Source organism: Urtica dioica, chromosome 8 (genome assembly GCF_054948205.1).
Source record: "Urtica dioica subsp. dioica isolate 48M chromosome 8, U.dioica_male_clone48M_v1_H2, whole genome shotgun sequence".
In the NCBI taxonomy this organism is placed as follows: Eukaryota; Viridiplantae; Streptophyta; class Magnoliopsida; order Rosales; family Urticaceae; genus Urtica; species Urtica dioica.
In genome coordinates, this window is record NC_142763.1 from 18,364,196 (window position 1) to 18,436,284 (window position 72,089).

A 72,089-nucleotide genomic window follows, 5' to 3' on the forward strand; every position below is an offset into this window, starting at 1 on the left:
CACTTATGTCTTATTATTAAACTATATGGTATGACACATGGGCCAAAGTGGGAGAATGTTAACCCACGTAATATCCTAGGCCCGTACGTGGGATGTATGTGGGTATTGGCCCACGTGCAATATCTGTTTAATATTTTAGATAAATTATATTGGTTAATTAATTAAAAGGTAAATTCCTATTATACCCTGATGGTGGGTCTATATAAAGAGAAACCCTAGGGATTGGTCCTCTCTCAACCTATTACGTAGTTTTCTCTGCCATCAAAAGAAAGCTCTAAAGTCTAAAGAGGTCAAGAGAGAGAAACCAATTCCGGTGATCATCCGCTGCCGTCACCGTCACTCTCGTCATGGATCGAGGTAGGTTTTCTCAATCCCTAATGTTCTGTGAAAATCATCTAGTTCTAAGATCTTGGCTAATTAGGATCGTTTAAATTATGCTTACAATTCAATGTCTGATATTCAGGCTCTCTTACATGTCTATCGGGCATTAATCATTCTCTGAATAAATGAGTAGCTCCTTTCCTAACTCACAATCCTACACGAATTTCGATAAAGTATAGTCTGAGTTAGCAGTTGTTAGAGACCAAAGTACTAAAACACCCTCTTGAGCTATATATGCTTGAACTTTTATTTATTTATTTTATGAAAATTTCGATACACAATCCCTGTTGAATTCCTACCAATGAACTTGACGAAGTTGTCGTTTGAATGCGTTCAGAAAATGACAGAACAGTCTAAAAGCTCAATTGGAGCAGTATTGATATCCATTCATGTATATCCAAGTTGTTTCACGTCAAGAATTCATTATTGTTTTCCTTTTCCCTTATTCAACGGAAAATCACATGGGGGCCATAAGTTTCACGCAGCACTGTGCAATAAATATACACCTGCCCCTATAAATAAAGTCAAATATAATACGGTACTTACACATGCATGTTCTTTTATTAGTCTTAAAATTGTAGAATATAGAGAGATAAACTGGAAGTCGGAGCTCTTTGAATTCAAAGCAACAAAAAAGAACAATAGTTAGGTAGCACATAATTACCCACTTGGAAGGTATTGTTCTTTGCTCATTAATATGTTTCATCTGTAATTTTATTTTACTTTAAAGCTATGACTTGCATTTACCTCTGTTACTTGTCAGAGTATTGGTATGTAGTAGTTGTATAGCTCGGAGTTCCCTTATAAACAATTTATATTCCCTTATTTTTTTAGTTTATTCTAATTTGATATAAATAATTAATCTCGATATGTGATCAAAAGTAATTATATTAAAAAAGTCATTAAAAATATAAATCTTAATTACAAACAAACTAGAAAATATATAACGTGACATACACATATAGATAATAAAAAAAAAATAGTTTTTTTGTATGATGTTACTTTTAAATTTGAACCAAATAACTAAATGTTATATATTGTGCGTTTATTTATTTATTTATTTTAAATATAACATTATTGGATAGAAGTTATACAAGTTAGATGAATATGAGTTATAGTATAATAAATAGAAAAATATTTAAATTATTAAAATAATAGAGTTATGATAAATATGTTTTTGTTGTTAAAAATGGAGTAATGAGTTAGAGATGAAAGATTGTTTGTTTGATGTGATAGAAATTATAATTTAGAGTGTCAGTGTTAAAGATGATCTTAATGTAAGTCAATTTTTCTACTTGATTGAACAAAAAGGGAGCATATAAATAAATGGAATAGTAAAAAACAATAATACGTATTAGTGTGGATACATGAAGGGCACCCAAATTGTTTTTATAAATTTAAGTACAATTAAGGTAAAAATAAAAATGAATGAAATGCCCAAGTTAAATAAATGAAATGATACAAAATAATATGTATTTATGGATGTATCAACTATCAAGTATCAACCGAATAATTGGAGGGAGAAATATGAAGAGGAATAAAAAGAGGGCTTGACTAGTTTGGAGCTACGAAATTTCAAGAAGATTAGTGGGAATCCCTATCCTGAACAAACAATCAAAGCTAAGGCAAAAATAATACGAACTATGTGTCAGAAATTTACTTATGTTGTGAATTATTTAGATTTAGCTAGGAGCTAAAACATTAATAGGCTAATAATCTCTGTAGCGTTTGAAAGAGGACTCACGTGAAATTCGTGGCCCTCACCAACTTTGGTGTATTGTGGCGGACGTGACACCAATGTCAATATGCTCTAGTTGAACTCTACAAGATTATTATTATTATTATTTTTTTTTTTTGAGGAACTCTACCAGATTATATCGTTACCAACAAAAGATATCTTTATTATCTTAATCTTATTTTTTTTTGTTTGGTTTGTTACGCTACAGAAGCTGGTTCTTTAGCTTCTCGTGATCTTAAAAAATAAAGAGAAAAACTTATATTTAGGACATGGACAGTTTATGATGTTTTGATATGTTTCATAATATGAGAAAGAAAAGTGTCCGTGATTCATTGAATACTGAAAACGGTCCTATTCTACATCTATACAGAGAGAAGAGCTTGAGGACCATCTAGGAAGAGAAAAACGCTGAGCCCCTAAGTTTAGGGCTAATAAACCACTGGTCAAAACCTAGAAAATTGGAGAAGTTAGTCAAACGATTGTCAAAACATGACCACAAAGTTATATTAATGTAACCGTCTCAAACACGAGGACAATGATGAATATTATACCAAGAACTTCGACGGTTATAGATGCATATCCGTCGAGATCATAAGTGTAATCTACCTATAAAAAATGATGGTATACACACAGAAACAATCCTTTGCTATTTACTCTCCACCTATCATGAGCTCCCTTGAATTCACATTTTTAAAAAATTTATTCTCTTATAATCAGGTTAAGTCTATTATGAAGACAGTCTAGTCTTAACCAATATATAGTCGGTGGGTTCTCGCTATGACAAGTTTTTGTCATCTAACAAAAACTAAAATAAAACCAATTTAAGATTTTTCATTTAATTTTTATTGGCCTCAAGGAGTGTTACAATTATTGACGTTGAGAATCACAAGATATTATTTCATTTGGTTACGTGTAAGTAAGCATTTCACTAGGACCGGCTAGCGGTGATGTCAAGCTTATCCAGAATAATGGTGTTTGGCATTATTTGTTGGGTTATTAAGTTATATAGCCACACGCATATAGTGGATTGAGATATAGCCCACCTTTGATTAATTTCTTGTAAATAGCCAAGTAAACTTATTAACAGATTAATAAAAGCCTTATTTAACACAACCAAACATATATTTTAGGTAGTTAATAGGCTGCCACGTATGCAAGTTGGCTATTTACAAATTATTTACCAAAGGTTGGCTAATTTACAATTCCTATAATTTAGGTGGCTTACGTAACCAATTTTTTGTTATTTGTTTCCAAACATGACAATGAGAAAACAAAAAATTGCATATGTCCATGAGGCTAGTACAGAGGAACAAACAGAGAAATAAAACAAGACAAGTGACGTGAGACCTCATGCATTAATTACGTTAAAATAGCATAGTGCTTCATGGATCCGTAATTGATTATAGCAAATATTGCCTCGTAATTTCAAACATGTTCTATACTTTACGAAGAAGCAGAATAAATCCAAATTGGATTTTTAAAAGGCATAAAGTTGCACGAGTGGGGCTACTTTGAAAGTCCATACAAAGGCCTTGTCTTTGATGTTTTTATGATTCTTTAATATTGTTTATAACTTCTATGCATACTTACCCCAACTATATGATAATTATTCAATATACTTTTTTTTCCCTTTTTTTCAGGAGAGCTTGATATTATTGCCAATTAATATTACGGACCTTAAGGTTACGCTTAAAAATAAAGAAATGTTAATTAGGTCAGAGAGAGAGAGAGAGAGAGAAACATGCAACGTATTCCAGAAAGAAAATGTAAATTTTAATTAGGTTATGGGAAACATGAGTCGGTAGCGAGTCCGGGAAAAAAAAAAAATTGAACAACCAAATTTGTATTCATTTGGTTGTCGACCGACAGACATTATAATTCACAAAATCAAAGATTTTGCCGGTCACGCCTTACAAAACAAAACAATGGAGTGATTGGAATATTTGTTGAAATTTGTAAGCCAACAAAAACACAATAATATGCTGAGATATCTATATAACTATCTTGATTTCCGAGTACATTATTACAATAATTGATCTGATATTAAGTTATATAATAGTGCATTATTTATTTAAATTGTGCACAGTGAAAATGGTGAAGCCGTCGAAACATTATATAGCAAAGAAACAGGACAATATGACCTATCGGTTTGGCTATATATATAGCCTATTTCAAGTTTCGACATTTGAATTAAGTATTAGATTGAAAATTACAATCTTTATATGGTGACAAAAACGGACAAATTACAAATTCCACGCGTCAATCACGTGCCCTACTTTATTGGACTGAAGGTGAGAAAAAAGTAAAAAAAAAAAAAAAAAAAAAAGTGCATTTGGGTCCATTTGGGAAAATGCTTAGATCAAGTCGGGTTTAACTTAAAAGACAAAAATCAAACTTTTGAAAAAAATGATTTGCTTTTTGTATGGGAAATTGCATGGAAGACAAGGTTCTAAATAGAAAAATTAGTCGAACTAGCCATGTCCAAACGTTTAGATTGCAAAATAGCCAACATTTGAGAAACTTTTGCAGAATAGCCAATATGGGTGAGCTGGCAAATCAGACGTGTTTTTTTCTACCTAAATTGCCCTTATTTTTTTTTAACGTTGGTTTTATATAAACTGAAAGAATCAAAATGAAAAAGTCAACCAATGATCCACTTTTAATGCTTGTTTAACAGAATTTCCACGTTTAATTGCCCAATATTAATATTACTACAAAAAGAAAAGAGCCCCGTGTATGCAGTCCTGAGCCTCACCCCGACGAACCTCTCGCGGGCCTCGAGCGGCGGCGACAACCAGATCGTGCTGACGGCGTATAGCCTGTTGTCGGAGATCGCAGTGAAGGCCCTGTTGTCGGAGATCGCAGTGAAGGCGGCGAACTCCGAGGGCTGGAAGTTCGCGGCGGGGAAGAAGTTGGATCCGGGGTCAGAGGTGGTGTACGGGTTGGCGCAGTGCACACCGGACCTGTCGAAGAATGACTGCCGACAGTGCCTCGTGAATGCGACAAAGGGGATCGAAGGGCGGCAGAGGAAAATCCTCCTTCCCAGCTGATGTCTAATGTACGATGTGGACTTGTTCTTCCCAGCTGATTCATGTATGGAACGATTTTCAATCCTGTTAATTAACGTTAATATCTGTTAATTGCTGTTATGTAGGTTTTTGAACGATTTCAATCCTGTTAATTAACGTTAATATTTGTTAATTGCTGTTAATTGACTTTGTTTTTGAATTTTTTCCTTGTTCTTCCCAGCTGATTCATGTATGGAACGATTTCAATCCTGTTAATTAACGTTAATATCTGTTAATTGCTGTTATGTAGGTTTTTGAACGATTTCAATTATGATATTAATTAACGTTAATATCTGTTAATTGCTGTTAATTGACTTTGTTTTTGAATTTTTCTCGTGCGGTGTAGGTTTGGTTGCGTGTTTGAAAGATAAGCATTTATCACGGCGGATTTGTTAGATATGCATTTATCACAGTGGATCTATTTTAGTTGGCATTTATTCACGCGATTCCAATTTCATTTATTTCTTTTTTGGACGCGGGAATCTTCCAAATATTTTGATTTGATATTATTTAAATGAAGGGCAAATTTGTATTTTTTTTTACTGTTAATGTGGTATATTGGCTACACATTAAAAATAAACCAAAAGTTGGCTATTTTGACAATTACAACGTTTGACTTTGCTATTTTGCTCGGGCTCCCTTCTAAATATCGGCGATATATAGGGATATATCGCCGATATATAGGTTTTTTTGAAGTCTCGGTATAAAAACTAATATAACGGCCAAAATATCGTTTTCTTCCCAATATACCGTTTTTGTAAAAAAAATTCGTACAACAGCCAAAACAGAAAAGTTATTCCTGAAATACCTATTTTCATAGCTCTAAACAGGACCAAAATTTAAACTTGAGTTCTTGGGAAGATGAAGACTCATTATTGCTTATTAAAATTCATAGAACTACATAGGTTTATATGGAGTGATTTTTTTAAATTTATTAATTTCATAATAAGGTGAACTTTATTGTTAGCTAAATAAATGTTATATATTCATTCATTACGTATATGTATAGATATAAATATACGTATATATCTATATAGATATATATATATATGTTATATATATATATTTAAATATAATTGGTATATGTATCATTAAATTATATATATATATATATATATATATATTTTATATATTTTTATAGGATTTTTGTCGATATATCCGTCGATAATCGATATATCATCGATATATCACCGATATAATTGGTAGTCGGTATTAAAATTGTTATAGAATATCCGTCGATATTCGATATATCCGTAAAATCAGAACCTCGGTATGGGTATCGGTATCGATATTTTGAACATTGGGTAGACTGGCTTGTGGTACACGATGTTCCTCTCATCTCGTCAACTTGTTTAGTCCAATAATTTTGACGAAAAAAAATGTGGGACACTAATTTAGTTTAAATCGGGACAAGTCAAGAACCAGCCAAGATAGTGGTAAAGAATCTTAGACTTCCATATTATTTTAGTTTTTGTACGTTGATCTGGTCAAGGTAGCTTCGTCATCGCGTGTATATTGTTGAAAAAATATGGTGTTTAACCGTATGGTAATATCGAAATGAATGGTTAATATAAATTAGATTTTTATTGCCAGTTCTGAGAAATAAAAATTAATTATTAATTTTTCAAACATAAAATAATAAATAATAAAATTTCACACTTATAAAGTATAAGTTTGCAAAAAAAAAAAAACGCTCTCTCTCCTCTAACTCTCTCTGGTTTTTTTTTAGATCTAGATCTAGATCTAGTTTTTTCTTCTCTCCCCTGGGGTCGATTCCGGTAGGGACTCCGGTCATTGTTGGGTGTCTTTCAGCTCCGGGGGAGAAGGGGCGACGGAAAGCAACCAGAGGCGTGTTCTCGGCGACAGAGGCTGTGCAACGTGACTCCTCTCCGGCGACGACGTTGCGCGCTTCTCCGGCGACAGCGCTGCGTGGCTCTCCGGCGACGGCGTGACGTGGCTTTTCGGCGACGGGGTCGGCGTTGGGTGGCTCTTCGACAATGGCGACGGCGCTGCGTGTCTCCTCAGTGACGTCGAGGGCGCGGCGTGGTTTTATGGAAAATCCGTGTTATTAAAAAAAAAAAGTATAAGTTTGCTAAACATGTAATTTTTAATAAAAATTGTAGAACTATAAAAGATAAAAACAACCCCGGAGAATTTATATGGAAATTTCCACTTTTAATTAAATGATAACTACGTGGAGTCATATTATTCTCTCTCGCGCAAAATCTACTACTCTCCTAAATTTTAAAAAATTCATATTTGTCACCGTGAACTTTTCCATTCGAATACTACAAGAAATACCACATTTAGCGACGAAACTATTAGCGACGACTTAATCGTCGCTAATCACCCTTTTAGCGACGATATTATCGTCGCTAATTTTTTGGGGCGAAAAATATTAAAGTCTGGCGGCAAAGATAATTAGCGACGAATTTATCGTCGCTAATTCTTTTTTGTCGTCGCTAAGTTCGCGGGAATATAATTAGTGACGATAAAATCGTCGCTAATTATTTGTGAATTCATTTAGAGACGATATTATCGTCGCTAATAATGTAGAATTAATTTCGACTTCTAAAGAGGGAAAAGTCCCTCCAATTTAATTAAAACGAAAACATTTAGCAACGATATTATCGTCGCTAAATAGTTTTTTTATCGTCGCTATACAATTAGCGACGAAATAATCGTCGCTAAATGTTTTCGAATTTCGACGAATTTTAAAGAGGGAAAAATCCCTCCCATTAAATTAAAACGAAATGATTTAGCGACGATAACATCGTCGCTAAATATGTGAAATTTACTAATAGCGACGAACAAATCGTCGCTAAATGTATGGCGATTTAAGTTCTTTTAGCGACGAAATGAAATCATTTAGCGACGAAAAAATCGTCGGTAAATGTCTTTAAATACCAGATCGCGACCCAGCTTCCCCATTTCTCTTTCTTTAACCTAAATCGATTCTCTCTCTTTTTCTCTCTCCCGCCGTCGCCGTGCCCTCCTCCGCCGTGTGCCGCCGACGCCGACCTCGTCATACCCGGTAACTCTCTCTCTCTCTCCTCACCTCTCTCTCTTTCCTCACATCTCTCTCCTTACCGGCCTCTCTCTCTCCCATTGCAGCTCCTCCGCCGCGCTCCGCCACTACTCCGCCGCTCCGCCGCCGACGCCGTAGCCACTTCCCCGCCGACGCCTTCCTTGGCCGCTTCCCCTTCTCTGGCCGCGCGCTCTCCCTCCCCGTACGTGATCGGTAAGTTTTTTTTTTTTTTTAAACTTTATATATATATATATGTATATATATAAATATTAGTTAGTTATAGGATTAATTAATATATTAGTTATATATATTAGTTATTTATAGAGATTTGTAACGAATTAGCCATTTCATTAGAGGGAAGTTAAAATTTTGGCCAAACTATCAATTATATTAAGGAAGTAGCCAACACTTACTTGAGTTACCAAATATACCCTTTTATCCCCAAATTATCGTTCTTCCTCATTACACCTTCTTCGTCAAATTGGACCAAGCCATGGAGAATTCGGTTCGCGAGGGCTTGGGAGACGCTCCGAGTCAGCCAAGCCCGGAAGGGCCCGAGGGAGACAACCCTTGTCGCACGGATCCGAGGAGTAAAAGCTCTCGTTACCCGCACCGGAAACAATGGCCGCCTGAGATCGACCTTGCACGCGCGAACCACCGGAGAAGAGAAGCCCAGCGAGCGCCGACGAAGGATGAAGACCCGCCGGTCGTAGATTGGCCTCCGTCGCGCGGATCTGAAGAAGCCCAGGTCGCGCGAACCTTCGTCGGAGACTGGTCTCCGTCGCGCGGGTCCAGAGAGGGATGACCTTCGCTGCTCGCACCAGGAATAGAGGCCGTCCTTGCACGCGCGAACCGGGGAAGAAGGAGGCTACTGGCCTCGTCGAGCGTAGGTCGGACTGGAGCGTGGGTCGGACTCTCTCCCCGCCGCCGAGCCTCCGGCGATCAAAGATCCGACGGCGAGTCGACGGGATCGCCCACGCGCCGCCGCTTCGGAGAAGGGGAAATGGCTTCTCCAGGCGTTTGCCGTCGTTCCCGGTGCCGGAGTCGAGCTCCGCGACGGCGATTGCGTCAAGATCGGCGAGGCAACCTCGATCTTGGCCAAATCTGAGACAGGTATGTTGTTTTTCAAATGGTAAATATTATTTACTATCGAACGGCGATTTGTAAATATTATTTACTATCAAGGTTATGATTTGGACAAATTGGAACGAGCCGACGAGTATGTGTAACATTACTGCAGTTATTTTTCATTTTGCACGTTTTACTATGAAAGATGAAGAGAAGAGATCACACTATAAACGACATTGACTTTCTCGCTTCAAGATGTTGGTTTTTTCAAATGGTAAATATTATTTACTATCGAACGGCGATTTGTAAATATTATTTACTATCGAACGGCGATTTGTAAATAATATTTACTATCGAACGGCGATTTGTAAATAATATTTACTTATCATTTTTATGAATAATCTAACCCAAAATCGTTCGGAGATGACGTCTAGGGTTCAGTTAATAATATTTACTTACAATTTAATGGTTAATCTAACACAAAATTGAGCAGGGATGAGGTCTAGGGTTTCAGTTTGGGTGTTTTATGAGATCGCAAAGAATTGTTAATAATATTAACTAACCAATTTACTTCGTCGGCGCCGGAAGTGGAGAGATTGAAGGATTTGAAATTACCAGAGATTGAAGGTTGAGATACTCACCATTTTTTCTTCGTCGGCTTCGGAAGTGGAGAGATCGTCGGTTTCGTGTTCACGAATGAGGGTAAAAGAAATTCGTTTGGCGGAGAGGTTTGTTTCGAATGAAGGAATTGTGTTTTGCGCTCTATTATTTGAACTAAGGGTAATATAGGAATATTAAATTGTTTGGTAGTGGATTGGGCTACTTACTTAAATTTTGTGATAGTTGGGCTATAATTTTAATAGAGGGGGTCAATTTGGGCTAGATACCTAGCCGCCCCTTATTTATATATAGAACTTTAGTTATATATTAGTTATAAATTTATTTTAAGTAGTTATATTTACATAATTTATATTTTTAGAATTATATATTTGTTATAAATTTTATAAATATTTAAATTAGTTTTGTTTACACAAATATTTAAATTAGTTATAAATTTTAATATTAGTTATAAATATTTATATTTGGTTAAATTATGTAAAAACATGTAAAAACAATTAGTTAGTTTATGTAAATTAAATGGAATTGTATTTAATTGTTGTTAGAAATGATTAAAAATGTGATGGATTATGAATTTTAATAATCGAACCACTGAGGTTGGATTTATTGTTAGTTTTAGGATGTTTCTATGCAGGCTTTAAAGTTAAAGGCTTGATGCCGGGTTGTTAAGTTTATAGGGGAGGTTCTGCCGAAATTTCGGTAGGATCGTTAAATTATAAAATAAAATCCGAAAACTACTAAATTTTGAAATGTTCAATCTATAGGTAAAATGAGTTATCCAAATAGGAATTGATAGTATATAACGTTTTTCATTTACTTACTAAATTAACTGATTTAAATCATTACGAATGCATAACGAAATAAATTTTGTTTTGAATTTCAGATGGCTGCGGCTACAGGAGCTGGAGGCAGCGGAGGCGGGGATGACTTCTTAGCACGTCTCCCGAATTATTGCCAGTCGGCGCCTGTACGTGATGGCGTCGAAGAAGAAGACAAGGATATCGAACCGGCCGTGCGTGGGCCGACGGTCGGGCTTCGATCTGAGCGTGCACGGCGCCCCGGGGTGAAGGAAGTCGTTATTTATAACGAGGAGTTTCAGTCGTTCTTGCAGCCAGAGCACGAGATGGATCCAGATCTCGCGACGTTCGCGAACACGCTCGGGTTGGTCGTCCGAGACAAGATCTCGCCTACGGTCCCAAGGTGGACGAATGCGAACGTGGGGCCGGAGAAGGAGGCCGAGATCCGAGCAGGGATTCGAGACAAGTACGACATTCGAGTCGATGGTGATGCAACCGGGAAGAAGAAGACGATTTGTTATTTACGTGTACGTTTACTTATATTACAGGCCATTCAAGCGAAGAACAAGGCGAATCGCGCGAAGAAGAAGACGAAGACTCAACAGGGGACGATTGGGTTCTCGACCCACCGCATGAAGAACGTAAGTTTTATTTTTATATGATACATCAAATCGTTAAAATTATCTAACACTTGAAGTTTTGTTTACATGCAGAAGAGCGCCGAGACAGGCGCTTTCGAGACCTTGTTTGCGAACTACAAGCGCCAACATTAGTCCGACAAGTCCGAATGGCTGACTCCTGAAGCCTCCGCACGTTATGTAAGTTTACATTTATTTTTCTTATTTTTCGATTAATATATACTAACTAGTTGATTATGTTAGGATCGACTGGTCGATAGGTTCAACACGTTGCGAGCGGAGGCTGAGCAACAAGGAGCGGACGTTGATATTTCCGTCCTAGAGCAGCAGGCGATCCGGGATATTATGGGTTCGCGGACTGATCACTTGACCGGCGTCGGACGTTTGGTGCCACAGGGAGCACGGATGGCGGCTGAAGTCGCCGAAGTCTACGGTTTGGAGGCTGGGACGTCGCAACCAGGATATATCTCGTAGGAGGTGTTGACATCGACCCTCGCCGCGTTCGCCGAGGCAATACATAGTCAGGTGCCCGGCCTCAACCTGAGCTCGTTTATGCCTCAATTTCCGCAGAGTTCGCAGCACGCTCCGTCATTCCACAGCCAGCAGACTCCGACGGCCGGCGTCCACACTCCGACGCCCGGTGTCCACACTCCGACGGGCGGCCAGCAGAGGACTCCCGATGCTAGCCACCAGAGGACTCCCGACGCTAGCCAGCAGACGACGCCCGGCGGACCAAGTCAGTCTACTCCGACGTCGCAGCCTGCAGAACTTCAGCGCCAGCAGAAGAGCGTTTCACGTCGAGGAGGGGGAAAACGAGCGGCGGGACGACAAAGCAAACGTCGCGACTAGTGTTTTATTAGATAGATTATTATTTACATATTTCTCGATAACCGAAAACGTACGTAACCGGATTTTATATATTTCTTTATTTGGATAATATAATTTAGTTTTTATTTGATTTTTCATTTTAGAATTTCATAAACAAAAAACCATAAAAAATAAATAATTAACGACGAAAAAAATAAAAAATAATAATAATAATAATTAGCGACGACAAAGTCGTCGCTAATTATTATTACACACAAGGTATTAGCGACGACTTTGTCGTCGCTAATTCACGCGGGAAATTTACCCGCGCTAATTAGCGACGAAAAAGTCGTCGCTAATTATCTGTTTCAAAATGAAAAAAAAACTTCTCATCACAACATTTAGGGACGACATTATCGTCGCTAATATCGTCGGTAAATATTTAGCGACGATTAAATCGTCGCTAAATATATTTAGGCACGGACATTTAGCGACGATAAGAATCGTCGCTAAAATACATTTAGCGACGAATATCAGGTTATTACCGACGAAAAAAATCGTCGGTAATTGTTGTAATTGTTGTAGTGGAATCAAATCAAGTGGTATCACTAAACTTTAACAATTATTAATTTGGCTAAATTATTGTCACCTCTGACTAATATTTGTCATCATTTTGCACAAATGAGAAGTACTATATATAAATTTAACTCATGTTTAGTTTTAGTTTTCGTTCAAAAAGAAATTACAAAACCCCCCATGAAGGCATAGTTTGGATGGCACTACTTCTTCTTACGAGGGTGAGTTCAATCTTAAAAAATAGTGCAATATCTTTATTATTGGAGTTTTTAGGCATTTTTGTTTTGTAATTCGTGCTTAGCTATTCAATGAAATCTATTATATGTGAATATATGAATGAAAAATAATTAAAAAAATAACCCATTGAATAAATTATATTTATAGTATTTTCTTATTAAATTTTAATTTTTTTAATCATCAACTTAATACATTTGACCAGCGACCACAATCAAAATCGATGGATATATACGAATACAACTATTCCAATACGATGGGACTCTTGCGTTGTTATATATATTAATCTCAAGCAATGAGCTGGACACGCGTGCCTTCAGATTTGAAGGCATGTTTTAATTAGTAATTTCAATTTGATGAGAGAGCTACCATCAGCTTATTTAATATTGCTCAAGTATAAAATATATATGATTCTCGATTAGCTTGTACTGTCACACTCAATACAAACTTTATCCATGGTTCATGCATGATATGTTATTGCATATAATAATAATAATAATAGCAATGAACGTCAACCAATTTAGAATTGATGAGATCTTAATTTATGTATATATGGTTGTTATCGCTTATAGGATCAAATGAATACTACATGTAATTTGGGCATGGGTATGGGTTGACGAGGTCCAATGGGGCTATCGCAAATAGCTGGATGAGACTCGATACAACAAAACTACTGAAAAAAGAACACTTTGATGACGATGGGCATAATTAGGAGTGAGTTTAAATTCATATTGCCAGTTGTCAAGTGCCACTAGCTACGACTAGTCCATGCATGTAGTACGTATACGAAATATAAATATAAATAAAGTATAGTCTAAGCAAAATAAAAATAAAAAATAAAAAAGAAGGAAAAAAAAAAGTATAGTCTAGAAGTCTAGAATCCGGATATCCACTTTTGCTTTTGGCCAAGGAAAGTACGTAATTTACACCTTTAACTTGAATTCCTAATCTAACTTGAAAAAAAATAAAAATATATTAACCAAGTAATTTGAAATGTTAGAATTTTATTTTGGCCAATACTTTTTATTTTTTAGCCAATCAGTCATTTGGTTGACGAGGAAAGAGATTAGACAAGATAAATAAGATTATATCATTTCTATTTTTGTGTTTACAGTTAATAAATAAATTTAAATGAGATATTCTAAATTAGTTAATAATTTTTAAAAAATTTGTTACCATACTAATAAGAATTTGTCAATGTACAAATACTTGGTTTTTTTTTTTTTTTTTTTTTTGAAGGCAGCTTTGCTGCAATGGGGATTGAACCCACGATCTCCACACAGGAGGTGGTGTGGAATTACCACTAGGCTATCCTAGGTACCACGTTCAAATACTTGGTAACGCTGCAACTTTTTGAAATCGTTATTGGGCGTTTATTATTTTTTGTATACGATATATTTATTTTCTTGTTCACTATTTGAAATCGTTATTGGGGGCGCTTATTATTTTTTGTAAACGATATATTTATTTTCTTGCTCACTACTACAATCTTTTCTGCTTGGAGTCTGAAAGTGGTAGGTTCGTATATATTTTTTTACTATTTGTTTCTTCATTGATCGCCATAAATATAAGTGAGATTGACATTAATAATACTAAATGAATGTCACTTACCAAATATAGCCTAAAACCCAAAATTTGACACATATAGTACCTAGTCCAATGAGTAAAGACTATTATACCCTCAAAATTCATTTAAACCAAATATCCAAACCAATTCCCACTTCATCTTCTTCACTATGTCAGATTAAAACCCCACCCAAACACACTTCTTCTTCTTCTTCTTCTTCTTCTTCTTCACTATCTCTGTTTGGGGGTTTTCCGATCTCTCGATGGGTCTCTGCACTTCGAAACCCTCGCAACGCGACTCTTCTCTCTCCTCTCCCTCCGATTCCAAGCCATCTAACACAATCCTGGACGATAATGGACTGCGATCCGGAAAGAAATCGCCATTCCTTCCTTTCTACAACCTAGCCCAGCTCACTACCTTTTCCGGCGAAAATCCTCCTCTCCGACGAGAACTCCAGCGACGGAAACCTCGGCCACTTCGACGAGGAGGCTCTTCAAGCGGCCATTTTCTCCGCTATCTCCGGTGAAGCATCTGAAGGCGGTGTTGGCTCGGCGGCACGGCGCGGTGAAGCCGAGCGCGGGCGCGACGGCGGAGGGGAGCGACGGCGGTGCTCCGGCGGTGTCGGCGGTCAAACTCATCCCCAAGGCTAAGGTAATCAACTCTCTCACTTCACTTTCTTACACTAATTGGAATTTTTTATGCGACGATTTGTATTTCTCGTTACTGAATTCATCTTGATTAAAATGGATAAGTTTAAAACTGTTGTTGGCAGATTTATGTAAAAATGAATTATTTATTTTTTCAAAGTTGGATAGTCAATTGCGAAGCTCTTGTTCATTGCGAGAAATTTGGTGATAAGGTCTCCCATGGAAATAGATGAGTTATGAGTTGGAATCGCTACTAGATCCGACTATAGAAAAGTTGTATTTCTGTTATTGAATTGTTCTTGATTGTTTTGTGGAAAGATTTATCCGTATACGATGGAAAAGTTTGAAACTTTTTTTTGGGTAATTTTCGTGTAACTTATTATTTAATCGATTGTGAAACTATTGTTCGTTAGTTCGTTCATTCATTGTGAGAAAATTTTGGCGGCAGACGACGTCTTCCATTGCGATCGATGACGTAAGAAGAGAAGTGAAGATATTGAGAGCTTTGAGTGCGCAAAATAGGAATCTCGTTATATTTTACGACGCCTTTGAAGACAGTGAGAATGTTTACATAGTCATGGAGTAAGCTCTTAAACAGTGGTTTTGAACTTTTGGGTTTTATTTTTTATTATTTCCTTTTTCTAGTTTATTGAAGTCCTAGATCTGCATGGGTTGTAGATATACAGAGGATGATGCCAAAAAAATGATGATACAAATATTAAATGTAGTCGCCTTTTGCCATCTCCAGGGTGTTGCGAATTTTCTCGCACACGCAAGTGCACGTGGTCGCAATAGTAATAAATCGTAAGAACGAGTCGATCCCACGAGGACTAGCTAAATTGAAGATTCAAGATTGACAAGATAATATAGAACTAAATATAGTTGATGGAATCGTTGTCATAAAAAATTCACTAACATGTCACAAAATTAAATAACTAGATGCACAAAAAATTCTAATGGCTAAAGGGAAGGACTATGGTTCACGGGTTCACAAAACAACTTAGATTCGCTAAATTAGGAAAAGAAACAAGATATTGAGATTCATACTTTTCACTACTCATACTCACTTTAATAAAATTGATAGATCTCTCTCAAGCATCTAACAACCTAAACCGATACCGGAATATCATCTCTCGATCTCAACTCCTAACAAGCACGGCTAGCATAAAAACAAGAGTATTCTCACGAGTCTAGAACAACCTAGCTATATCTAGCCTAGGAATGAATTCTAGTAATCCACACAAAAACACAACAACCTAATCTTTCTCAAGCATTAGAGTTGAACATAAAACAAGCATGAGTTAATGACATTCATACAAGCATTAAGCATAGTTGTGGATTAAGTAAAAGTGATGAGAAAAACAACAACCTAACAATTCTAATACCATGAATCCTACATCGTAATGAACCCGCTACACCATAGCCCTACATGAGACTAATTCATATTAATAACCATGACAATAAAAATACTTAAAGATGAACACAAGAACAACACATCAAGAAACATCATAAACATATGGAGAACTTGAATTAAAAAAATAAGAGTTTAGAGAATAGAACACTTTTATTAGGATTGTAGCAATGGTAGAACTTTGCAGCTCTCTCCTTCTCTTCAAATTGGAGCCACAAAGTATGAACAAGTCTGGAAAATTTAGGAAAAATAAAGAAAAAACTAAGAAAATGAAAAGATGTTCTTGATAGATTCTACAAAATTCCTTCCATGCATGACTTCTTCTGAAAGCATTGGTCTTTTTAAGGTTGAATGGACTTGTTTTCGGAGCAATCTAGGCCTTCCAATCACATCCAATGGCCAAAATCTGCTCAGAAGCTCAACATTGGAAAAAGCTGATTTTTGGACCGCGCGGCGCGCAGACCATTTTTTCAGCTTCGCGCGGTTCGCGCGTACGAATCTGGAGGCGAAAACAGCGAAATTTTCGTCCGCGCGGCGCGCGCTTTTTTCCGCGCGCTTCCTGCTCGCTGCACACCATTTTTTAAACGGTCGTAACTCCTAGCTCCGACGTCCGATTTCTGCAAATAAACATGCGTTGGAAAGCTAAGAGAGAGATATATCCAATTCTGGAAGTGGATCATCCAAAATCATCATTTAAAAATCCCAAAATCGTGCGGAAGAGGACGTCGTTCCTTGTTTCGCTCCAAGTTGTCCAAATGTGTATGAATCTCCTTGAAATTGTTCGGAATCGTCACATGATGCGCTAATAACCTCCTCAAGACCCAATTGACCTCTTAAACCTGAAAATCACTCATAAACACACAAAAGCTATCAAAAACACTTTAGGACTCGTTAGTTTTTAGTCCGGGAAATAGGAGTTTTACGCGTAATAAACGCACCTATCACAGGGCGGCGAACATCGGGATCATGTTTTGAAAATGATTGTATTTTTGGTAATTTGATGATCGTGGTATGAAATTGTATGGTTAGTGTTGTAAAGCTTGTTTTGGAAATACAAATCTGTCACGAAGTGAATTCATTTCGTGACAGATGTATCACAGAGTGAATTCACTCCGTGACACATCTGTCACGAAGTGAACTGAGTCCGTGACACATCTGTCATGAAGTGGACTTATTTTGTCAAAAATTTCTCAAATTTATATGACTCCATGAGTTCCACCGGTAGACACCAAACGCTTGTGGACACGGAAGTCGGAAACTTGACCACCATTTTACCATATGTTCTGCAAGTCGCCGGCGTTATACTCTCCAATGAATAAATATTCAAGGTCGTACACTACGATCAAATGCCACAACAAGACAATGGGAAATGTCAACGTTGAGGCTACTTAAAATTATGTGATTATGACTGTATACACATGTTTATGATTGTACGTATGTGTTTATAACTGTATATATGTGTGTCTAATTGTACGTATGTGTTTAGAACTGTATATATGTGTGTCTGATTGTACGTATGTGTTTAGAACTTTATGTATTGTCTTGAAATCAATTAATTAGTTTAGAATTTTATGTATTGTTTCACAATCAATTTATGTGTCACAAAGTGACCACATTTCGTGACAGATGTGTCACGGACTTAGATCACTTCGTGACACATGAGGTTATTTTATAAACCATTCTTAACAATAAACCCAATACCAATAAAGTTCAAAACATTCAAAATGTAATACATACTAAGGAAGTTCTAGACATTCAAGGATAAAACATGTCGAATTACAAACCAAACCAATGACCAGTTCGGTTCGTTCTTCCTCAAGTACAAATAACATTGCAAACTTTCGTTGTCATCTATGGTTGACGGTATGACCCCGTCAGTTTCATCTTTGACGTTGATTGAATACGTTACATGGGTCACGTTCAACCGAGAATACAATGTTTGCTGTTTGCATCAAACTTGAGTAATTCAAATTGGTAGGAAGTCAAAGCGTAACAGTACCACCCTCTTGATATATGCCCGGTTTTATCCACTTCCCGCTATGCTTAGCATATAAACATATTTATGCCATAGCTGTATACGTTCGGTCATATTAGATATGAGTATTAAAAAACGATTATTAACATCGAAAAACATCCAGTTCATGACACTAGTGTCACGAAGTGAATCCAGTTCGTGACACTAGTGTCACGAAGTGAATCCAGTTCGTGACACTAGTGTCACGAAGTGAATCCACTTCGTGACACCCTGGAAAAATCGGGAAACAACAAAAAACGCCATTTTTGACAAACAAATCACACCCAAACACAATGGAACCTATTTCAACATGAATCAAAACAATTAAACATGTTATTATATGTTAAAAATATGAAGAACTTACAAAAAAATATGTTTGAAGAAGTTTTGGATCTAGGATTTGTAGGAAACATATTCAAACTTTATACTCGGGGCATCCATAGAATCGTCTTCCAGGGTTATCAGCAGTCTAGGAAGTTCGTTCAACTCCATTTAGACCACACGAACATGAAGGAGGAGGTCGTCGACGCTCGGTACCACCTCCTATATTTCCTGAAACGCGCGGCTTCCGACGTGTTGACGAACTGCAATCACTCGACTCCATCGTGATTGTATCAACTGTTATTTAATTCTGAAAGAATAGAATAAAAAACATCAACAACTTGGTAAAATTTTTATTTCAGTTCGTGACACTAGTGTCACGAAGTGAATCCAGTTCGTGACACCCTGGAAAAATTGGGAAGTCTCACGAACTGGATTCACTTCGTGACACCCTGGAAAAATCGGGAAGTGTCACGAACTGGATCCACTTCGTGATACTAGTGTCACGAACTGATTCACTTCGTGACACCCTGGAAAAATCGGGAATTCAACAAAAACACCATTTTGACAAACAAATCACACTCAAACACGATGGAACCTATTTCAACATGAATCAAAACAATTAAGCATGTTCTTGTATGTTAAAGATAGGAAGAACTTACCAAAATTTTTGTTTGAATAATTTTGGATCTTTGATTTGAACGAAGATGAGCTTGGATCTTTAATATCGAACAACCACTATGGGTTTCAGAGGAAGAAGAAGAGATTATGGTGACAACGTGTGTAGATTCCGGAGAGGAAGAAGAAGAAAAACGTTGAGTTTCAAATGGGCATGAGGAAGAAGAAGGAAAAAAAATGGGTCTCAGTTTTTTTAGCGTGAGAAGTTGGGGAATAGAGTTGGGGGTAGGAAACTTACCGTCGACGAGCAAGATTCCGGCGACCCAAGTGATGAAGAACTCAAGAATGCTTCGTCAACTTCTCCAGCTCAGACCCAAAAAATAATCGGCCAAACTTGGTTTTAAGAAGAAAAAAACGTAAATGAGGAGATGGTAGGGTTGAGGGTAATTGGGGAAAAATTAATTTCTCTCACCTACCATAAGTACTACTTTTGTCAAAATTTTCATTTTGGGCTATATTTGGTAAGGGACATTGCAATGGTATTATTTGTGTCAATTCCCCTAAGTTATAACTTTATTCCTCAATAATTGTTTCTTCAGTCTACTATGGTAAAGGAGATAAATAGACTTTCTTTTTAGGTTCTATAAATTCTGGATTTTCTTTTCCTTCAATAATTGGTAGTAACTATTAAATAGATATAAGGGTTTTTATGGTTTTTTTTTTCTTGTGAATTGCGTTTAGTTAATAATCCGTAATACTAGTTACTCATTTTTTTTTTTTTTTTTATAGTTTTTTGCATAAACATTTGATTTTCTTGTTTTTTCTTATAAATCACTTACTGAAGTTAATAAATATTGTTAATATGTTGACACTTCAGCCTTTTTACGGGATTTTTTGGGTTTATTCTCGTTTTCGATTCAAATGGCGAAGAATAAGAAAAATTCTATTCAAAATGGAAATTATTTTTACGATTATGTTATTTAGGGGAGTTGTTTCTTGTTTTATGGGATATTAATTATCACCATTATTTTCTTTCCCTTTTCACCACAACAAACTAGGTAACGGCCACGACTATTTTAGCTGTGATAAATGAAAGAATAATCGTGATAATTGTCGCGTCTAATCACTTTTGTAACAGTTCTTTTTTTTTTTTTTTTTTTTTTAGGAAACGTGGGCGATACCACGGGCAATTCATTAAAAACCCTCACATATGGCGGAGGAATACACCCTCATTTTGTAACACTTTATATTTGTGACGACCCGACTTTTCGGACCGTCATACTAAGCTTAATTCTCTTACTTAGAAAAAAAATGGATAAATTTTTTTTTTAAAGAATTAAGCTTAGTATGACGGTCCGAAAAGTCGGGTCGTCACAGTTGGTATCAGAGCAACGAACCTACGACCCCCTTCGCTATCGATCGCACGGCTTCCCCCTACTCAAGTAAGTTAATTTTGTTTTATTATGTTGTATGTTTAGCTTTTCTCTTTCTTCTTTGTTAGATGGACGTTGAAGTAACAAAACACGTGAACGCGGAAAGCCAGAGTCGCATTGCTGATGGTGACCTCATGATCAAATTCTTAAGAGACAAATCCTCCGGTTCTTAGCAGCGTGACGACAGATATCGTCGGCACACGAGAGTGGTGCAATAACATAGACATCCGTTTTAAGGTGTTGCAAGTTCCAGAGAGATTGCAAGTATCCTTTGCAGAACTAAAGGTCCGCTGGAAGGTATTGGAGTATTGGCAAGGAAAGCTAAGGGATCACCCCGGAGCTAGATGGGAGTACATGAAGGATGGGGTTATACGAAATTTCACCAATATAAGGGCTGGCGTGCGAAAATGGAAAGAAGGCGTTATCGTCATGTTTTGAGGTCATGGAAGATGAGAGATGGGGAGACTGCAAAGGAGTACCATAATCGAACCTCTGACATGCTATCCCACGTTCCTTTTCTTTTGGATGATGAAGACGCGATTAGTGTGTACTGGAATGGGCTTTCTGTTGGAAACGATCTAGGGTTTAAGAAAAAGTTTAACGCTTCGTTAAGCGGCGGAATTTTAAAAAATTTATTTTTCAAGTAAAACAGTTTTTACTAACCTAGACAAAGTGCAAGTACATGTAAATAAAACTAATATGAGCATAATAAATTTACTAAGCTCTTTAGAAGCTTGAACGTTGATGAGCAATCGTCACTCTGTTATCTTCATCTAAAGATCTTCCTTGAAATATTCTCCTCCTAGCCATCGTCGCCTGCAACATTACAATATCTTACACGTGTCAAAGTCCACAGCTATTAATAATTGTTGTTACGTTGTTTTGTTGGCTTTATTTTTTAGTGCAAGTGGTATGGAAAGATGTCGGATGTTATGTTTCTTCTTCTGGATTGACATCTTTCCTCGTATGTGCAGACAGTATTTCAGGCAAGTTTCCAGTTTCGACAGATTGCTTCGCTGGTGATTTATTGCTGTGTTATTGCCTTGCTGCTGTCTTCATTTCAAGATATCTGCCTCGCTGGAGCCTTCATTGCAAGATATCCTCCGCTGCTATCTTCTTTGCACGAATATTCTCTTTGATGGAGTCTTTACGTTGAGATATTCGCATGAGGCCGGGTAAGGAAACCCGAGATATCTTCCAGGATTGTCCAGCTGCTATAAAAGCCGTGTGCTCTCCCTTAGCAGCCTTGACACTTTTGATCAAACACTCAGAGCTCTTAGACGTGCAAGACCGGCGGACTGGGAGGCTGTGTGTTTTGGTTTTAAGTGGTGTACTCTCTCAAACACTATTCTACAGATTGAGTGTATGTGAGATTTGGGTTCTTGTGCTTTTCGTGATTGAAGGTTCACGTGCTTCTGAAGACTGAAGGTCAACCGAGCCAGGAGGTTGCTCGAAGGGTGGAATTGAGACGGAGCTCAAATTCAGGGGGAGTCCCTGTCTAGGTGATCACTGGTAGTAATAGTCTCTAGGTTTTATTGATTTGTTGATTGTAATCAGATATAACCTTGTGTGTAATATTGACTACAAGATAGTGAAAATCCTTTCCACTGGCAGCGTGCCCCCAGACGTAGGTGTGTTTCACCGAACTGGGTAACCATATCCTGTGTACTTTATTTCTGCACTTTTGTTGTTTATCCATATCTGTGTTCAAGCAAGTTGTCGGACACATTGTCAACACATTGTGTGCGACATCTTGCCTTTGCAACTAATCAGAATTTCAATTGGTATCAGAGCAGGCACCTTGTTCTCTTAGGTGGTTTCCTGTATTTTCTTTCTGATTGCCTATTATGGATAGTTCCCGAGAAGGAGGTTCTGTCAATCGCCCTCCAGTACTCGACGGAACCAACTATAGATATTGGAAGGCACGCATGACCGCCTTCTTGAGGTCCCTGGATAGTCGAACATGGAAAGCTGTGATACATGGGTGGGAAGCTCCTGTGACTACTGATGACATAGGAGCCCGTACTGGAACCAAGCCGGAAAAAGACTGGACCCCCACTGAGGATGAGGCGGCCCTTGGTAACTCCCGTGCTCTCAATGCTATATTTAATGGTGTTGATAAAGATGTTTTCAGGTTGATAAATACTTGCACTACTGCCAAAGAGGCCTGGGAAATTCTCGCTGTTGCCTATGAGGGAACTACAAAGGTCCGGGAACAAAAACTTCAGTACCTCACAACCAATTTCGAAGCTCTCATGATGCTCGAAGACGAAACTGTCGCTGAGTTCAACGTTCGCATTCGTGATCTCGCCAATGAATCTTATTCTCTCGGAAAACCCATGACAGATGAAGATCTTGTTCGAAAAACCCTGAGAGCTTTGAGCCCCAGATTCAAGATGAAAATCACGGCCATTGAGGAAGTTCATGACCTAAAGACGTTGAAATTCGACGAATTAATGGGATCTCTCATGACATTTGAACTCTCTCTTCCTAAGGTGGAAAAGAAACAAAGAGGGATGGCCCTCAAAAGTTCTGTTCATGAACCGAGGGATCAGGTATATTCAGACTCTGACAATGATATTGATGATACTATTGCTATGCTTGCAAAAAACTATGGCAGGGTCATGAAAAGACTTAATCAGATGAATGGGAAAAATGTCTCACAAGATGTCAAGGACAATTTCCAACAACGTTTCCAGAAAAATACTTATCCTCACAGGAATAGTAAAAGTGGTGAACGATCTGGGAAAGGCAAAGGCATTCAGTGTCACGAGTGTGAAGGATTTGGACATATTCAGAAGGAATGTCCCAACTTCCTCAAGAGACAGAAAAAGGGATACAACGCTACTCTTTCAGATGAAGAAGATGAAGAGAGCGACTCAGATCAGATAAGTAATTTTGTAGCCTTTACTGCTTCTGTTCATACTCATGAGTCTACTAATGAATTTGGTGAGTACTCTCAGAAATATGTTCTTGATGATGAACTATCTGACGATGCTATGAATGAAGCCTACAATACCCTTCATACCAAATGGGTTGAGGAATCTCAGATTCTAGACAAACAGGGTGCTCTCATCCTTACCCTGACTGAAGATAAAGCTAGACTTCTGGAGACTATTGTGGATCTAAAGAAGGAAGTCAGTCGTTTGAACGGCGAACTCGAGCACATGACTAAAACTGTTAGAATGCTGAACTCTGGGACTGACAGTCTTGACAAAATCCTCACCATCGGCAAACCCGCGAAGAACATGAAGGGACTTGGATATACCCATGGCGCTTCATCATCCCAGACTACGTTCGTTCCCCAAAAGCAGACTAGCCAGATGTCACGAAACTTGCCTCAATCATCTGGTAACAACAAATTTCATGACATTTCTCGATATCATCAATCTGGACCAAACAGGTCTCCTGTCAACAGACCTCGCTGGGTATGCCATTATTGTGGAAGAAAGGGACATATCCGTCCTTTCTGCTATCGTCTGTATGGGAGAAATATCCGTCAACACAGGTCCATCCACAGAAATGTCTCCTCTCATCAACAACCTGCTACTCGGATGGAATGGAGAGTGAAGAATACCTCCTATCATGCCAATATTGCCTACACCTCTCTGAGCGCTTCCACCGGGAATGACTGGTACTTCGACAGCGGCTGTTCTCGTCATATGACTGGGGATCACACCTTTCTGACCAACATAAAACCTTACTCGAACTGCCATGTTACCTTTGGAGATGGAGTCAAAGCCAAAATTGTGGGTAAAGGTCAATTAAACTATCCTGGTATGTCTTGTTTGACTGAGGCTTTGTTGGTAGAAGGACTCACTGCTAATCTCATTAGTATTAGTCAACTTTGTGATCTGAATTTGCATGTCAACTTTACTCGTGATAAGTGTGTGGTGATTAATGAAGATCAGGATGAACTTATGCGAGGAAACAGATCACGTGACAACTGCTATATGTGGAACCCCGCACCTACCAGCAAGTGTCTCTTGACCAAAGCAGATGAAACCAAGCTGTGGCATGAAAAGCTCGGTCATCTAAATCTCAGAAGTATGCAGAAAATTGTCTCTGAGAATGCTATCATCGGTGTCCCAAATCTGAAGATTGTCGAAGGTAAAATTTGCGGTGAGTGCCAGATTGGGAAACAGGTCAAGAAGCCCCACAAGATGGTGCAACATCTTACCACATCTCGGGTTCTGGAACTTCTCCACATGGACCTGATGGGACCGATGCAGGTCAAGAGCCTTGGAGGGAAGAGATATGTGTTCGTCTGTGTGGATGACTACTCCAGGTACACGTGGGTTGATTTTATTCGTGAAAAGTCTGACACTTTTGCTGTTTTTGAAGCTCTTTGTAAGAAGGTTCAGAGAGAAAAAGGGGAGAGCATAGGCAAAGTGATCAGAATTCGGAGTGATCATGGGAGGGAATTTGAGAACATAAGCTTTGCTAAGTTTTGTATTGAAGAAGGGATAGCACATGAGTTCTCAGCTCCTATCACACCTCAACAAAATGGAATTGTTGAACGAAAAAATCGAACCCTTCAGGAGATGGCTAGAGTAATGATGTTGGCCAAGAATATTCCACCACATTTCTGGGCTGAAGCTTTAAATACTGCCTGCCATATTCACAATCGAGTTACTATTCGTCCAGGTACTTCCAGCACTCATTATGAAATATGGAGGGGGAGAAAGCCAAATGTGAAATACTTCCATGTTTTTGGTTCGGTGTGTTATATTCTTGCTGACAGGGATCCACGGCGTAAATTTGACCCGAAAAGTGATGAAGGTATATTCCTTGGATACTCTAGAAATAGTCGTGCATACCGTGTTTTTAACAAACGCACTAAGACTATAATGGAATCAATAAACGTGGTGATAAATGATGATGATCATGATGCTACTAACAGTCCTAATGATGAGGATGAAGTTTTTTCCAGTAACCCAGATGTCAGGACAGATGCTGCTAACTCCTTGGACGACATCTCCACTGGAAATCCGAATGTCAGGACTGATGCTGATGACAAAGTTAGCGACATTGTTCCAGATGAAGGCTCCCCTCCTGAGACTGAACAGAGAGTCCCCTCTCGAAGAATTCAGAAAAATCATCCTGCTCATGAGGTGATTGGCGAAATCAGTGAAGGAATAAAGACTCGTCCAAAACCTCCTGTTAACTACCGGGAAATGATTGGTAATCTCTGCTTCGTCTCTAAGATTGAACCAAAAAATGTTAACGAGGCTATTGATGATGAATATTGGGTTAATGCTATGCAAGAAGAACTGGTTCAGTTTGAAAGAAACCAAGTCTGGGAGCTGGTCCCCAAGCCTAACAATGTAAATGTCATTGGGACTAAATGGATTTTTAAGAATAAATCTGATGAACATGGTAATATAACTCGCAACAAAGCTAGACTTGTGGCGCAGGGCTATTCACAGGTGGAAGGTGTTGATTTTGATGAAACCTTTGCCCCTGTTGCGAGACTAGAAGCTATCAGACTTTTGCTTGGCATCTCTTGTCACCTGCAATTCAAGCTTTATCAGATGGACGTTAAGAGTGCTTTCCTCAATGGGTACTTGAATGAGGAAGTTTATGTAGCTCAACCGAAAGGGTTTACAGATCCTAGCTCTCCTCAACATGTCTACAAACTCAGAAAAGCTCTCTACGGCCTTAAGCAGGCCCCTCGTGCTTGGTATGAAAGACTTACCCAATTTCTTGTGCAGAATGGGTATACTCGAGGTGGCGTTGACAAGACTTTGTTCGTGAAAAAGGAGAATGGCAATCTCATGATAGCTCAGATTTATGTTGACGACATCGTCTTTGGAGGAATGTCAAGCAAAATGGTGGATCTTTTTGTTCGACAAATGTAGTCAGAATTTGAGATGAGTATGGTCGGCGAATTAAACTACTTTCTGGGTTTTCAGATCAAACAGATGAATGATGGTATCTTCCTTTCCCAAAGTAAGTATGCCAAAAACTTGGTGAAAAAGTTTGGTCTGGAGAAATCCTCTCACAAGCGGACCCCGGCCGCTACTCACATCAAACTCACTAAGGATGAGCATGGAGAATCTGTTGATCAAAGTCTCTACAGGAGCATCATTGGCAGTCTTCTTTATCTCACTGCCAGCCGACCAGATATAGCCTACTCTGTAGGTGTTTGTGCGCGCTATCAAGCCAATCCCAAAGCCAGCCATCTGGCTCAAGCTAAGCGAATCATAAGGTACATCTCAGGCACTGCTGATTTCGGTTTACTATATACCTATGATACTTCTTCTACGCTTGTGGGATACTGTGATGCTGACTGGGCAGGTAGCACGATTGATAGAAAGAGTACTTCTGGTGGATGTTTCTATCTTGGAAACAATCTCATCTCCTGGTTCAGCAAGAAGCAAAACTGTGTTTCCTTGTCTACAGCTGAGGCTGAATACATCGCTGCTGGGAGCAGTTGCACTCAGCTTCTCTGGATGAAGCAGATGCTCGCCGAGTATGATGTTGGACAAGATGTCATGACATTATTCTGCGACAACATTAGCGCCATCAACATCTCAAAGAATCCTGTTCAACACAGTAAGACCAAGCATATTGAGATCAGACATCATTTTATTCGAGATCTCGTGGAAGAAAAGAAGATCAAACTCGAATACATTCACACCGAGAAACAGCTTGCAGATATTTTCACCAAGGCTTTGGATGCTAACCGGTTTGAAAATCTCAGATCCTCTCTTGGGTTATGTGTTATTGATCAATAGCAATTATTGTTTATCGAAGGATTTTTTGGTCTTAACTTTTGCGCTAATCCTTCGCTGACCCTTGTTCGTGTTACTGGTGTGTTATTTTTCTCATGGGCCCATGTTTCTGGTTGGCCCATTCGACTGTTTTGCCGGGCTATATTGCCAAGTGTTGTCTCTCAGGGCCCAGGAACTTTCAAGGCCCACTTGAAGTTGCGACGTCGTTTTTCTTGCCATGTTCTCACTCATGCAGACGGTTACTCTTCCGAGAAAGAAGGGGAAGTTATTTTCTGTTTGAATTTCGAAATTTCTTATTCTTCTTCAGTGCTCCTAAGATTTGTTTCCCGAATTTGCTGTCTTACCCATTTTGACAGTTACCTTTGTGACAGTTTCCTCATTTCTTTTTCCAAAATGGTGGGTACAAGAAGCGGGATCAGTACCTCTACTCCCTCTGGAAAAGTCGAAGCCACAATGAGGAAGAAAAATGTCGGGACAAGAAAGCCCAGTGCTGAGAGCAACATGCATGGAGTTAGGGTTCGTGGTCTGAAACCCAGCATACGCGCCGATGGTCAGGCCGGAGGTGCGATCGCTGGGTCATCAGTACCACCTGAGAATCCATCTCTATCTGCCGCCAGACGCACTATTCTGAAGAAAGCTGCTCTCTCCATCACAGACATCACAGGAGGAGTTAGTTCCAGCAGCTCGTCTGAGGAAGAAAGAAGAAGTGCTGATGATCCTGAAGAAGAAACCCCATCTGGTGTTTCCCCCGTCGAAAGCCCTCACAAGGTTGTAATAGGTAATCCTACTGTCTCTGCCTCCTCTATTGATAAGGTTTCGCTGCCTCAAGAGCCTACTCCGGAAGATGCCATTGAGGGCATGTTAGGCTTAAGTAAAGATGTTTCGCAAGATGTGCCTGCATCTTCTCAGAGGCAAGAAAGAACATCCGACCCTATCCAGGATGTTGGAGAAGATATCCTTGCTTCTCTGAAAAGGAAAATTCAGAAAGATGATGATGTGTGTCTAGCCACTCTTCTCTCATAGAAGAAAAAGAAGAAAAGAAAGCTGGTGGAAGAAGCTGCTCCCACTACCATCCCGGCTAAAAAGAAGATGAAGAAACCAGTAAAGATGGGTTTGAACAAGAAAAGGCTGAAGGGAAAGTCTGTTGAAAAGACAATTCCAGATGTTCTGAAAGACTTGGAAGAGGAAGAAGATGTTGCCCGTCCTGAAGGGATGTCTCTCATCTCCAGGAAAACTGTCGGAGGCCAAAAGCTTCCCAAGGATGTCCCCGCCGCTCCTCTAGACAATGTCTCCTTCCATGAGGAAGATCGTGTCAGAAAATGGAGGTATGTCTATCACAGATCCATTTTTCCGGAAAAAGAATTGTCTAAAGAGGCTCTGAAGATTGATGTGATCATGGAACTCTTGTCCGACGCTCAACTTGGGAAGACTGTCACTGGGATCGGTCCTTATTATCCCAGACTGGTAAAAGAGTGCATCGTGAATTTGTCCTCTGAGATTGACCAGCCCCATCACCCTGAGTTTGGGAAAGTCTATGTTCGTGGCCATTGCTTTGATATATCATCCACTGCCATCAACGAGTTTTTGGGTAGAGGAAAAATTGTCACTGCTGATCGGCTTCCTTCCTTGGATGAGGTTGCCAAAGAGCTCACCAACGATGATAAGAAGACATGGCCCACCAAGGGTTCCCTGCCGTCCTCAGATCTCTCGGCAAAGTATTCTGTTCTGTACAGAATTGGGATTGCTAATTGGGCCCCTTCCTCTCACGGCTCAAGCATCAACTCCGACCTGGCATGCCTCATTTTCCAGATTGGCACTCGGGCGTCCTTTGACTTTGGGGAGTTTGTTTTCAGTCACCTGGCGAAGCATGCTAAGTCCTATGCAGTAAAGCTTCCTATTGGCTTTCCTTCGATCCTGTCTGGCTTGCTGGTTGCTCAGAAGAAGGATCTGCTCAGGGCTGACGATGTTGCAGGTAAACCTCCCAGTGAACTCTCTTTCAGTCCTAAGTTGTTTGAAGGGAAACATGCCAGGGACCTTGTCATGCCTTCTGTCGCAACATCTGTCCCGGCTGGTGGTACCATCAAAGTGGCTCCCCTGTCAGAAAATGCCAAGAGCGATATCCTCAAGGGCTTGATGGAAGAAGTTGCTGCTCTTAAGGAAGTCATTGCCATCTCCTCTCGTCGAAAGACTGCGTGTGAGCGTCTTATCTCTGTCATGACTCTTCCTTCTACCATGGATGGTGCGTCCTCGTCTCAACCAGGTCCTGCCACTGGGTCTCATATCTCTGAAGCCACTGAAGACTCTGATTCTGAAGATGATGTGTATGAGGATGATCAGGATACTATTGGTTGATTCGGTTCTGGTCTGTAATATTCTCTGTTCTAGACATCTTTTGCTTTTTTCCCCTTGTGCTTCAGACTGATATGTTTCGTTTTGGATCTTTGTAAGACAGCTCTATCGTACTTTTTCTGCTGAATGATATGCTGTTTTCCTAGTTCTCATTCCCTTTTCAGGCTTTTGTTCCTCCCTCTGTGTTGGTCGATCCTTGCCTTTGGTATCTTTTTGAGGCAATCAGGGGGAGAGGCGTCATGAGGTCATTTATTTTGACTCTCTTTCTGGTTTTGACGCTTGTATGAGAACTGGTCCTGGAAGTGCTTGCCTATAAAATAGCCAAAGGGGGAGATTGTTGTTACGTTGTTTTGTTGGCTTTATTTTTTAGTGCAAGTGGTATGGAAAGATGTCGGATGTTATGTTTCTTCTTCTGGATTGACATCTTTCCTCGTATGTGCAGACAGTATTTCAGGCAAGTTTCCAGTTTCGACAGATTGCTTCGCTGGTGATTTATTGCTGTGTTATTGCCTTGCTGCTGTCTTCATTTCAAGATATCTGCCTCGCTGGAGCCTTCATTGCAAGATATCCTCCGCTGCTATCTTCTTTGCACGAATATTCTCTTTGATGGAGTCTTTACGTTGAGATATTCGCATGAGGCCGGGTAAGGAAACCCGAGATATCTTCCAGGATTGTCCAGCTGCTATAAAAGCCGTGTGCTCTCCCTTAGCAGCCTTGACACTTTTGATCAAACACTCAGAGCTCTTAGACGTGCAAGACCGGCGGACTGGGAGGCTGTGTGTTTTGGTTTTAAGTGGTGTACTCTCTCAAACACTATTCTACAGATTGAGTGTATGTGAGATTTGGGTTCTTGTGCTTTTCGTGATTGAAGGTTCACGTGCTTCTGAAGACTGAAGGTCAACCGAGCCAGGAGGTTGCTCGAAGGGTGGAATTGAGACGGAGCTCAAATTCAGGGGGAGTCCCTGTCTAGGTGATCACTGGTAGTAATAGTCTCTAGGTTTTATTGATTTTTTGATTGTAATCAGATATAACCTTGTGTGTACTATTGACTACAAGATAGTGAAAATCCTTTCCACTGGCAGCGTGCCCCCAGACGTAGGTGTGTTTCACCGAACTGGGTAACCATATCCTGTGTACTTTATTTCTGCACTTTTGTTGTTTATCCATATCTGTGTTCAAGCAAGTTGTCGGACACATTGTCAACACATTGTGTGCGACATCTTGCCTTTGCAACTAATCAGAATTTCAATAGTAAAACATGGGAATGGAATGTTAAAATACCATGTTCAACCCAAAGCCCTGAATGTTCCAATTGCGACGTATTCTTATATTTAAATAGCTTATTACTAGTATGCCAATAACTAACAATATCAACCGGTCTATTCGATATAAATCATTTAAGAAATATAGATTATATCTTAAACGCCGCGAAAGACTAACCTTATTTTCCCAATTTGTGAAAATTATGACTAGAGAAAGAAGAAGTGATTGCAGAAATGAACCAAGCACAATCCCAACCCAAAGTCCTGTTCCTCTGAAGTCGAACCAAAATCCGAGTGTGACCGAAATGGGAATTCCGGCGAAATAGTAGGCTCCAAGGTTGACAAAGGCTCCCAAATCTTGCCATCCACATCCTCTGGCGATCCCCGAGAGGACACATTGTAAACTATCGAATACGACCCCAATGCAAATTAGAGCGGCCATTGAGGTCACGTATTTCACGACTTCCTCGTCATTGCTAAAAAGGTGACCCAAAACGCTACGGCCGACAAAGAGAGTCGAGCTCACGAGGAGAGCCTGTGAGACCGCAAGTGACATGACTGATTGCACGACGAGCCGAGCTGCTCGAGGGTCACCGCCTCCTAATTCATTTGCCACTCTCGTGCTATTCGTAAAACAAATTAAAACAATTTATAAAATAAATCTCTAGTGTTTGAACATGTTAAAAAAAAACATGATAAGAATCTGATGTCAGAAAAATATTAAGAGGCCAAACAAGATTTATAAGGTCACAAGTTACTCTTTGTCGAATTTGACTCATGTTAAGTGAGCTCAAAGAGTCAGCATCATATTATATTAATAATCAAGCACCAAAAATAAAAAGGTCACGTGTTTAATTCTCCATGCTATAGCAACAATTGTTAAGGACGTCCCACGTCGAATAGATAAAAAGACCAAACAAAACATATAAGGTAATTTATATATTATAGTTTTTTAATTTTTAATTTTTATTGAGCTACGTGATAGGATGAATAAAGATGAGTATGCCTCAAATAATTAACCGCAATTACCTTGCAGCCGCGCTAAGCCCTTCGGGTATTGTGTAAAGGGTAGTGATCGTTGATAAACTGTTTTAAAAAAATTGAAAGACAAATATAAGATATCAATTATTCATAAAGAAATAAATGTTGAGATATCTTTTGTAATAATAGTTTACAAGTTATTGACAGGATATTAAACTCGTGAGTCCCAAAATGACCAATAAAAGTGTACGGAGAATAAATATTAGGATAATACAATCAGAATTTCAACGGCGTACGTACATACTCTCAGAGAAACGTATACAAACCATATAAGCATGCAAACATAATAATTACATTAATGCTCAAAGTATTCCATCCTAAAATGCATACATATAATATATAGGTCTTTAACATGCAAAATTGAAATAGCCTTGGGAAAAAGAATTATTTATGCATGTGTTTGTAACGATTGTCCAAACCCAAAATAGTAGTAGTGTATAAATATATAGATATAGAGCGAGATATATAGATCGATGGCATACCATATTGACATGACTGAAGACTCAAGCTCGGGATTAGGAAGAAAGCCGGAGAGTAATATGAGAAGCTCAAATGACCACCACTCAAGGCTTGCAAAATATAAATCAAAAAAGAAAATAAATACAAAAAATTCGGAAATTAGCCAATTAAAACATATGAGATTGCTATACAGTCAACGTTTCGTAAATTTTAAATAAATAGCCATAAAAATGACGTGACATTCCTGATTTACCCTTTCACCGAAATAAAATAGTGAGGTATTTACGTCAATTTACACATGTATATACATGGACATTGCCACTTATCTAAGCTTAACGAAACGTTGACTATATATCAATGCGAAACTGTAAATATGACTATATACCTAATAGACTCAAATAAATACATAGTAAACTTATACGAGCTAATTTAACTTAAAAGGTAAAATGTATGTTACCATGCCATCACCGCAGAAGGAACAGCGAAGCGCAAGAACTCTCGGAAACCACAGAAAACCTCGAAAGAAAGTGGAGCCCGCGTGGGCTCGCACGAGGGCGAGAATAGCATGTAAAGAGACAACAAAGTCACGTTGAGCCAATAAGAGACACCGATGGACACAGCCGCTCCAAGATGCCCTAGCCCGAACTGAAACACGAGGGTCCAACAGAGCGCCATGTGGCACAAGATAGAGGCGAGCTCGCTCGCCAACAAAGGAGCGATAAGGCTCTGCGATTGGAAGTATCGCGCGAGGGGTTGAACGGCTGCGTAGGCAAAGAGCGCGGGGACAAGAAAGAGAGCGAATCTCCCGGTTTCTTTGGATATTGACGGATCTTGTCCCATCCAAATCAATATTTTTCCCATAGAAATCCAAAGGAAAGAGAGATGGAGGCACGTAAACGCAAGGGCTACGATCGCTGTGTTTGTTTGGGCTCCGACCTTTTTGTATTGCTTAGCACCATAGGCTTGGCCGGAGAGAGTCTCCAACGCGCCAGCCATTCCATACTTGCCAAGTCAAATAATCTTCAAAAATTTAGTTTTTTTTTTCTTTTCATTTGTTTCACTTAAATGAAGGATTTTTTTTATGGCTGAAACCGGTTTGGTTCAATTTAGTTTAGGCCCGTTTTAGAAATCAAAATTAAATTTTTCGGTTTTCAAATTTTTGGACCAATAACTGGATCGAATTGGTCCAAATCAAAGTTATACAAATTTTTGGTTAACCTCATTTTAATAATCGATATCTAGTTTGAAAACCGATTTTAAAAAGCAGTTATCAAGGTCTGAAACTGGTTATCCAAATATCGATTATCCGGTTTCATAACCGGTGTCAGTTCAAACAAAGTTCTTTTCAAATAACTTTGTTCCAAATTAGAATAAAAATTAAAAAATCAGTTAATTAGTTTTAAAAATGGTTATTCATAACTAATTGTCTCTGTTCAAATTGATTATAGGATTTTAAAACTAATGGCATATATACTTCGCTATAGCACATAATAATTAAACTATAATTAAAAGGGTCTAGTGGTTATCTAGCCATATGAAACGTTAAATTTTTTGAAATAGCCAACGTTTCGTTAATTTTTTGTAAATAATCACGTAAATCTATTTACGCTATCAAAATAACCAAAAACGCAGAGTAATTTTTAGGGAAAATAACACATTTATACCTTGTGTTTTAGTGAAATGTCGAGTTTAACCCTCGGTTTTCAAAAATGTCGAGTTCATACCCTCTGTTTAACTAAAATGACGAAATTATACCATTTGTTTAACTAAAATGACGAAATTATACCCTGAAATGAATAACAACCTCACAAATCTCCCTTTCATTGATATTAACTCTTATATAAGAAAAATCGAATCAAATCTAAATCAGTACCCTAACTTTCAAATTCTCAATTTTGAAATAAAAATAGCCTTAAATTGAAATTAAATAATAAAACTCATACCTCATAAGAAATGACTTCATTCCGTGTTCGAATTGTAACTCTAAATCCTGGTTCGAATATGCGATTTTGATGACTATCAACTATCGATGTTTACCACTTTGCCTCTTTCTGTATTTTTCACGATTAAGAGACTGTTGTTTATTTTTTAGTTTTTAAATAAATTACATATATGGCGCGAATGAATAAAGATAATTGGTGTTTATATATAAATATTATAGTCAACGTCAATGAAAATTCAATAAAAAGAATATTCGTGACACTGTTGTCTATTTCAGGGTATAATTTCGTCTTTTTAGTTAAACAGATGGTATAATCTCGTCATTTTAGTTAAACAGAGGGTATGAACTCGACATTTTTGAAAACCGAGGGTTAAACTCGATATTTCACTAAAACACAGGGTATAAATGTGTTATTTTCCCTAATTTTTATAGTAAATATGGCTATCTACGAAATATTTACAATTTTTTTTACTATTTACGGAAAATTTATAAAACGCTGATTAAAACTCAAACGCTTATCTATATGTGGCCTATATCGGTAAATTTTTGTATTTAAAATTGAACTATTTGATACCGTTTTTCCGTTATATATGTATATTAGCAAGGGCGGACCCACATGAGTCATGGAGTGGCCCGTCACCCCAACTTATAAAAAAATAATTAATTATGTGCTTTTTTCTTCTTTGGTATTTGAATATATTAAATCAAAAGGCCAAAAAGCCCAAAAAGCCTTATTTTAATGTTTTTTTGTTGTAATTTAACTTTAATACCTTATTTTATTGTAATTTGGTATTTTCTTATTTATTCTTCCTGACTTCACTAGTACCGTTCTACTCTTTTGCCGTGACTATTGAGGACTAGGCTTCAAATTGAGAATTTTTTGTTGGGTTGGTTTTTTCTAGATTCAGAACATCAACATCATGGATTTGGAATAGTGACTTGATGTGAGGTATCATTTTTTATTTTGAAATCTATCGGTTTCTTTCACGGAAAATCACAATAAACCCTTACCATAAGGGGTATAAATACTCATAAAATCGGAGTCTCGGCACATGACCACCATTGGCCCACTAATACAGCTCAAAGCTTTCACTTCTTCCACCATTTCTTCCTCCCGTCGAGAGGTGGCTCTCAGTCTTTGTTGATGATCCACGATAATTTTGAAGTTGGGAGAGTATTTGGCCGAGAGAATTCTGGGGTTGAGAGAAAAATGAGAGTTGAGAGGATTCTGAGTTCAGAGGATTCTGAGTTCAGAGTGAATTCTGAGTTCAGAGGATTCTGAGTTGTCAATGAATTCTGAGTTCAGAGGATTCTGAGTTGAGAGTGAATTCTGAGTTGAGAGTGAATTGAATTTTGATTTGTGTGAGTGAGCTATTTATAGGGAAAGCATGCCGCTTGTCGCAAATTCGCTTGTCGCTTGTCGCAAATCCGATTGTCGCTTGTCTCAAATTCGCTTGTCGCTTGTCTCAAATTCGCTTGTCGCGTGTTACAAATTCGCTTGTCGCTTGTTGAAAATTCGCTTGTCGCTTGTCCCAAATTCGCTTGTCGCTTATCGCTTGTTCGCTTGTCGCTTGTCGCAAATCCGCTTGTCGTTTGTCTCAAATTCGCTTGTCGCTTGTCCCAAATTTGCTTGTCGCTTGTTGAAAATTCGCTTGGTTTTAGTCATGCGTATTTTTAGCCTTTGACTAATTTGTCCTTTTATATTGTAACGTCATTTTTGCAATTTAGGCGTCGTTTTTACCATAAGAAAAAAGACGGTATAACATTAACCCCCCAGTTTTGCGTGCGGCTTGTCGTGCGGGAAACTTTGTAGTCTTGTAGCCTCCTTTTTTTTTTCCTTTTTTTTGTTGAGGTCTCGACTCCGCGAGCTCTCCATATTTTTGTGAGAGGTCTCGACTCCGCGAGCTCTCTATTTTTTTTGTGAGAGGTCTCGACGCCGCGAGCTCTTTTTTTTTTTTTTTTTTTTTTGAGAAGTCTCGACTCCGCGAGCTCTCTATTTTTTTTTTTTGGTGTAGCGCGGTTTTTGTGCGCATAGTTAGATGATGATTTCGGAGACGGTGTGGTCGGTTGTGCACCTAGTTAGATCTTGTTTTGACTCTCTTTTGTGGTGTCAAATGGTGGAATGAGAGTTATCTTCGATCTTCGTCTTTGAATGTTATACTGTGTTGAATATCTTGCTTGCTTTGATGTCTTTGACTTTAGGGGCGCCTTGCCTCCTTCCTCGCTGTTGGGCCGGACATCGTTGATGTCTCGAGTCCCTGCTCGCGTGACTGCCTCGTGGGCGCCTCGCCGCCTTCCTCGCTGTTGGGCCGGACATCTTTGATGTCTCGAGTCCCTGTTCGCGTGAGCGTCTCGTGGGCGCCTCACCGCCTTCCTCGCTGTTGGGCCGGACATCTTTGATGTCTCGAGTCCATGTTCGCGTGAGCGCCTCGTGGGCGCCTCGCCGCCTTCCTCGCTGTTGGGCCGGACATCTTTGATGTCTCGAGTCCCTGTTCGCGTGAGTGCCTCGTGGGCGCCTCGCCGCCTTCCTCGCTGTTGGACCGGACATGTTTGATGTCTCGAGTCCCTGTTCGCGTGAGTGCCTCGTGGGTGCCTCGCCGCCTTCCTCGCTGTTGGGCCGGACATCTTTGATGTCTCGAGTCCCTATTCGCGTGAGTGCCTTGTGGGCGCCTCGCCGCCTTCCTCGCTGTTGGACCGGACATCTTTGATGTCTCTGACCCGCGTGAGTGTCCCGTAGGACGCCTCGCCGCATTCCTCTTTGTTGGGTTGGACGTACTTGACGTCTCTGACCCGCGTGAGTGCCCCGGAGGGCGCCTCGCCGCCTTCCTCGCTGTTGGGTTGGACGTACTTGACGTCTCTGACCCGCGTGAGTGCCCCGGAGGGCGCCTCGCCGCCTTCCTTGTTGTCGGGTTGGACGTTTTTGACGTCTCTAGTCCCTGTTCATCATCAACCCCCCAGTTTCGCGTGCGACTTGTCGTGCGGGAAACTTTGTAGTCTTGTCGGCACTCTCTTTTTTTTGTTTTGTTTTATTATTATTATTTTATTTTTTTTAGAGAGTTCTTGACTCCGCGAGCTCTCAATATTTTTTGTGAGAGGTCTCGACTCCGCGAGCTCTCCTATTTTTTTTTTGTGAGCGGTCTCAACGCCGCGAGCTCTCTATATTTTTTTTGTGAGAGGTCTCGACGCCGCGAGCTCTCTATTTTTTTTTTGTGAGAGGTCTCGACGTCGCGAGCTCTCTATTTTTTTTGTGTGAAAGATCTCGACGCCGCGAGCTCTCTATTTTTTTGTGTGAGAGGTCTCGACGCCGCGAGCTCTCTATTTTTTTGTGTGAGAGGTCTCGACTCCGCGAGCTCTCCTATTTTTTTTTTGTGAGCGGTCTCGACGCCGCGAGCTCTCTATATTTTTTTTGTGAGAGGTCTCGACGCCGCGAGCTCTCTATTTTTTTTTCTTAGAGGTCTCGACGCCGCGAGCTCTCTATTTTTTTGTGTGAGAGGTCTCGACGCCGCGAGCTCTAAATTTTTTTTGTGAGAGGTCTCGACTCCGCGAGCTCTCTATTTTTTTGTGAGAGGTCTCGACGCCGCGAGCTCTCTATTTTTTTTTGTGAGAGGTCTCGACTCCGCGAGCTCTCCATATTTTTTGTGAGAGGTCTCGACTCCGCGAGCTCTCTTATTTTTTTTTGTGAGAGGTTTCGACGCCGCGAGCTCTCTATTTTTTTTTGTGAGAGGTCTCGACTCCGCGAGCTCTCTATTTTTTTTGTGAGAGGTCTCGACGCCGCGAGCTCTCTATTTTTTTGTGTGAGAGGTCTCGACGCCGCGAGCTCTCTATTTTTTTTGTGAGAGGTCTCGACTCCGCGAGCTCTCTATTTTTTTGTGAGAGGTCTCGACGCCGCAAGGTCTCTATTTTTTTTTGTGAGAGGTCTCGACGCCGCGAGCTCTCTATTTTTTTTTGTGAGAGGTCTCGACTGCGCGAGCTCTCTATTTTTTTTTTTGTGATAGGTCTCGACTGCGCGAGCTCTCTATTTTTTTTTTGTGAGAGGTCTCGACTGCGCGAGCTCTCTATTTTTTTTTGTGAGAGGTCTCGACTGCGCGAGCTCTCTATTTTTTTTTGTGAGAGGTCTCGACTGCGTGAGCTCTCTATTTTTTTTGTGAGAGGTCTCGACGCCGCGAGCTCTCTATTTTTTTTTTGTGATAGGTCTCGACTCCGCGAGCTCTCTATTTTTTTTTGTGAGAGGTCTCGACGCCGCGAGCTCTCTATTTTTTTTGTGAGAGGTCTCGACGCCGCGAGCTCTCTATTTTTTTTGTGAGAGGTCTCGACGCCGCGAGCTCTCTATTTTTTTGTGTGAGAGGTCTCGACGCCGCGAGCTCTATATTTTTTTTGTGAGAGGTCTCGACTCCGCGAGCTCTCTATTTTTTGTGAGAGGTCTCGACGCCGCGAGCTCTCTATTTTTTTTTGTGAGAGGTCTCGACTCCGCGAGCTCTCCATATTTTTTGTGAGAGGTCTCGACTCTGCTAGCTCTTATTTTTTTTTGTGAGAGGTTTCGACGCCGCGAGCTTTCTATTTTTTTTTTGTGAGAGGTCTCGACTCCGCGAGCTCTCTATTTTTTTTGTGAGAGGTCTCGACGCCGCGAGCTCTCTATTTTTTTTTGTGAGAAGTCTCGATGCCGCGAGCTCTCTATTTTTTGTGAGAGGTCTTGACGCCGCGAGCTCTCTATTTTTTTTTTTCATTTTTAGAGAGGTCTCGACTCCGCGAGCTCCCCATATTTTTTGTGAGAGGTCTCGACTCCGCGAGCTCTCTTATATTTTTTTTTGTGAGAGGTCTCGACGCCGCGAGCTCTCTTCGTTTTGCGGAAGGGTCCGTTGGGACGTTAATTATTTTGTTGTGCCGGCCTCGTCTTCTAGCCGAGGGGTCGTCAAGGACTTCATCTCGTCGGCCGGACTCTCCGTTTTGCCGAGGGGCTCCGTCGGGGGTAGTTTCACGTCGTGGGAGTTTTATCATCTCGTCGTGGGACTTCGTCATGTCACGCGTGTCCCATCGAGTGGTCTGTTAAGCAGGTCTGTCTAGGACGCCGTCTTGTCAAGCATGACTTATTGCTTTGCCGAGCGGTGCATCGCATCACTTTGATAGAAGGTGCGTGGTCCTGGTCGTCGGCGGGATGTCATGCGGAACGACTTGATGCGGTGCTCAACGGATCTTATTTCTTTTAATATATTTATTCTATGTTTATATTTATATATATGTATTATGTTTATATATATATATATATATATATCTTTCTCTATATATATATACATTTTTTTATATATGTTTCTATACATTTTCACACATAATCTGTATAGGTATATATGCGTTTATTTTCTTTTGTTGGGCTCTCGTTGCGTGTGAGTCGGCGCACGAGTAGTTAGCCATGGACCAGAATCTCGGTGCGGGAATCCTAGGCGACGAGGTCGGCGGTAGATGAATCTCTGGCACAAGGTCGCGTCTTCGGCATGAATTTGGGCTCGCGGCCTCAATCAGGTTTTCGTAAGGGTTAGCGGCACGGAGACCTTCGGCGGTGTCTTCTGCGTGGGAATCTTTGGCGGCTCCGTGGTCTACGGCGTCTCTGCTCCAAGTGGGTTCGTCGGAGAAGAAGAAGGTGAAGACCTTTTTCTACACCGTCACGAACTGAGTCTCTGTAGATGGCGTTACGGACCAGCAGCGAAGGAGCTTTACGGTTGAGCTCCGGCGAGGAATGTTTCGTGAAGGTGTGACAAGAACGAACCAGTGGGCAGCGTTATTCTCCGCCAAGTGGAGAATAAAGATGAAATCTTCTTCTCTTTTCTTCTTAATTTTTCTTGAGCGTGTCTGTTGTTGGCGACGCAGATCAGCCGGTGAGTCCTCGGCGGGTTCCAGCTTGTCGAAGGTTGGGTTCATAGCGTCTCGGTGTCCTTCTCTGTGTCCAGAGGTGGGAGACTCGCCAGTCACCGCGCGAGTGATAGGTGCGTTTATTACGCGTAAAACTCCTATTTCCCAGACTAAAAACTAACGAGTCCTCAAGTGTTTTTGATAGTTTTTGTATGTTTGTGAGTGATTTTCAGGTTTAAAAGGTCAATTGGGTCTTGAGGAGGTTATTAGCGCATCATGTGACGATTCCGAACAATTTCAAGGAGATTCATACACATTTGGACAACTTGGAGCGAAACAAGGAACGACGTCCTCTTCGGCAGGATTTTGGGATTTTTAAATGATGATTCTGGATGATCCACTTCCAGAATTGGATAGAGCTCCCTCTTAGCTTTCCAACGCATGTTTATTTTCAGAAATCGGACATCGGAGCTAGGAGTTACGACCGTTTAAAAAACGGTGTGCAGCGAACCGGAAGCGCGTGGCGCGCGGACGAAAATTTCGTCGTTTTTGCCTCCAGAGTCGTACGCGCGAACCGCGCGAAGCTGAAAAAATGATCTGCGCGCCGCGCAGAAAAAAGTGCGCGCCGCGCGGTCCCGAAATCAGCTTTTTCCAATGTTGCGTTTCTGAGCGGATTTTGGCCATTGGATCAAAATGAAAGGTCCAGATGGCTCCGAAAATGACCCCATTCATCCTTAAAAAAACAAATACAATCATACTAAAGCATGCGAGGGTTTGGGGGATCTCATCTCATCTCATGTGAGAGAGAGCTTTTCTTTGTTCTTCATTTTTTCCTAAGAGTTTCTCTTGGTTTTGCTTTGGAGAAGAAGGAGATCGGAGTGCCATCTCACCGGAATTCGTCCAGCCACCACCACCATAGTTTTATCCTCTTCCTCTATCTCTTGAACTCCATTTATTTATGAAGATTATGTTGGTTTCATTGTTCTTGATTTATGTTTTCTTTGTTCTTTGTATCACCATGAACTAAGCCTCCATAGGGCTATGGTGTAGCGAGTTCTTGACGGTTATGGATTCCTAAATAGATTGATTTTATTGTTGTTGCTCTTGTCATGTTGCTTAGTTCAATTCCATGTTTAATGCCTTGTATGAGATTAGCTACCTTATGCATGTTTTATGTTCAATTCTAATGCTTGAGAAAGATTAGATTGTTGTGCTTTTGTTTTGGATTACTAAAATACATTCCTAGGCTAGAGATAGCTAGGCTGTTTTAGACTCGTGTGTGTACTCTTGTTGTGAATGCTTGCCGTGCTTTTTAGGAGTTGAGATCGAGAGATAAAACTCCGGCATTGAGTTTAGGTTGCTAGATGCTCGAGAGAGATTTAGTGATACGATTAGCGTGAGTACGAGTAGTAATATATGAACAACAATAATCGTGCGTAATTTCCGTGAATCCGAACCGTAGATTGAACTCGTGAAACCATAGTCCTCCGTCTTCATAATTGTAAAACCGTTCTTTTGTTTTGTTGTTTATTTTATTTACTTGCTAGATAATTTTGTGACAAACCTTCTATCATTATTTTTGGTTTCTCATTCAAACTTGTGAATCTTGAATCTTCAATTTAGCTAGTCCTCGTGGGATCGACTCGTTCTTATGATTTATTACTATTGCGACCACGTGCACTTGCGTGTGCGAGAAAATTCGCAACAAGTTTTTGGCGCCGTTGCCGGGGATTAGTTTTAAATTGGGATTCATTTCATAAGTTTTTATTTGAACTTTTTTTTTGTCTAACGTGTGTTCGTTCTCTTATTTCATGGGCCATTCCGAAAACCAACGATGAATTACAATTGGCCGACGTACCGAACGCCGGAGAATGATCACCACTACACGGAGCCATGTGATGATCAACCGTGCAACACGTGGGGAGCGCCACAATATCATCAACAATACTACGCCCCACCGTCTCAACAATATGAGCTCCAAGACCAATCCTCGGAGTACCACTACATGGAGGAGTGGGATAGTCAACACAATTACTCATATAACTACCCTCACTACTCCCCTCCTCCTCAAGACGACAACTCCAAAGTTAGAGCGTTGTTGCAAGCCGGGATTGATTGGATGTCCGCGCTCTCAAATAGGCAAGAGGCTTTCATTGCAAGCCAAGAGGCCTTCATTGCTCAACAAGAGGAAGCCATATCAAGCTTCGTGGAGAAGAAAAGCCTCATGGTTGCCTTCGAGGAAGACGAGGATGAGGAGATGGACGCGCTAGGTGAAGACGAAGAGCGAGGCGGATCCTTCACCGACAAACCCACTGCCCACTTCACCACGACAATCCTATCTCCCACAAAGGAGAAATGCCCACAACGTCTCCTTGGCGTTGTGACTTCATCACCAACACTTGAGAAGCATGGTCTCCCCGTCCTTCATGCCATAAGCTTCAAGCTCCCTCAAGGAGATCTTCCTTGGAATCTGCAAGTTCCTCGGCGCTTGTCAATTTCGGTGGCAAGAAAATGTGGAGAAACTACCACAAATGAGGGCCAACCCATGTGCCTTATTCCGCCAAGCATGAACAAATCCGTGGCGATCTCCATCGACTCCATTCGTCCACCTCCACCACCTCCTTGGAGACAAAGGAAGACACCGTCGTGGAGGAAAAAGAGGAGCCCATCACCGCCTCCATGGAGAAAGAAAAAGCGCGATCCGACGCCTCCACAGCCGCCGAGTTATCCACGCTCGGAGAACCATAATGCTATCACGCTTATTACTACATGGGTCAATCAATGGAAGAGGCCTCCCGAGCGAAATTGGAAGATGAGGAAAAAGAAGATCCTCCATGTTAAGTAAAAAGGTCGCGAGTAGGGGCGATCACCACCCCCGCAAGGTAAGTCCTTTCTCCTCGTTTTTCAAGTCTATATTGAGGACAATGTAGCATCCTAAGTTTGGGGGGAATTTTTTTCTTGACTTGCGGGAACTTTTGGTTGTTTGCTTTTAGATTTGTTTTGTGTGTTAGGTAGAACTAAGTGCTTGCTTGCTTTGATTGATTCATATGTGTTTGCCAAGGATGTTGATAATCTTAAGCCTTAGAGTTTGGAATCCAACCCATGAACTACCTTTTGTGAAAGAAGCTTGTTGAGTTTGTGTTGCCATACTAGACCCAAATAATGCATGTCTCGAAGCTTAAGAAACTTTGAGGAGTAGTCTAGCCGATCGTTTGAAAGAGAACACCGAACACACTAGAACCCTCTCCGATCTCTAATCGAAGCGAAATTAAGTGCACATTGATCTAGCGAGGATGATTTAGGCATTAGGTATAGCCCGTCAAGCCAAAAAATGCCAACCCATAATTGTTTATCTTTTAGAACCCACTCACAAAAGGCCAAACACTATCCATTCTCGATACTTAGTCAGAAAAAGCCGAGCCGATGATTTGAAAATCCCACAAAGAACCTCATTGACTTTAGCAACTTTTGAGTGACATGAGTGTATTTTTTCTATTTTATGACATGTTCTCCGACTAGTCTCTACGTGTTTTATAATCCATTAAACACCACGCCGGTGATTATTTATTTTTAATCTTATTGTTATGTACCGAAAAAAAAAGAAAAAAAAATCTGAAAAAAAAGAAGAAAAGAAAAAAAAATAAAAAAGTGTTTATTTGTGTCATATATTCTTATTTTGGCGTGGTGTTCTATGTTTAATACCTTATTTTATTGTAATTTGGTATTTTCTTATTTATTCTTCCTGACTTCACTAGTACCGTTCTACTCTTTTGCCGTGACTATTGAGGACTAGGCTTCAAATTGAGAATTTTTTGTTGGGTTGGTTTTTTCTAGATTCAGAACATCATAATCATGGATTTGGAATAGTGACTTGATGTGAGGTATCATTTTTTATTTTGAAATCTATCGGTTTCTTTCACGGAAAATCACAATAAACCCTTACCATAAGGGGTATAAATACTCATAAAATCGGAGTCTCGGCACATGACCACCATTGGCCCACTAATACAGCTCAAAGCTTTCACTTCTTCCACCATTTCTTCCTCCCGTCGAGAGGTGGCTCTCAGTCTTTGTTGATGATCCGGGATAATTTTGAAGTTGGGAGAGTATTTGGCCGAGAGAATTCTGGGGTTGAGAGAATTCTGGGGTTGAGAGAAAAATGAGAGTTGAGAGGATTCTGAGTTCAGAGGATTCTGAGTTGAGAGTGAATTCTGAGTTCAGAGGATTCTGAGTTGTCAATGAATTCTGAGTTCAGAGGATTCTGAGTTGAGAGTGAATTCTGAGTTGAGAGTGAATTGAATTTTGATTTGTGTGAGTGAGCTATTTATAGGGAAAGCATGCCGCTTGTCGCAAATTCGCTTGTCGCTTGTCGCAAATCCGCTTGTCGCTTGTCTCAAATTCGCTTGTCGCTTGTCTCAAATTCGCTTGTCGCGTGTTACAAATTCGCTTGTCGCTTGTTGAAAATTCGCTTGTCGCTTGTCCCAAATTCGCTTGTCGCTTGTCGCAAATCCGCTTGTCGCTTGTCGCAAATCCGCTTGTCGCTTGTCGCAAATCCGCTTGTCGCTTGTCTCAAATTCGCTTGTCGCTTGTCCCAAATTCGCTTGTCGCTTGTTGAAAATTCGCTTGGTTTTAGTCATGCGTATTTTTAGCCTTTGACTAATTTGTCCTTTTATATTGTAAAGTCATTTTTGCAATTTAGGCGTCGTTTTTACCATAAGAAAAAAGACGGTATAACAGACACAATTGTGTCAATTGCCATGAGATTAGTCCTACTCACACTACGCACATTTCCATATGATTAATATGCAGGAAAAAAAAAGTGGGGACTTCATAAAAAGCAGGACAGATAATATTATGATGAACTTGGCACACTTTGACAATCTTATTACATAACAGATAACATTGATATGCAGAAAAGAAGCTCAGACAAAGCGATCGAGATACTCGTCCACCGTAGTGTACTTCACATCGGTTATATGAAATGTTTCTCTTCTTGACCGTTATTTATAGGCTTTGTAGCACCGGTAGTGTAGGGATTGTTTTCTTCTCTGTCTAAATGTTTAGGATTGTAGAATATATATAATTATTGTGATATATTTTAATTGAGGTTCAAAGGGAATATAGACAGAAATTGGGCTAGGTTCTTGCTAGATTTCTTTTTACCCAGTCAACCTAACAAGATACATTTAATGGGTGATGTTTTTAAGCTCAAAATGAATATAGACAGACATTCATGTAGGTTCTTGCTTATTTTTCTTTTTTACTTGACATCTTAACAAGATAGGAATGATGAGAAATTCGTCACACGCTCGCGCAACCACCGAGTTGCTTTTTTCTTTTTCATTTATTTATAAAATGTTAGAAAAAGAAGTGCTCTCTCATGAGTCTCGAAAATCAGAGCCATGTTTTTGTTTGTTTGTTTTGTGTGTGTTCAATGAGGTAAATGGATAGATATCATTAAATCCGTTCCACGCATTGAATTTTTCCGTAACTAACGACATCTCTTGTCTTTTCTGTTGGACTTGGTCTCTCCCATCCCACGCATTGAATTTTTAGTAAAAAAAAAAGAAATTAATAAAGGTATATAAATAAGTTAATGTGATAAGGAAATTTATTAAAAAAAAAAAAGCTGATGGAATCTTCTTCTTGTTGTTTAGTATAAATACTAGAACCACCGTCAGAAAGAAAAAAAATAAAAAAAAAAAGAAGCTAGAACTAAAATATTAAACAAAAAAAATTCGTATGCGTTTCCCAAGTGAACATGTAATCTCTCACCATATAATAAACTTGTTTAATCAATATTTTGTTTACTTACTTTTATCATATAATAAACTTGTTTAATAAATATTTTGTACGAAATAATGATTACCAAATACGTTACTTGAGTAGGTATTATTTTTTAAAAATAATTACACAATCGTTCACTAAGTAAATGGCGCATATTTTATGTCAGTTGTTGTGTTTATTATAGGGTTGAAATGGATTTGGCTCGGTTCGGGCCAAATGACCCGTTTAACGAATCGAAACCAAATTTTCGATATTCAAATTTTTGGACCAATAACCAGACAGAATTGGTCCAAACCCGAAATTCGATTATCCGAATTTTTGGTTAACCGAATTATGCAAACCGATATCCAATTTGAAAACCGGTTTTGAAAAACGGTTATCCAATTTTGAAACTGGTTAACCAAATAATCTGTTAACCGGTTTCATAACAAGTTATCCGGTTCAAACCAATTTATTTTCCTATAATTTTGTACCAATTTAAAATAAAAATAAAAAATTGGCTAATAAAATTCAAAATTGGTTATCCAGTTTCATAGCTGGTTATCCGGTTCAAATCGGTTATCCGGTTTCAAAATCTGTTATCCGTTTTATAATAAAAATAAATAAAAAATAGTTGGTTAAATAACCGATAATCGAATTTTCGGATATTCAAAACCGATAACTGATCCAGTTTCATAAATCGGATTGGTTAACCGAACTGAATTTTCGGTTTGATGACGTGACACAAAATTTCGGTTTCGGATCGGTTCAGTTATCGGTTTAATCGATTTTCGATTAATTTTTATACACCTCTAATTTATTATACTATTTAATTCAAGAAACCACGCGTAAAATTTTCTAAGTCGTAACAAAATAAAATATGTATTAAAACACAAAATCTAGTGCTGAATTTAATAAGGAACAAACAAATGGTTGAATAAGTTAATAAAAAAAAGCATTTATAAGAATTTTGTACTCATTAAAATGTTGAAGTTAAAAAAAAAGAGTGAAATATTATAGAAATGCATAACAAATAACTTACGTGATTTGTATTGTTTGTTAGGCCACCTGCAATGATAAGAGAAAATATTTTAGCAAAATTAATATGCGTCACAATATCAACGTGTAGATAGAAAGTACATGAAACAAAATTGGACCTGATGACTCCTGTTATTAGAAAGAACACTGTGCAAAGATTATAGAAGTAATTGAGTTTTTCCGAGTATGTTCCTTCAATAAAAAGAGAGAGAAATATGTGAGATAAACGTCTAATAAATAATTTACGAGACATTGTTACCTGATAATTTTTTTTATGTTAGTTGCTACAAAAATATTTGCACAAAGTGAAGTATATATAAGTGAAACTAAAGAGACGTGTAGTACATGAATGATTTTTTTTAGTCGCCAAGGGTAATCTCCAAATGCATGCAATGCGACGTGTCATACAAAGAAATATGTGCAAAGGAAAAAAAATGAGACAGCAAAATAACAACAGGATGTAGTAATTATATTACTTATAAGCCTTAGACTAATAATGAGATTAGTTTAGGTCAAACTGAATAAGAAAAACAAGTGGAACATTGATTTCAATAACATTAAGTTTATCGTGTGCAATTTATAGTCAAATTGAACAAACAAACAAAAATAGGTGGCGCATTGATCTCAATTAGTTTTTTTTTGTTAGTTTTTGTTTTTTTTTTTGTTTTGTTTTTTTTTTTTTTTGCATGTATTACACAGGTGTCGAATACACATGAAGTTATATTAAAATTAAAGATATAATAATTTTAGTTAGGTGATTTAAAGTGGAAAAGTTTAAATAAGAGACTGATTATTGTAGAGTCTACAGTAATATAAGGTTCCGTTTTAGTATAGTAGGATAAAGTGTATAGCCGTAAGAAGGAGGAAGAAATGAGTGGATATATTAAGAACAATAAAACAAATTAGGATAAATACATAGTTACATAACACTACTACAAAAATAGGATTCTACAACGCTTAAAAAACGTTGTAGAATGATTCTACAACGCTTCTTAAGCGTTGTAGAATCCTGCGTTGTAGAAGCTTCTACAACGCTTAAAAATCCGTTGTAGAATCCAACAGCTTTCTACAACGCTTAATTATCCGTTGTAGAAACTACGCTTCTACAACGGAATCTTAAGCGTTGTAGAAGCTTCTACAACGGTCTAATTCCATTGTGTAATTTTAAAATATTTTCACACATGTCGCCGCGGCGACGTATATTTTTCGCCGCGGCGACCTGCTTCTACAATGGATTGATTTTCCGTTGTAGAAGGACCTCGCCGCGGCTAGAATTATACGTCGCCGCGGCGAGTTATTTGCCGCGGCGAGGTACGTTCCGAGCCGCGGCGAGAACATTCTACAACGGATATTCAATCCGTTGTAGAAGCACGTCGCCGCGGCGAAAAATATACTTCGCCGCGGCAAGAAATTCGCCGCGGCGAAGTCAAATCTTTGCCGCGGCGAGATGATTCTACAACGGATATAAAGCGTTGTAGGAAGGCGATGAATTTTTTTTTAAAAACTCGCCGCGGCGAAGAAAAAATCTCGCCGCGGCGAGACTAAGATATCTAATTTGCTTGCTCTCGGTATCTTGTCTCGCCGCGGCGAGAAGTATAGTTCGCCGCGGCGAGAATCATTTATTTTCAATCCACAATTTGTTTTTTACACGATACTAGCACCTGAAAATAATCTTCAATACAAAAAATATCTAATATATACATTCATCTCAAATATCCTCATCTTTAAAACATTCAAAATCTAATATATATATCTTCGAAAAAAGTAGCTAATCGTCACAGTTAATAAATGTTTGTACATAAGTTACCCATTCTTCCCTAACTCTCTCTAAATCCTCTTTTGTATAGGATTTCTTATTTTCTAATTTTCCTACACCTCCTACGACTATATCACGCATATAAGAAATGACAAAATACCCGCATTCCGTGTTTCCCGTTTGTCTCGGAGCGTCCCAAGCCTTGATGTACGTTGATTGCCCGTTACTATTGGCGTTTTGATGCTCGAGCTTGAAATCAACAAGAACCCTATATAACACGGAGATTATAAGAGAAAAAACATCTAGAACGGTTTATAATAAAAATTATTTAAGAAATCAAAATATTACCTTTTTATCAATCGATTTAAATCCGTTGGGATTTTATTTCTCAACGGGTCAAAGAACATAGCGCTATTTCTCCAAAGGTCGAGGACAACGAGCATCCAATGCGCACCTTTGTTATACGGCATCAAAACTAGTTCACCAAATTTGCAATGTCGTACCACGTTTCCAACGTCATTGACTCGTTTTGACAAATAAGCCTCCTCGTCGTCATTTTGTATATACGAACTTAAGCTCGGATTTATAAAACAAAAATTTCGAGTCTTCTTCGCCTTTTCTAGCCTCGATCGTAGATAGCTATGACAAACAAATATTTAGTTGATCAAAACACTAAATATTGAATATTGATATTAAAAAACGCATATAAAGAAAACTCTTACTCCATATAAACCGTTATGCTCCCCGCGCCAATTTCCAAGTATTGCAAAAAATCGGAAATGTCTTCAAATGACACCGGAATCGGGATAGCCGCGAGACTTGGACTAACATTGACCATAATCACATCCCCTTCCGGTAACATTACTTTGTTGGCATGTTGAGCGAGCAATCGATACTTTGGATTAATCACCTTGTACGGAATCTTCTTAGCATCATCGATGCTAGCTTCACTCTCAAAACCGAGCTTTGAGAGTTGTTTGACAACCGGACCGCGACTCTCTATTCCCGAGTCCATTTCCATGAGTCTCTTCGGCCACGAGACAAACCCGCCTATAGCATCTTCAACGGTTTGAGCTTCTTTGGTTGGAATTGGCAATTTTGCTTTTTTAATCAAAACCCCCAAAACGGCCACGCGTAAATTTCCTTCCTCCAAAGGTGAGAAATGAACTACGCCTCCATTCATGTACGCTCGCCCATTTGCAACATGAATTGTGCCTCCGAACTCGGTGTCATCAATGAAAAGAAGACACTCGACGCTTTCATCCGAACTCGGTGTCACCGGCGTGGTTGGATTCAAAGAGCAACTAGCACGGACACTATTTGGTTTTTCCACAACAATAGGATCGATCTTCGGACGATCATCAACAATGATAGGATCGATCTTCGGACGATCGTCAACATCGTCGTGTTCTAAGCGAATCAAGAATTTTATCAATAACTTAATACCAAAACATTTATCTTTAATAAATAGATAAAAAAAAATTGAACATACCTAAAGAGACCGCTTCATTGACGTGTTCTTCAACATTTGCCATCTCTTTATCATCAACAACCTTCGCGTTGAGATTCTCTTTCACTTGCTCGACACTAGGCGACTCGACATTAATGCTACCATTTCCACCGAATGCCTTCATCACCAAAGACTTTAACTCGCTCATTTCCCGACGCATCTTCATTACTTCTTCGTTGGGCGTTGGAGGAACAAAGTACTTAAAACGCGACGTGTGTTTGGATTGACCGCAAACTCGCGACGTTCCCAAAGCTTCTTGCAAAACACTCTTTCCCGATTCCGGCAACCATGTCCCTTGCGATGCTTGTTGTGATAACGTTTTCTACACATAAAATTATTTGAAAATAAAATTACAAGGTTAATTGTTATAACAAAGGTAAAGAACTTACGATTTTGTCTCCCATCAATTTGTCTTTCTCATCCTTGTAGTTATCTATGTCTTTCATTCGCGAGTCAATCCAAAGTTCCTCTTTCGTAGGCCATTCCCCCGTTTCGTCATGCTAGTAAGAAGTAATTATATAATAAATTAAAAAATAATTGCAACATTTGAAATAACTAAAAGAAAAAATGAATCTAACCTTTCTTGATCAAGCTTTCGATATCCATTTCGGCCCGTTCGAGATTTGTACACACTTTTTCCGATATTTGATTTCCCATGTTCCGATGTTTGTTTGAACATTTCGGTTCGTCTATACTCAACAAATGCTATCCAATCTTCTTCGGTGATACTTGTATAGTATTTCAAAATACAAGCCGGTCTCTTTAAGGCGATTGGTTCGTTGATTATGTCTTTGAGTAGATCGTTGTATATCTCATGACGAAATAACCTTGCGGCTTCTCCGACTCTCATAAGGCAATCGTGTTTTTGTTCGATAGGAATCGTAAATCCTTCTTGCATTTGGTTCCAAATCCGTTCTTTAATTTGGGCGTTGTCTTTACATCTCCAATCACGCATCGAAAGTGGAACGTGTTCTCATGCTAACACGCCAAAGTAACTCGACAACTCATCACCCTCTTTACCGATTGGTTGCCTTTTATCATCAAATTGTACCGGGATTTTTTTACCAAGTGTTTTAGCCTTATTAACCCGACCCATAAGAGTGTTTCTTCGTTTTCCTTGTTCATCGGAGTTAAGCGCTAGTTGTCTTCTAATTTTTCTTTTACCACTACCGCTAGAAGTAGTAGTAGTGGACGACATTGAATCTAATAAACAAAATTCAAATCATAATTTCAATTTTCAACTCAAATGTTATCAAAATTTCAACTCAAATGTAACAAAAATCAAATATAAACTCAACTCTAATCACAATATAAACTCAAATCCAATCCGATTCTAAACAAAAACACAATTTCAATCCCAATTCAATCTACTATCAAATATATTTCTCAAATCAAATCAATATCAAACTTCAATTCAATAAACTCAAATCCAATACAATATCTCCTAATTTCAAATCAATATCGAATTCACACTAAATAAGTTCATGTAAAAATGTTCAAAAACATTACCCGGAGTTGGACGAGCAAAAGGGCGGCGAAGAGAAGGTGGTGAGGCGAGGTGAGGGCGCGCGGCGAGGGTGGGCACGAGCAAGGTGAGGGCGCGCGGCGAGGGAGGGCGGCGTGGGCGCACGGCGAGGTGAGAGAGGGCGGCGTGGGCGCGGCGCACGGCGAGGAGAGGGAGTTGAGGGTCGGAGAGAACGCGCGGGAGGGCGCGGTAGTTCAGCGAAGTGAGGGACGGAGAGAGAGAGAGGGGCCGAGAGAGAGAGCGTGGCGGAGAGAGAGAGGGACGGGCGGCAAGAGAGTGGCGGAGAGAGAGAGGGACGGGCGGAGAGAGAGAAGGACGAGAGAGATAGTAGTGGAGATGAGAAGAAATGAGAGGAAAAAAAAACGCTAAGTATAGATATGAATGGGCGCGGGTAGTTAAAAAAATTTGAAAATTTCAGATTTTTTAACGCTCCTACAACGCTTATTCTAAGCGTTGTAGGAGCTCGCCGCGGCGAAGTGTATTTCTCGCCGCGGCGAGATGATTCTACAACGCTTAGAATAAGCGTTGTAGGAGCCTCGCCGCGGCGAAACCAAATTCTCGCTGCGGCGAGAGTTACCCAGAAACGTCTCGCCGCGGCGAAAATGTGTCATCGCCGCGGCGAGGTAACCCTAGATGTCCTCGCCGCGGCAATATACAATTTCCGCCGCGGCGAGACCTTTCTACAACGCTTAAGTAAGCGTTGTAGAAGCCTCGCCGCGGCGAAGGCTAATTCCCGCCGCGGCGAGGAATACATTCGCCGCGGCGGGAATTGTATGATGCCGCGGCGAGAGTATATGTCTGGAACATGGTGCTCTCGGTAAGTTTTTCGCCGCGGCGACGACCTGTTCCCGCCGCGGCGCAGGACTCTTGCCGCGGCGGGATTTGTACCTCGCCGCGGCGTGATATGTCGCCGCGGCGAACGCATATTTTTGCCGCGGCGAGGACATTCTACAACGCTTCTGGTAAGCGTTGTAGAATGTCTCGCCGCGGCGAAGTAGAAAGTTCGCCGCGGCGAGTGACACGAGACTGGTGATATAAATTCTCATTTCTGGTCTTTTTCACTTTGAACTCTCTCATAACCTCACTCGAAAAAATATATCCAGTACCTTTTCTACTCATTCTAGAGCGTCCTCGTTTACTAGTCTCATCTACACATTCAAATCTTGTAAGTTCTTCTTTAACTTCTTCTAATTGTTGTTCTCTTGATAGTTTATACTAATTAGAATTGGTAATTTTTTGTATAATTAGGGTTTTTCTATGAATATGAGGAAGTGGATGTGGGAGAATAGATTGAATGAGATATATCGGAAAGGTGTAGATGAGTTTTGTGATTTTGCTAGAGAGAACATGGTAGATTTGAAATCTATTCGTTGTCCTTGTATTAAATGTGGAAATCATAGACATTTTTCGATTGATGTCGTTCGGACCCATTTGTTTGCATATGGAATAATGACCTCGTATCAAAGATGGTTCTACCATGGTGAGGTTTTTCGTTCTACGGCAAATGAGGATGATGTTGAAGATGATATTGATGATATGTGCGGCATGATGAATGATTTGGAGGACGATTTTGTTGAGCGACCGGAATTGTTTGAGTCCATGATGAATGATGCGGAGACACCATTATATGAAGGGTGTACAAGCTATTCGAAGTTGTCATTTTTAGTTACATTATTTCATTTGAAGGCGTCGGGGGGTTGGACTAACACTAGTTTTACTCTATTGTTGGAAACACTGAAAGAAGCATTTCCGAAAGACAATAAAGTACCTTTAAGTATGTATGAAGCAAGGAAGACTTTGGGTACATTAGGCATGAAGTACGAGAAATTCCATGCGTGCCCAAATGATTGTGTTTTATATAGACACGAGTATGAAGATCTAGATGAATGTCCGACGTGCAAAGAGTCACGGTGGAAGAAGGGTAAAATTCCATGTAACGGGGTTAAAGGAGTTCCAGTTAAGGTACATAAATTTTCATCACTTGATTAGGAAATACATGTAGCTCATATTCATTATTTATTACTGATTTTCGTTAAATATATTTCAGTCGTTATGGTACATTCCTCCAATGCCGCGCTTTCGTCGAATGTTTAATAGTGTCAAACACGCGAATAACATGGTTTGGCACTCCGAAAAGCGTATCGATGATGGTATGTTGAGACATCCTGCTGATGCTGCACAGTGGAAATCATTCGATTTAGAGTATAAGGATTTCAGTGTTGATACTCGAAATTTGCGCCTTGGTCTAGCTTCTGATGGAATGAACCCGTTCAGCATGATGAGCAGTAAATACAGTGTTTGGCCGGTTATACTTGTGAACTACAATCTCCCTCCAAAGCTATGTATGAAGAGAAAGTTCTTGATGTTAACGCTTTTGATTTCAGGACCGAATCAACCAGGAAATGATATTGATGTCTATTTGGCACCGTTGGTCGATGATTTGAAGATGTTATGGGAGAAAGGGATGGAAGTCAAAGACGCTTACCGTGGAGATTCGTTCAACTTAAGGGCAATGTTAATGTGGACTATTAACGATTTTCCGGCCTATGGAAACTTGTCAGGATACTCTGTGAAATGCTCGATTGATTGTCCGATTTGCATGAAAGACACATCTTCCATCCGTTTGAAGCATGGTAAGAAAACTGTTTTTCTGGGTCATAGAAGATTCTTACCAAGAGATCACTCGTATAGAAGATTGAAACAAGCGTTTGATGGAAATTCAGAAGAACGACCCCCTCCTAGAATTTTGTCTGGTGAAGATGTCTATGAGATGGTTAAAAACGTCAATGAAGTGCTTGGGAAAAGAAAGCGGAGTGCTAGTACTAAAGAATCGTTCAAAGAGAATCCTTGGAAGAAGAAATCGATTTTCTACGACCTTCCTTATTGGAAGACACACTACGTCCGGCATTGTCTGGATGTTATGCACATCGAGAAAAATGTTTGCGAATCGCTTATTGGTACACTTCTTGATGATCCAAATAAATCGAAAGACGGAATACAATCTCGATTGGATCTCAAAGAGATGAATATAAGAAGCATTTTGCATCCCGAGGAGGGGGGTGGGAAAAAAACAAAATTACCACCGGCAAAGTACACTCTAGATCGAAAGGAGAAAAAGAAATTGTGTAACTGGTTTGCTTCTATTAAAGTCCCCGAAGGTCATTCGTCAAACTATAAGAGGTTCGTGTCTTTGAAAGATTTGAGACTTACTGGAATGAAGACGCACGACTGTCATGTGCTGCTACAACAAATGTTGCCTCTTGCTTTACGAGGAATTGTGCCAAAAGATGTGAGGTTTGCAATATCAAAGATATGTGTATTCTTTAACTCGATTTGCTCGAAGGTCATCGATCCAACTCGATTGGATTTAATGCAGTCAGAATTGGTGAAAACTCTGTGCTTGCTCGAAAAGATCTTTCCACCTTCGTTTTTCGACATAATGATCCACTTAACCGTCCACTTGGTACGTGAAGTGAAATTAGGAGGGCCCGTGTTTTTACGGTGGATGTATCCAATCGAACGTTATATGAAAGTGTTAAAAAGCTACGTGAAGAACTACAATAGGCCGGAAGGGAGCATAGTTGAAAATTACATAGCAGAAGAGTCGGTTGAGTTTTGTTCTGAGTATTTAGCTAAAACAGACGAAATTGGGTTACCCAAGAATACCAATTTTGATTCAAAAGCTCTATCTAAAGGTATTTTTTTTAACACTTTATTTGTTTATTTAAATTATATATGAACATTATTTAACACTTTATTTATTCAAAAGCAAGTCTCCATGTGCTACACAACGTTTCCGAGGTCAAGCCATTTGTGGATATTCATTTGAATGAGTTGAGAGTGAATAATCCAAAGAAGGGTAGAAATGAAAAATGGTTGCAAGAAGAGCACAACCGTTTGTTTCAGAACTGGCTTGGAAAACGCATATTTATAGAGGCAGGACATTCATCTACGTTGAGTAAACTATCTGGCGGGCCGTCCTCAATGGTTACAAGGTACACTGCTTGGTCTGTTAATGGTTTTACATTTTACACAAGGGAACGAGACAACAAGCATCCCGTACAAAATAGCGGTGTTACATTATTTGCTGAAGCTTTACATGTTTCGTCGGCAAAAGATAAGAATCCAAAACATGCTTTTATGAAGTATTACGGATACATTGAAGATATTTGGGAACTTGATTATTGCGGGTTGCGAGTCGCATTATTCAAGTGCAAATGGGCAGACAATAATCACGTTAAAGTTGATAATGAAGGAGTTACAATTGTCGACTTTAGACGGATTGGCTACGAGAATGATTCATTTATTTTGGCTTCGCAAGCAAGTCAAGTGTTTTATGTTTCAGATCCAGCAAATCCTGAGTTATCGTTAGTGGTTCATATGAAAGCGAGAAACGGTAACGAAGAAGAAGACGAAGACATGTCTAGCATTCCTCCGTTCACATCAGGATTACCGCCAATTGATCAAGAGGTGGATGATTTTAATGATGACGATGTTTCACATCTACTTCGTAAGGATATAGATCCTACTTTTGTTTGATATTGAACATTTAGATAATGTATTTTCATTTTGGATTTTATGTTATTCTCCTGTGGACAACGTTATTTTTCATTCAAAATTTCTCTATACAATGTCATTTACATTAACATTACATTTCTCCGACATCGCCGCGGCTGAGTACAATTCTCGCCGTGGCAGGATCATCTCGCCGCGGCGAAATACAAATCCTGCCGCGGCGAGGACCCTTCTACAACGCTTTAACAAGCGTTGTAGAAACCTCGCCGCGGCAACGTATATTCCATGCCGCGGCGAGGATATCACGCCGCGGCGGGAATATTACCTCGCCGCGGCGAGACTAGATCTTAAAAAACACAGACTCTCGGTATAAAAAAATGAAAATCTCGCCGCGGCAAAATACAAATCCTGCCGCGGCGAGGACCCTTCTACAACGCTTAAAGAGGCGTTGTAGAAACCTCGCCGCGGCAACGTATATTCCATGCCACGGCGAGGTCATTCCGCCGCGGCGGAAATATCAACTCGCCGCGGCGAGACAAGTTCTTAAAAAATACAGACTCTCGGTATAAAAAAAATCAAACTCTCGCCGCGGCGAGGTGATATTTTAGCCGCGGCGTAGATCACTCGCCGCGGCGGAAAATATACTGTGCCGCGGCGAGAATAGTCACGCCGCGGCGAGAAAGGTACCTAACCGCGGCGAAGAAGCACTCTACCAGGTACTCATTCACTTTTTTGCAATGTTTAACCAATTCTCCAACTAAAAATGATCATTCCATTAAAATTTCTACAATAAATAAAACAAACCAAACGAGTCTCAAACACACAAATAAAACAAACCAAACGAGTCTCAAACACACAAATAAAACACACCAAGCGAGTCTTAAACTGAAACTTAAATTTAAAAAGAGTTTGAAATTTATATGGAAGAGTTGGTGTTGTTGGTTCTTGAAATTTACTCGTCATTCGGTGGTGGTGGTGGTGGGTTCGCCGGATATTGAGGAGGTGCCATATGCGGTGGCCACTGTGGTGGTGCGTACGGATAGTCGAAGTACTGAGGATATGGAGGAAATAACACCTGATTCTCTTGGTTGATGTCCCACCGAGAGTAGAGATCGTTCAACTGATTGATGTGAGAGGCGCCATACTCCGCTTGTTGGTGCATGTACTGTTGCGTGTGTTGGAACCCGCCGACGAGAGAGTTGGAGCAATGAGCAATGTAGTCGATGGTGGCGGGGTCGATTACCGGAGGCGCTGGTAAGCGCAATAGGGGCTCCGCTTCCCCCTCTTCACCCTCTTCCTCCGCTTCTTCCTCTTCCTCCGCTTGTGGATCCTCCCTAATCTTGTACCGCTCGATAATGGAATCCGTAATAGGCCCCATTGAACTGTGTATCGTATCCCTTTTCGAGCGTGGTACCCCCGCATTTGTACAAAGGCCGGTAATGATCGCCGGATATGGCAAACCGTGTCGTTCATTAGTATAGTCGAGTTTCTTCATCCAATTATAGATGAATCGACCGACGTTAATGGAAAGGCCTTTAACAATGCAGAACAACACCTGGATACGATCCTTGTCGAGAGTGGTGAAGTGCTTGATTGGATAGAGACGAGCGCAAACAAAGTATATCCACGCTTTAGCGATCCTGGTGAGTTGGTCACGCTTGAGTACCCTTTTTCCTTTTTCAGTGACCCAATCCTCTCCCGGAATGCACAACACCCGTGACATCTCCTCATGGCTGCAACTTCTTAGCCATTCTCGATAGCCCTCGTTCTCGAAAGGCACATCTGGGGTCCCAAGAAGATCGTTGATAGCTTCGATACTCATATCGACCGGTTTCCCACGGACCGTCACAACATCAGCTTGGGAGTCCGGCAAGTTTGCGTAGAATTCGTACACGAAGTTGACGTTCGAATCGAACTCGGGTACAGCACAATACCTCCCCCAATCATGACCAACTATGCTGTTGCGGATTTGCTTTCCTATATCCGACGTATTGCTTACATTGAATCCTCTCTCATGGATAATGTTACGCGGCAAGATTTTGTCGTAGCGTTCCTCTGCGACCTTGCTAGTAAAGATACTCGAGTTGTATTCCTCTTCGGGAGACTGTTGACGAGGTCGCTTGCTTTTTACTTTACTCTGACCTCTGGAAGAGCTCGGAGCCTTGGAGGCCGTGTTTTTAGTTCGAGGCATTTTCAAGCTCCTACAAAACATAATCATAAACAATTATACAATTAACATATAACAAATTATATATCAATTCCAAGAATATATATTTAAGTACATGACAAATTAAAACAATTCCAACAATCACAAATAATTCATAAACAATTCGACCAATCACAAATTCATGAACAATTCGATCAATCACAAATTCATAAACAATTCAATCTCAACATTAATATACATAACCATTTTAACCACTAACCTATGTAACAATATGTCAAACACAATCCGGACATTTCAATTTAACTCAAATTCTCATTCAAATTCACTCATTCAAATTCCACTAACCTAAATTCACTCATTCAAATTCCACTAACCCAAACCCTAATTTCTTGTTCTAATAAGAGAAAATCAAACAAAACCCTAAATTTGTGAATTCAAAAAATCAAACTATATGCAATTCGGGTAAACAACAAGAAATCCATATCAACAACACCAAATTAAATCAATATACACCTTAAGAAACTTTTAAAATCATACCTTACAATGACACGGCAAGAGAGAGAGAGGCGCGAGAGGAAGCACGGCGAGGACTCGGCGAGAGAAAAGTGACGGCGAGGACGAGGCGAGAGAGAGTTGGCGGCGAGGACGAGGCGACGGCGAGATTTTGGGGCGGCGAGGACGTGGCGAGGGATTTTGAAAGAAAAAAACTGGAGAGAAGCGGCCGAAAATGGTTGTCTCGTGTGTGGGTATTGGAAAAAATGAGAAAAAAACTGAAAACGGCCTTTTATAGTGAAAACCTAAAAACTCTCGCCGCGGCGAAAATATGTCTTCGCCGCGGCGAGACGGTCCTACAACGGTTTCAATATCCGTTGTAGGAACATGTCGCCGCGGCGAGATACCTCACTCGCCGCGGCGAGACAGTTTCTTAAAAAACTGCTTGGCCACGGTATCCACCTCGCCGCGGCGGAGGATATTTCTAGCCGCGGCGAAATTAACTCGCCGCGGCGACATGAATCTACAACGCTTGTAACAAGCGTTGTAGAACTAGTCGCCGCAGCGATGTTTAAATTGTGCCGCGGCGAGACCAATCCTTCTACAACGCTTTTACAAAGCGTTGTAGAAAGTTCTCGCCGAGGCATAAATCACGTGGTGCCGCGGCGAGGATTCTACAACGGATAGTGTAAACGTTGTGGAAAATCTGAAATTTATGTACTTCTACAACGCTTAGCTTAAAGCGTTGTAGAAATTATCATATCCTACAACGCTTATCCATAAGCGTTGTAGAAACACCGAGATTCTACAACGCTTAGCCATAAGCGTTGTAGAAACACTATGTTTCTACAACGCTTATGTTAAGCGTTGTAGAATCCCTAGTTTCTACAACGCTTATGTTAAGCGTTGTAGAAAGTGGGTTGTATAATCCAACATTTGTAGTAGTGTAACCTCCAAAATAATTATGATAAAATATGTTTGAAGTTTGATCATACGGAGACGAACACATTCTGATCGTTTATGAGAAAGATAATCCTCAAACCATAATACATAGGATCCTGAAGAGAGAGAAAAGTGTTGAGAAAGCAAACATATTTTCTCATTGATTGAAATGATTGCAATTACAGAGTATAGAGTAGTTAAACCATTCTAACATTGCCCAGTAGTTCTATTTAACTCTTCTAACTAATCTGCCACGTAGCTTTATTCCATTGGTCTTATAGGATTGTGCCGGACTTGGATTTCCTTCGCGACCACCTTGTCTCTCTGACAAAAAAGAGTTTCCGTTCGATGTGCTTCGCTAGCATCACAGTGCTAATAAGGTTGTCGCACCATACTATAGGAGGCTTGGACATTGGGACTCGAAGTTCTGTCAAACCTCTACGCTTGATCGCAACATGGTTTGTTGTTTCTTGGATCGCCATGTGATGAGATTGTGACTTTGACGTTGACCTGCGATCATCATGGTCAGACGCCTAGTCGGCATCAAATCACTGCAGACCAAATTTTTGTGTGCCTTTGAGATATCTCAGGATTCGCAAATTTTACATCCCAATGCTCTTCACGGGTACATTAAATGAAGTGAAAAGGCTCTATTTAATATGGTAAGAGAGTTCAGGGCGAGTTATGATAACATATTGCATACATTGGTGTATGCATGCTCTTTGTTGTGGACATATTGGCTTTTTTGAGAAGATCACCGATGTACTAGCTTTGAGTGAGCAAAACGCCATTGATGGTGTAAGTGGCTTGAATCCCAAGGAAGCAGTCAGGCTCGCGGAGATCCTTTAAGGTAAAGGAATCATTGAGTTGCTGAACAAAGACTAGTCTGACTTGGCATTAGTGAAGCCAAAAGACTGCAATGCCTTTTGAAGCCTATCAAACCAGACTCTTGGAGTCTGCTTAAGACTGTAGAGAGCCTTTTCCACCTTACAAATTTGGTGCAGCGAGCCAAATTTTTTAAACTTTTGAAGATTAGCCATGTAAACCTCTTCTGTGATTTCACCATTTAGGAATGCGTAAACGACATCCAACTGTGAGATACGCCAGCCTTGGGTAAGAGCCAATGTAAGAATAACTCTAACTCGGGTCGGTTTGATGAATCTTGTATGGTTCATCATAGCAAATTTGTGTTCATTTATGTTAATAGTTTGCTAGACTTGCATGGTTTTCGAGGTTTTTTTTCTTCTTTCTATTGAAGAGTAGCGATTATTTTAAAACGAGAATTAATTGATATTCGTGTATTAGGCAAGTAGTTACATAAATTGTGGGATTTTAATTATCTTGGTTTTTTTATTATTATTATTTATGAAATTAAACAAAAGAATGGTATTTGGGTAAAAGGCTAGCAGTTAATAACATCATTATTTAACTAAAACTTTCAAAAGGTTGACCAAATTGAAATTGCAGCATTTCAATTTGGCTACTTTGTTAGAGTGCCAATAAAATTGTTTATAAATTGATGAAAAAACGGATAAATCTATGAACTAAAAAAGGAAACTTGTCCATTAAATCTTCAAACTTGCATCTGTGAGATTTTCTTAAGGACATAGATAACATATGGTACTCTTGTAATTAAATTAATTTGAGTAATCTACATATTAAACCCTTCCCATTTCATTTTTTCTGCAAAATAATACCCTCACTTTTCAATTGTGCAAAATAATACCCGAACATTTTAAATTCCTGCAAAATAATACCCTCTTCCATACTAAAGTTGAGAATTCTTTTACAATCATATCACATGGCTTATAAAAACTCATGATTTGATAACTTTAACTTAGCACATGCAAATACTTCTTATACACTATAAAAACTAAGTCCCCTCAGAAGCATAACATCTTAGTAGGAAAAAAAAAAAGAAAAAAAAAAGAAGCATAGCATCAAAAAAATTGATTTAAAAAAAAATAATTATCAACAAAACTTAGCAATCTGCTTCTTTTGATTGAGACTCCGCTCCAAGATAAAAAAAACCGTCACTTGCTACTCCCCTGCAAGATAATGAAAAATCAAGCCCCAGTTATGGAAAGTTGACATTTGAACATTATGGACACCATATACAAAAACCCCATGAACATATTTTTTTTTTTTTTAAGAGCTGGCATTCACTCGCTCTCGTTTGTCGCCTCCACTTTTCTCTCTTTTTTGGCCACACATCATGGTTTTAGAGACAGCAAGAAATTCCGCTTGGAAAATCAGGGTATCGTTCACGATAAATCCATTTGACTCATCGTGAAGATCCTCCAACGGCATAAGCTGAGTGAAGTGGCTGCACGGACTTTTGTTCGGGGGTTCAAAACATGAGCTCTCTGCAGCATATAAAAAAAGGATCCATTAGAATATGTAATGCTAAATAACCAATTTAAACGTTTCACATTGCTAAACGCCCAGTATCTTACAATATGTGGTTACGCGTATGCTCCGATGTAGAATTCTATTGTAAATGCTACTTCCTTATAAAATTGGGACCTCTACTACATAATTAGAGTGGTGTGATTAGCAATGGTCTAACGCCAAATATAAAAAAATGCTTATTATTTTTTAAGGAAATTATTCGACTACCGGGTTAATTTTTTTTTTTTTTCGAGAATATCTCATGTCTCATTATTATTCCAAGGATATTTTTTTAAAGCTTTTCCTGTTATATTTGACTTTTTTTTATTGTTTACCGTTTCCTTTAACTTTTTCTTGGTTGTTTACCGTCTAATTTCATATAACTATTAAATCATCTGAAAACTAAAAAAAAAATGAGGTTTTTATAGAATATTCAATAATTGAGGTATTCAGTGACTTATCATCTTTAAACGATATATGTGTGAAATTTTCCTTATTTTTTTTTAACTGTGAGTATCTGATTTTACCCAACTAAGCCCGCTAGTCTAAATCCTTGGGATCAATAGTAAAATGCATTTCTTTTGTTTTACAATTTTAGACACAAATTATAGCACTCAATTGGATTGTTTGGTATTGTGCATCAAATTATACATTTAGCTCGATTTTTTTAACACTACATTGGACATGCTCTTAGTAGGCAAATTTGGTAACAATTGCAACAAAAAAAAAGGGTGGACATACCTGTGCGCTCAAAGTGTTTGCCATTGATTTGATCGAGCACTCTCAGCTTATACTCTGCGTAAACCGACCCGCGAATTTCACCAAATGTCACCGGAGATAGCTCCAATACCATTGATCTTATAACTCTCATACTTCCTTCCGGAACGACTGTCGGAAGAATCGTAAACACCCTACAGAAACCCGGCACAACAACACTAATAATTATACCAAAAAAAAAAAAAAAAAACGCAAACACCAGAGAAAAACAAGACAAATCACGCACCACTTATTCGTTTTGTCCGAAGCGAAAACTTCGGACTTGTGCGATTCGTTCCCCAGCTTGGAGAAGTCCTTGATCACCCAAGTGAAGATTCGGTTGGTTATTTCTCTGCCCGTGAGCATCGAAACGCTCTCTACTTTGCCTCTGTACTCGATAACAAAGATTTCAACCCCGAATACGCACTCGCCTAGATGTGAAATGTAGCCTTTACAAGGATCCTCGAGAATCTCCAGCGGAAACGCTTTTGCAATTCCCGATTTGGTCTGAAGCCGGTTGAACCGGCTCACGGGATGGTCAGCATCTTCATCACCACAACGAGATACATTATTATTACGGAATCACTAGATACAGCATCTTCCTCGGTTTCTCCTATTTCGTTTGTGTTCGGTTCGTCCTCGGAATCCCATGGATTTTCTCCCACGGGCTTGAGTTCAACGTCTTTCAACTCTATTGTCGGTATCTTTTGAATCTAGTATACCAACAAAAAAAAAATTATGATCAAGTCAGCGAAACATTCTTCTTCTGATTCACTTTAATTATTGTTGAACACTGAAATCACATTGTGAACGATAAATTAACTTTTAATATTTTGTCCCTTCTTTTGGATTTAGGCTTATAGTTTAGTGGCACGAGAATGGAGATCATCTTCGATCAACATGAATACCATCATTTAGACAAAATTCTGTAAGTGCTCTAAATAGTGGATCATTTTATATGTGTTTTTCGATTTCACCAGAAGAAAGAAAGCTGATATATGAACCTTGAAGATTTCAATAGAATGGTACTGAATACAAGATAATCAAGGAATTCGAGAGACCCCAAACTCTCTCAGAAGGGTAGCGGTAAATGATTATTTCTAACCTCTATTTATAGACTAAGTGACAATCAACATATAAATTATATTTCCAGTCCTAACAAAAACATCTATAGTTCTGGACTATCTCACGAACCACGTATTAAATGAACATTTTGGAGCCAAAATTACCAAGACATGAGAAAAGGAAAGCAATTTTCTTTTGTGTTGTCATACATCTTTTGTGTTGTCATACATCTCTTGGCAACGTGAGTGTTGTCATTGTAACATAACCTTATCACATAATTATTAACCTTATCTCTTTCTGAAAAAAAAAAAAAAAAAAACTTATCTTTTGCAGCCTTTTTTTTTTCGCTTACCCCAATGCTTTTATCTTCTGCCAACTGAAATTTTTTTACATTTCATTCATGTCCCACCTCGTTTTATTAGTTATTTTGTTGGACATAACATTAAATGACATTTCACTCTAACCAAACAACTAATGGTTCGAATAGAATTAACCATGCAAGTGCCACTGTGAAGTTTCAAGACAGATGAATGTGAACTAAAATAAATATCCACTTTCTATTCAAAAAGCCATGTTTACGCATGAAACATTATATATAATACGACAACAATATATATATATATATACTCTCTTTTTTTTTCAACCCCTATGTGTGTGAATCAATGAGACTACAAGCTAGAGATATGACATGTGTGACTAGGGATTCTCTTTTGTGTTGTCATACATCTTTTGTGTTCTCATACATCTCTTGGCAACGTGAGTGTTGTCATTGTAACATTAATTATTAACCTTATCTCTTTCTGAAAAAAAAAAAACTTATCTCCTGCAGCCTTTTTTTTTTTTTTGCTTACCCCAATGCTTTTATCTTCTGCCAACCGAAATTTTTTACATTTCATTCATGTCCCACCTCGTTTTATTAGTTATTTTGTTGGACATACATAACATTAAATGACATTTCACTCTAACCAAACAACTAATGGTTCGAAATTCGAATAGAATTAACCATGCAAGTGCCACTGTGAAGTTTCAAGACACATGAATGTGAACTAAAATAAATATCCACTTTCTATTCAAAAAGCCATGTTTACGCATGAAACATTATATTAAATTAAAATAATTATTTTATCATATGCTTAATTATTTCAACTCATTTAATTGTTCACTTGATTAAAAAATATGATTATAAGTATATACTTGTAATGTGTAAACATATAAGATATATGTATGTCTATGGAATTTATGTATGGTATTATATATGTATTTGTGTTATTATAAACCAAACCATTAAAAAATTGTGTAGAGTTTATTATTATTATATGCACTATTCTTTGTGTAAAATTTCTATGTATATGAACTAAAACTGAAAAATCGTGCTGATATCGATATCTAACACCATTAGAAGTGTATTTAAACTTTAATGTGTGACCATTACCCTCAAAATCCTAATATCAAATATCAGCCAGTTTACTGGTTCTTGAAAGGAAAAAATAAAAAGGTCCAGACAAACCTATGTGTAATTGTGTTTTAGTCTTACTCTTAATACAAAATTTCTCTCTTTCCTAAATAACAAGTTTCAAAGCACAAAAAGGACACCATGCATGATTGCCAGTATAAGTGGGATGCAGAACATTCAACGAATTATTTTTTGTTTCAGCCATGAACTCAAATTATTAGTTTAAATTATATATATATATATATATATCAAAATTTAAAAGCAGATTCATAGATGAAGACAAAAGTCCCAATAGGACATATTTTTAACTGTAAATGTGTGAGTTGTCTATGCTTCTACTCGAGCATGATCAGCTTTTCGTTTGCTCAACTTGCTCTCCATATTTATTGTTTTGCGTGTATAGGCTCACAGTTTTTTTTTTTTTTTTTTTTTTTTTAATATAAGCTTATTGTTTCTCACGAATTAACAAGTAATAAAAGACAATTTAAAATAATGATTGCATAACCACAAGTTTCCCTATAAATAGACTTCATCCACAACAAGTTTTCATATCTCTCAAGTCTCAACAACATCACTGCGCTTCTCATCTCTCTCTCTCTCTCTCTCTCTCTCTCTCTCTCTCTCTCTTCCTATCTCTCCCTCTCTCTAAATTTGCCTATATCAAGTATCAACCACAAAAAGTTAATATCACGGCTAGAAGCATTTAAAAAAAATATTACCGCTACTCTCTCTCCCTCTCGCTTGATGTATATTTATATATATATATATATATATATATATATATACATACATATTTATTATATTTATGTTTGTGTTAATTAGAGGAGACATGGTGGTGTATGTTTATAGATGCTGACAGAAGATAGAGAGCACAGATGATTTGAAATGCATGGAAGCTATAGCATCTCACTCATTCGTACTCTCTATCTTTCTGTCGTCGTCACTTTGATATACAACATTATCACCTAAAGTCCCTCTGGTATAACTAGGTGTTTTTTAATCTAAATTTTCTTTATTTTTTTTATCTACTGTGTTATATTGTTCGTGGGGTATTTTTATGGTAGTAGAGTTAATCTTTTGCTTTTAATACAGACGCATTGATTTTAAAATTTTGCCGATCTACATACATCTCTAGGGTTTTCATTTGTATATGTATATTTCTAGGGCTGACCTCTAATTTCAGCGTGGCATACAATTTACAGATTCTCATTTGATTACGAGTGTATCAATGATCAAGTTCATTTCGTATTTCTGATGCGTGATTTTCCTACTGAAAGCTAGTTTTGAAAATCCACTCTTTCCATTTAATGTTTTGAATACCTTTTTATTTTACTTTATCCTGACAGATTATTGCAATCCGTATATTTATTCAACTGTTAAGATATATCAGAAGAAATAATTCACCCATACAAATAACATGAGTTCTGTTATGAACTAGTATTTTTTTTTAGCTACTACAAAACAAAAGCTTTGTTTGGCTTAGTTTAAGTGTTGTATATGTAATTTTGAGATGTTCTTTTCAATATCATCTGTATCAGTGTGCATACATTGGAATGTTTGGAATCTATTTAGTGGCAAGTGTTTCGTCACGTTTTATCGAAAAAGGGTGTTTTGATGTCTGATGTCATAATTATTAAAAAGAAGAAGAAGAAATTTGAAGTCTCATTATGTACATTTTTTATTTATTAGAAGCAAAAATAACTTCCAGTTTATTGCAAACCCTAAACCTACATTATTAGCTATATATAACAAAAAACAGAATATAAGCAAAATAACATATATATCTATGTATGGATTATATGTAATTTCTGCAGATTCAAAACCCTAGAATTGGAGAACGGTGGTGACCGAAAAGCCCTTTTGGAATGGTGGTGACCGGAAAAACCCTTTTGTAGGAACGATGTGATGAAATCAAGTGTGTCTTATTTGGTGAAAGCCAATATCATTCTTCAATAATCTTACCAGCTATTGTAACTTTGGACGATTACAGTTAATGTCGCCACAAACATTATACGACAAATTGGAAGAATGTATATGGGACTGAATGCAAATTAAGATGTTTTTTTAAGTCTTTATCTTTCTGTGAGAGTGTTTTTGAGGGATATAACTTTTTATGATGCCTTTTTATCAAGGGATATACTTGCAAACATGGATTTAAATGTCGCCGAAATTCTCCGATTTTCGCCGGCGGTGTCGTTTTCGTCGGGAAAACGGCCGACGAACTCATGAAAGTCGTTTTTCCATGTTATTTCGTTTGATTTTCTCTGAAAATGACATGCCGTTTGTCCATGTTATGTCGTTTTCGGCTTGAAACTATAAACTCATTCTGGAAAAAAAATGGCGGAAGCAAAATGAGGAAGAAGAAGATGAGAGAGGGGAGAGGAGAGAGACGAAGTGAGAAGAGGGAGAGAGAGGAGAGAGAGAGAGAGATAGACCTGACCATTCTGGGGCTTGGACGATTAGTTTAGAAGTTCGCGACCACATTCTGGTATTTGTTTGATTACTCAGTGGTTTTCGTTAGCTTATGAATTCAATGCGTTCATTGTTATAAATGATCATCGATCTCTCGATTTGAACCTTTTTAGCAGATGTATATAGAGTTGACTAAGGCTCTTTGGTTCAAATTATCTACCATTGTAACATTTTTCATTGCTAAAATTTGAAACTTGTATTCTATTTTGTGTTGACCAAGAAAAATATGTGGTAATGAGTAAAAGTGAGGAATTATTTTGGGAGTTTTTTCACAACATTTATCAATTTTTTCGTTATCTTTCTTTTTATATGACTTTTTATAATATATTTTTATCTTATCTAATAGTGTCGTTATTTTCATTTTTATTTTTTGAAAGCTAAAGTTCTTTGTTTGTTGGAAGAGAATTCAACACATCCTCTTTTCTTCCCGTACTAAAAGCTAAAACAAACAAAAGGTTGTTTTCTTCTTTTATTTTCATCTCACTTTAATGCATATGAATAACCTCCTCAATGTTTTAAAGGCTATAGTTTATTCCCTGAAGTGTAGCTATCAGCATTTTCTTTCATATGTTGATGAGGGCTATCAGAAATTGATATTTAGACTTGTCTATTTTATTTTATTTTTAGTATGGAAGTTTCAAATTCAAATATATTTTACAAGCATGTGATGATGCATTAAAGGGAGAAAAGCAATTCATAAAAAAAAATTCCAACAGTACTTTCAAACAAACATTTCTTAGAACTTTTTTTTTCAGATGGTCAAATATTGGAAATTTGTCTCGCATAAAAAAAATTGGTATTGGAAATGGAAAACAGGTGTGTATAGAATCTCTACAACATCACAAAATTCCAACAAGAACAAGAGTAACAACCTTTTTAATTTTTCCAAGCAAAAACTATCCTTTTGTTTTCCGTTAATTTCTCCATCCATCGTCACAATCCACGAATTAATTAAAGTTCAAATTACCAAAATCAATAGAAAATAATCCACGAAAGTGGGTCCATATTTTGTATTATTATTTGTTTTATAGCTTTTTTGCGACCAATTGATTGTGTCACGAATCAAAGCACTTGAAGAGTTAATGCTCATCTGTGTATCTGTGTTTCATTGGTAAAAGATCATTCAATGCAAGAGCAGAGAAACTGGTATGCTTGTTAAGTTGTAATTATATACTTGTATATATATGTACATAAATATATATATATAAAAAACAATTAATGTCCAAATATTAGTTTTCAAAGTGTGTCTGAGCGCAATTATAATAAAATCAACCCAAATCTTTCTTAGCAGAGACATATTAGCAATATAGTGAAGTGATGATCAAATGAGTTGTTTCTTTTGGCTATCTTCATCATAGTTATAACTGATAGTAATTATTGAAGAAGAATGTGTTTGAGCTTTAGAGGGTAGTAATAATAAAAAATATGTTTCTTTTCTGAATGAGACAAAAGCGTGGGGTTTCACACTTGTTTTATAGGGCTTCATGTATGTGTATGTATTCAAATTAAAATGTCTCAGTTTAAAGTATATAGTTTGTTAGAACTTAAAAGGCTGGCTATGTGTTGGTGAATTAGGTGAAGTTTTTTTTTTTCTTTCTCTAGAGAGGTTACATTACCATAGCTAGCTTCAAAGCAATATATACACTGATAAGGACTTACTGTTTAATTCTTGAATAAAAACTTAAGTTTAAAAGATGTACAGTGCAATGTTACGATAATTAGTTAGACTGTACCGTACGAAGGGAATGTATGAATATATGGTATTAAAAAAAGATAGTGAAAGTAAAGACAAAAAAACATTGGCTATGCTATGCCATATATGTAATTGAAATTTTAAATTTCTTATTATTTTGTTTTGCTTTACTAGCTCTGTATTCAAAACTTGGTCAAAGATTGATCACTTGACATGTAACTTCACTTTCTAGTTTTTAGACTCCATTCTTTGCTTGCTTAATATGCATAGTCGGTTGCAACAACTACAGAAAATGGACATGCTTTACCTTAAAAATATGAACGGGTATCTCCTATTTGGCTGAGATTCATTTTTCCGAAATGGTTAGAGAAGAAAAATTAACAGCTTAAAATTTAGCCGAAACATTTTTTTAAATTAATTGAATCTCGATGACAGTGTTGTCACAGATGTTTTTGCGAATAAATAAGCCAAATATTCGTGTCATTTATTTTGATTATTTAACTATCTTTGACAACAATGCCGCTAGAACAATTTAATGAATATCTCTTCAGCAACATTGTCGTTGAATAATGTAAAATATGCGGCGATACCTAAACATGAAAGACAAAGAGATTTATAACTAATTAAGTCTGTTTACACTTAAGGATTTTAATGTAGCATACGTTTTATATATATTTTTTTTAGCCGTTATGTTGATATGACATTGATTCAAACCAACTCCTCCCACACGGTATATCATCAAGTATAGTGCAAAATCTTCTCGAATCACACTGTAAATACAATATGTATAGTATCAGGCCAAATTTGGTGTGTTACTATATCACACGACCAAAAAAAAATATATATATTTTAGTTTTAGTTGATTATCAATTTCACTACCAAACCAACTTTATTTTACTATTTTATTGATTTTAATAATATAGTAATGAAGGATAGTATTTTTAGTGTGAAATTTAGTGTTGTGATTGGAGTTGAAAAAAAAAAAATTGGCGCTAAAAGAAGATTTTGAAATTGAAAGAGATGGTATTCAGAATTTCAGATTTTTAACAAAATAATATTTATACTCTCTCTGATTTTTATTTTAACAAAATAGCGCTAAAGGTGTTTTTATTTTATTTTATATAAATGTGACATTTTGCTTAATGTTTTTCCTCTCTTTTGTTATGGGTGGCGAACAACACAACTTAGTCTCAACTTCTTGAGGAAAACGCCGGAAACTCACAAGCTCGAAGCTTCATAGCACAGACATTTAATTCTAGATTTAATCAAGGCAAGTCAATTTTTTTTATGAGAAGTACTGAACCTATTAGCAGTGTTGTTGAACTGAACAAAAAAAAATCATTTTTATTTTTAATTTATAATCACTTCATAATTCGACTGGTATTTCAATCTTTTATTGGCTGTGTACATATTGACAGACAAAATTAGTACAACATATAGAATAGTTGACTTTTTTTATTGTTTACCGTTTCCTTTAACTTTTTCTTCGTTGTTTTTACCGTCTAATTTCATGTAACTATTAAATCATCTGAAAACTAAAAAAAAGAGGTTTTTATAGAATATTCAATAATTGAGGTATTCAGTGACTTATCATCTTTAAACGATATGTGTGAAATTTTCCTTATTTTTTTTAACTGTGGGTATCTGATTTTACCCAACTAATTAAGCCCGCTAGTCTAAATCCTTGGGATCAATAGTAAAATGGATTTCTTTTGTTTTACAATTTTAGACACAAATTATAGCACTCAATTGGATTGTTTGGTATTGTGCATCAAATTATACATTTAGCTCGATTTTTTTAACACTACATTGGACATGCTCTTAGTAGGCAAATTTGGTAACAATTGCAACAAAAAAAAAAGGGTGGACATACCTGTGCGCTCAAAGTGTTTGCCATTGATTTGATCGAGCACTCTCAGCTTATACTCTGCGTAAACCGACCCGCAAATTTCA

The 72,089-nt window shown here is 38.6% G+C and overlaps 2 protein-coding genes and 1 long non-coding RNA gene across 3 annotated transcripts in view; all 3 read right to left on the bottom strand.

The window, feature by feature from the left end:
* Window positions 1-21,690: 21,690 nt before the first annotated feature.
* LOC149388482 (protein DETOXIFICATION 14-like) lies at window positions 21,691-40,664 on the bottom strand. Its single transcript, XM_089622443.1, has 7 exons — window positions 40,464-40,664; window positions 40,224-40,400; window positions 33,270-33,814; window positions 32,836-32,922; window positions 32,342-32,398; window positions 31,491-31,935; window positions 21,691-21,780 (listed from the first exon to the last, which is right to left on the bottom strand). The coding sequence occupies exons 1-7, from the start codon at window positions 40,662-40,664 to the stop codon at window positions 21,691-21,693; spliced, it is 1,602 nt and encodes a 533-aa protein (XP_089478569.1).
* Window positions 40,665-47,224: 6,560 nt separating this feature from the next.
* On the bottom strand, window positions 47,225-47,667 carry LOC149388483 (uncharacterized). The gene is made up of 2 exons (XR_016300846.1): window positions 47,519-47,667; window positions 47,225-47,429 (listed from the first exon to the last, which is right to left on the bottom strand). It is a non-coding gene; the product is annotated as an uncharacterized LOC149388483 (long non-coding RNA).
* Window positions 47,668-62,303: 14,636 nt separating this feature from the next.
* LOC149388484 (ubiquitin C-terminal hydrolase 12-like) overlaps window positions 62,304-72,089 on the bottom strand; it is a 10,256-nt gene continuing 470 nt past the window's right edge. The window contains exons 2-5 of the mRNA XM_089621553.1: window positions 72,010-72,089; window positions 63,701-64,166; window positions 63,439-63,608; window positions 62,304-62,672 (exon numbers count right to left, since the gene is read on the bottom strand). The exon at window positions 72,010-72,089 is cut by the window's right edge and continues 90 nt beyond it. Of these exons, the coding sequence (XP_089477679.1) occupies window positions 62,455-62,672; window positions 63,439-63,608; window positions 63,701-63,819 (507 nt within the window). The 5' untranslated portion in view covers window positions 63,820-64,166; window positions 72,010-72,089 and the 3' untranslated portion in view covers window positions 62,304-62,454. The remainder of the gene's footprint in view (window positions 62,673-63,438; window positions 63,609-63,700; window positions 64,167-72,009) is intronic.

What these genes read in the sequence shown, in the direction of transcription:
- LOC149388482 (XM_089622443.1), bottom strand. Translation starts at nt 40,664, where the DNA reads ATGAACCCAACCTTCGACAAGCTGGAACCCGCCGAGGACTCACCGGCT. An exon ending in GGGCTTAGCGCGGCTGCAAG is followed by an intron (nt 31,936 to 32,341) that starts GTAATTGCGGTT and finishes TTTTACGAATAG; the next exon opens with CACGAGAGTGGCAAATGAAT. An exon ending in TCACAAATTGGGAAAATAAG is followed by an intron (nt 21,781 to 31,490) that starts GTTAGTCTTTCG and finishes GTAATGTTGCAG; the next exon opens with GCGACGATGGCTAGGAGGAG.